This window comes from Humulus lupulus, chromosome 5 (assembly GCF_963169125.1).
Source record: "Humulus lupulus chromosome 5, drHumLupu1.1, whole genome shotgun sequence".
Lineage (NCBI taxonomy): Eukaryota > Viridiplantae > Streptophyta > Magnoliopsida > Rosales > Cannabaceae > Humulus > Humulus lupulus.
In genome coordinates this window covers 115,482,195-115,554,283 of record NC_084797.1, presented here as the reverse complement: position 1 = coordinate 115,554,283, position 72,089 = coordinate 115,482,195, and the positions used below count along the sequence as shown (strand labels likewise).

The following is a 72,089-nucleotide window of genomic DNA, read 5'->3' as shown; positions in this document are numbered from 1 at the left end:
GGATGTCGGTTTGATCGATCATACAAATGATCATGTCTTCTTTGTGCACTAGGGCCTGTCCTAAGACTAAATATTGTGGAATCCATCCTATAGTGGAAAGATCACATGGCTCAACTACGTGATCTCCAAATAGAGCGGAGAGACCCTTTGCAAAGAATTCCCTTGTTAAATAGAGACTTCATGACCAGTTGGATCGATCAGACCAACGATGAAGTCTTTTTTGAGCCCCAGGGCTGTCCAAAGAAGAAATATTGTAGAATCCACACCAAATTGAAAAGATAACATGGCTCAACAACCTGATCTCCCAACGGAGAGCATTTGCGAAGACTACCCTAGTTCAATAGCGATTGGGTGACCAATTGGATTGATCGGACTAAGGATCATGTCTAGCTTGATCCAACACGAAGGGGGAAGATTACAGAGACCTAATGAAAAGTCTTCCTTAGTTAAATAAGGAACGGATGACCGGTTGGATCGATCAGACCAACGATCATGTCCAAAGACAAAATATGGTAAGATTCACATTGGAATGGAAAGATCACATGGCTCAACAACTCGATCATCCAAAGAAGAACCTTTGCGAAGAATTCCCTAGTTAAATAGAGACCGCATGACCGGTTGGATCAATCGGACCAAAGATCATGTCTTTTTCGAGCACCGGGGCCTGTCCTAAGAAGAAATACAGTGGGATCCACCCAGAATTGGAAAGATCACATGTCTCAACTATCCGATCGCCCAACAAAGATGTGTTCTGAAGTCTTCCATATCTAAAAAAGGATTGGATGACCGATTGGATCGATTGAAGCAACGATCAAGTCTTGTTGGATCACTGAGGCCTGTCCTTAGACAAAATATGGTGAGATCCACCACGGATGGAAAAGATCATATGCTTAATGACCCAATCATCCAACAAAGATCCTTTGCGAAGACTTCCCTAGTTAAATAGGGACCGGGTGATAGGTTGGATCGATAGGACCAAGGATCATGTATTTCTCGAATACCAGGGCCTATCCTAAGACAAAGTATGATGGGATCCCCCCAAAATGGGAAATATCACATGGCTGAACTACCTGATCGCCCTATGGAGACCCTTTGCAAAGACTTCCTTAGTTAAATACGGACCAGATGACTGGTTCGATCGATTGAAACAAAGATCATGTCTAGTTTGAGCAACGAGGCCTTTCCTAAGATGAAATATGGTTTGATCCACCCCAGATGGGAAAGATTGCATGGGTTAACAACCAAATCATCCAATCCAGACCATTACGAAGACTACCCTAGTTAAATAAGGAGTGGATGACCACAAGGGCCTGTCCTAAGATGAAATATTGTTGAGTCCATCCATTAGGGGAAAGATCACATGGCTCAACTACCCAATCACCAAACAGAGACCATTTGCGAAGAATTCCATTGTTTATTAGAGACTGCATGAGTGGTTGGATCGATCAAACAAACTAAAATGTCTTTTTCGAGTATCGGGGTCTGTCCTAAGACGAAATACAATGGGAGCCATCCTGAATTGGAAAGATAACATGGTTCAACTATTCTATCGCCCAACAAAGACCTGTTGTGTGGTCTTCTATAGTTAAATAAGGATCAGATGACCAATTGCATCCTTCAGACCAACGATCATGTCTTTTTTAAGCACCGTGGCCTATCCTAAGACGAAATATGGTAAGATCCACCCTGGATGGGAAAGATCACATGGCTCAACTTCCCGGCCATCCAAAGAAGACCCTTTGCAAAGACTTCCCTAGTTAAATAGGGACCAGATGACTGGTTGGATTATTCGGACCAAGGATAATGTCTTGCTTGATCACCAAGGCCTATCCTAAGACAAAATATGGTGTGATCCACCCAGTATGGGAAAGATCATATCACTCAACTACCTGACCTCCCAACGGAGACACTTTACGAAGACTACCTTAGTTAAATAGGGACTTGATGAATGGTTAATTCGATTTACCCCAAGATCATGTCTTGTTTGGGCACCGAGGTCATTCCTAAGACAAAATATGGTGGGATCGTACCCGGATGGGAAAGAACATATGGCTCAACTACCTGATCTTCTAGCAAAGACCTATTAGGAAAATATCCATAGTTAAAACATACAAGATGGGCTATAGGATTGCTTTGACAAACGATCATCTCTTGTTCGAGAACCAGGGACTGTCCTAAGATGAAATATGGCGGGATCCAGCATGAAGGGGGATGATCAAATGGCTCATTTATCCAATTGCCCAAAAGATATCTTTTGTGTAGACCTTACTAGTTAAATAAGGTTTGGATGACCAGTTGGATCGATCGAACCAATGATCATATCAAGTTGGAGCACTGGGGTCTGTCCTTAGATGAAACATGGTGAGATAACCCACGGATGGGAAATATCACATGGCTAAACAACCTAATCATCCAATGAAGACCCTTTGGGAACACTTCCCTAGTTAAATGGGGACTAGATGACCAGTTGGATCAATCAGACCAAAGATCATGTCTTACATGATCAACAATGCCTGTCCTAAGACAAAATATGGTGGGATCCACCCCGAATGGGAAAGATAATATGGCTCTACCACCTGATTACCCAATGGAGACTCTTTGTGAAGAATTCCCTAGTTAAATAGAGACTAGATGGATGGCTTGATCGATCAGACCAACGATCATGTCTTGTTTTAGAACATAATTCTTTCCTAAGAAAAAATATAGTTGGATCCAGACCAAAGGGGAAATATCACATGGCTCAACTAAACAATCGCCCAACAAAGACCTTTTACGAAGACTTCCCTAGTTCCATAGGGAGCGGATGACTGGTAGGATCAATCGACCAATGATCATGTCTTGTTTGAGTATCGAGGCCTATCCTAAGATTGAATATTGGCATTCCACCATGGATCTGAAAGATCACATGGTTCAAAACAAAGGTGTCGCAGCCCACCCCAAGTTAGATAGCTAAGCTCATATTTGCTTCGACATGCATTGTAGCGTGCCCTAGTAGGCGCCCCAGCTCAAATGGCCCAAAGACACCTATTTCTCATCACTTAAAAACCATGTTTTTACTCCATTTTCCTAAAGCTAAATCCTTCCAAAAACCTATCGCAACATAGCTATTACTTAAAAGTAATGTCCCAAATCAATTCAGTAGCCCAAAACAATCAAAAGCCAATTAAAAGCTTGGCTAAAACCGCATCGAACTCTCAAATCAGAACTGAGTTTCTAAAACTCCATTCACTAAACTAAAAACCAGAGAAACATAGTGATTTAAGGCTAGAAATCATTACCTCTGTTGCCCCAATCAATGGTGAGTCTTTCCCCAAGCAATCTCGAGCCTAAGCTAGCCTCGATTCTCCTTAAACCGCAAGAGTTCCCAAGGAAAATTAAGAATGAGAGAGAGAGAGTGTGTGCTGAACATTTCCTCTATTTTTTGGTGTTTTTAAAGTTCACTTAGATGCTAAGTAACCTTCAGCAAATCCCAAGGCTCGGGGTATCAGAAACTTCCGCGAGGGCAAAATGGTCAAAATCCTCGATATTCCCTCCAAATCTCACTAACTCGAAATATATCCTCGGATGTTTATTCCCGTTACCCAAAAAATTGTTAATGCACTAGACACCCAAAACACCCCTTGACTCCCCCCGAGTCAGGTATTAGGTCCCGTTGTGACTTTCCCGCTAACTTGCTGCCTAGGATTGTCTCGTGTTGAGTAAGCAACATAAATCCACATCATATATGCACTTATATTCCAAATATACCCATAACAGGCTAAATTACAAAAATTTCCCTTCTAATAAGAAACGGGCCCACTATATTTCATATACCTAAAAATGCATATCTAGTCATAATATCATGTAACTCACATAATCACATACTTACATGCACACACACACACACATATATATATCACATAAACATATAATTTCCATAAATGGCCATCATGGCTCCCTAATCTAGGTCCTAAGTCTTATTAGTTAATTTGGGACGTTCCAACTATCCCTTCCTTACCAAAATTTCATCCTCAAAATTTTACCTGAACAGCTCAGGATACTGATTCTACATATCTGCCTCCAGCTCCCATGTCGACCTTGTTGTTCCTCCATAATACCTTAACTAAAGGTATAGTCTTGTTCCTTAGGAACTTGTCATTCCTGTCTAAAATCGTAACTGGCTGCTCCTCATTGGACAAATTTGTCTCCAGTTCTAGATCCTTGTAACTCAATACATGAGTCCCATCGGATACATACTTCCTCAGCATGAAAATATGAAAAACGAAGTGAATACTAGGCATTGTAGGGGATAAGGACAACCTATAGGCCACCTGACCGATCCTCTCCACAATCTCAAATGGTCCTACAAACCTAGGGCTCAACTTGCCTTTCTTCATAAATCTCTTTACCCCTCTCAGTGGTAAAACCCTATGAAAGACATAGTCTCCCACTTGGAACTCCACGTTCCTCCGCTTTGGGTCTGAATAACTATTTTGTCTACTCTAAGAAGCGAGCATCTGAGCTCTAATCCTTTCAATAGCCTTAGTGGTACTCTGAATTGCCTCAAGACCCAAATATTTCCTCTCACCCATCTCATCCCAGTGAATGGGCGATCTACACTTTCTACCATACAACATCTCATAAGGTGCCACTACAATAGTCGAATGGTAGCTATTGTTAAAAAAAAATGCTATCAAATGCAAAATATTTACTCTCACACCCTTCAAAGTCAAATAAACATGATCTCAACATGTCCTCCAATCTCTGGATAGTCTTCTCAGACTGACCATCGGTCCAAGGATGATAAGTTGTACTGAACTTTAGCTGTGTACCCATCGCCCTCTATAAACTTCCCTAAAACATGGAATTATAGAAAGGGTCCTTATCAGACACGATATACCTCGGAGTCCCATGAAGGCGAACTATTTCTCTCATATAGAGATATGGATACTTGTCAACCATGTAGTTTGTCCTCACTGGTATAAAGTGAGTTGATTTCGTATACCAATCCACGACGACCCATATTGAATCGTGTTGGCCCAAGGTCCTGGGAAATACTACCACGAAATCAATTGTGATGTCCTCCCACTTCCACCATGGAATATCTAAAGGCTGCAACAACCCTGCTGGTCTATGATGTTCTGCCTTGACGTGCTGACAGGTCAGGCACCTTGCCATGTTCTCAGTCAAAGACATAACGTTTCACTAAAACATTTATTGTATACATTGGGATCCCAAAATATATTTTAAAGGTTAATTACAATAAAAGAGTTACAACCAGCCGACCTAAGCGACAAAATACGGTTTAACCCTCGTTCCTCTTTAAACCCTCGGCCATGGTGGTCGAGGAGTTGCATATGTACACATCGCCACCTAAGCTCTGAAACTCAAGGATGGTCCAACTTTCTTTTATCCTTACCTTCACCATATAGCACCCGTGAGCCAAGGCTCAAAAAGAAAAATTAAACATGCTTATAAGCAGTTAACAACTATTCACCAAATCACATCAAGCATGCCTTGCAATAATAACACTACTCATGCATCCAGACAAATACCAATGAATAATTATGGAGTCCTGTGCTCTGAGTAGATGACTAATAAGTCTCTCTCTCAGAGGTAGATGACTAATAAGCCTCTCTCTGAAATAGATGACTAATAAGTCTCTTCCTGAAGTAGACGAATAATAAGTCTCTCTCTGAATAGCTTACTAATAAGTCTCTCTCTGTATAGATGACTAATAAGTCTCTCTCTGAATATATAACTAATAAGTCTCTCTTGGTAGATGACTAATAAGTCTCTCTCTAAATAGATGACCAATAAGTCTCTCTTTGAGGTAGACAACTAATAAGTCTCTCTCTGTATAGATGACTAATAAGTCTGTCTTGGTGGATGACTAGTAAGTCTTTCTCTGAATAGATGACTAATAAGTCTCTCTCTCTGTATATATGACTAATAAGTCACTCTCTAAATAGATGACTAATAAGTCTCTCTGTGGTAGATGACTAATAAGTCTCTCTCTGGGGTAGATGACTAGTAAGTCTCTCTGAGTCCCACGCCCCAAGCCATGTGACGTTTCAGTCACCTGAGAATTTTAGCCCTGGCTCTAGGTAACTAGCCTTTAGACTAGACAAGCGCTTTAGTTTTCTTCGACCAATAGGTTGGTCAAGCATTTAATGCTCATGTTGATTAGATCTAATCAATTCGGCCTGCGTTAAACATGCTAATACTGCTCTTGACTCATAAGCCAATACAATATGACCAGTGCTTAGTACTACTACCGATTTTGACTGATAAGTCACAGCTTCACGACCAATACTAAACACCAATAACGTTTCCTGACTAATAAGTCGGTGCCAATCACAAGTAAGCCATGTAGCCAAGCATTTACAATGCAATCAATGTCTATATATAGAGGACTCAACATGCCTCATCAACAATCACCTTCATAATTATAATCATGCACGTTCAAACATCCAGATATAAGGTATTCAACATGCTTAACCAATAATCACAAGCACAATTATAATCATGCACAATTACAGAGACTCAGGCTATGATCAATTCTGTATTCAATATTCACGCCATGCCATAATTACATGTATCATATGCAGCACATGCATCACATAATGGGTGCAGTTTTCTTACCTTTGGTCCAAGCATAGGTTACCAATAAACGACCCTCAAGCACGATCATGTTTCCAAGCCCCCTAACGATAACCTAGTCACAACCATAATATAAAATCTCATCAAAAAAGATAAATAAATACTTCTAGACCAAGTCCTAGCCTTCGAGACATCGAATCCTACCAAACCAGGTAGTAAGATTGACCCCGAGCCCTTAGGTCTATGTCCCCATGATTAAAAACCCACTTTGGCCACTTTTCCCCTTTTGAGTCATGGCCCCAAACAATAGAGCCGCAACCCTACTCAAGTCAGGGCCCAAAGCCCTTCTCTGCCTGCAGTAGCACCTCGACGCTCCTAACAGGCGCTGCAGCTCAAATAGCCCAGCAAGCCCCTTCACTTTCTTCATCAAGCTTGAGCCGCGACGCCCAAGAACAGGGCCGCGATTCGACCTCGAATCCAGCCAGAAATCCTCCATTTTCTCATTTTAAATCCTCCACAAACCTATCCAAACATATTCAAATCCCAAAATCAAAGTTCCCAAACATCCCAATGATCCAAAACCGTCAAAATCCAAGTCTCAATCAATCCAAAAACTCATCAAAACATAAAAACCATTCAAAGCTTAAAAACTCAAAAACTTAAAACTTGGTTTACTTCCGTTTGAGTCGTTTCCCAACTAAATCCTTTTTAGTATCTTGAAACTGCCCTCACACCTGTCTGACCATAAAAACCTCTAATTCTTGCATGTCAACTCTGTTGGTGGTGATGCAATCTTGGAAAACCCCTCCACAAAGGGTCTATAAGAACATGCCAATCCCAAGAAACTTCTGATCTTTGAAGCATACTTTATCCTTGACCAATCTCTGACCGCCTCAATCTTCGTTGGATCCACAATTATTCCATCCTTATTGATTATGTGACCCAAGAAAGTCACCTGTGGCAACCAAAACTCACACGTTTTGAATTTTGCATACAACTTGTGCTCCCTCAACCTCCGTAGTATCAATCTAAGATGTTGCTCGTGCTCTGTCTCTGACTGAGAATAAACTAATATATCGTTGATAAAGACGATCATAAACTGATCAGGGTAATCTTTGAACACCCTATTCGTTAGATCCAAAAATATTGCTGGGGAATTAGTTTGTCCAAATGACATCACCAAAAACTCATAATGCATGTACCTGGTGCGAAAAGCTTACTTCGGTATATCCGCCTCTTGATCCTCAACTTGTGATAACCTGACTGAAGAACTATCTTGGAGAATACCGTCCTACCCTATAACTGATCAAATAGATCATCGATTCTTAGCAGAGGATACCTGTTCTTGACAACCAACATGTTCAGTTCTCCATAACCGATACACATCCTCAAAGAACCATCTTTCTTCTTCACGAAGTGAACTGGTGTGCCCCATGGCGAGAAACTGGACCGGAGAAAACCCAACCCTAGTAACACCTATATTTGAACCTTTAGTTCCTTTAGCTCTGATGGAGCTATTCTATAAGATGCCCTAGACACTGGCTCTGTCGCTGGTGTCAATTCAATCATATACTCTATCTCCCTATGTGGAGGTAACCCTCCTCTGGAAACACATCCAAAAACTGACAAACTAATCTGGTCTCTCCTGGTCCCATTGGCACAACCTAAGTGGTGTCCACGACGCTAGCTAAGAACCCTATGCATCCCTCTGCAATAGGTGTCTAGCTCTATGTATAAATATCATAGGTACACGGGGTCCATGCATGGTGCAAACAAATACAAAGGGGTCCTCACCCTCCGGCTCAAAGGTTACCATCTTCTTTTTGCAATTTATCGTTGCCCCATACTCCCTTCCATCCACTGTCACTGGTAGTAATCTAACCCATCTCCTAGAAACCACTAACCTCCTAGTAGATTGTATAGTACAAAACCCCACAAGATAAACATCACATGGTCTACATAATCCATCTATAATCCTACAAGCAAGAAAAGAGTGCGTAGCACCCGAGTCAATCAAAACAGTATAAAGGGTCCCAGCAATAGAAGGTTGGCCTTTAACCACTGAGGGACTTGCCTCGGCCTCTACCTGGGTCAAGGTGAACACCCAAGTTGGCGTTAGCCTATCAACCTTCTTGGGCTATTCCTATCTGCCTTTTAGGCAGTCCTTCTTTTGGTGTCCTACACTCCTATAGATGAAGCAAGCGTTCCCCCGACATTCCCCAATTTGGAACCTCCTGCACCGAGTAAACTCTAGGAATGCTTTCTAGGTCTCATTGCCACCCTGGTGGCGAATCTGTATGCCCTGTGGCCTCCTATCCGGCCTTGGAGCTAAAACTATATTTAGAGTCTTTCTGTTTTGGTCACTAAGGGCTCTGCCTCTACTGAATGGAGGTCCCAACCTCCTAAAATCCCTTTTGGCCGCATTGTTATGCCAAATCTTGTTCTTTGCGCTCAGCTAAAAGCGCCTTCTCCACAGCCTGTGCTTAGGTAGTCACTCATGGCACAGTGGTTATACGAAAATCCTGGGCTATCATAGGCTGTAGCCCCTTCAAAAACCTCTATCTTTTGGTTCCATCAGTGGGCACCAGATCCCCGACAAACTTTGCAAATCTGTCAAACTTTAGGGCATAATAATTCACTATTGTTGTGAAATAACTTACTGAACTCCTCAGCCTACGCAACTTTGACTGCATAATTGTAGTATTTCTCATTTAACATAGTTCTGAATTCCTCACATTCTATAGTATTCCCTGCACTGGTCTGGGATACCACCTCCCAACATATTCAGGCCTCCTCCCAAAACATGTAAATGGCGCAGGCTACTCCTTCATTACCACCTACCCTCATGAAATCCAAGATGGTGGTTATCATAGTCATCCATTGTTCAACCATCAGTGGGTTTGAGCTGCCCTAAAAAACTAAAGCGTGTTGTTTTCTGAAACTCACATACAAGGGTTCCCATTTATCTCCCCCTGCCAGGGGTTGTACTACCGCTGGTACCTCTGGTTGCAACACTGTCGGTGCTACGGGCAGTAGGTTCCGTGCTAGAACCTGTTGCTATCTCAAGAGGAGAATCTCATTTTCTTGCCTTTGTAACCTGGCTTGTATATCAGCAAGCACTTGTTGCCAGTATTTTGGAGCTAGCAGTGGGGTTTGGCCCTTGTCATTCTCTTCCCTGGCCTGTATCTCTTTGTGAGACAGCCCCTCTGACCTTCGAGGAGGCATAATGATAACAATTCCACTCTGTAATTATCAAATTGGTCGTTAGGTAAGTAATAACAATACCTCTTGCCGCCTGGCAGTCCAAGACCGAACAAACAAACAGGTGCAATGCAAATAAGCATGCCAACACGTAACACACTCAATCATGGTGCTAATAAGCACTTCTTGATTTTCATCAGCAAATAGCAATGCTAATAAGCATTTCTGACATTCGTAAGAAATTAATGATGCAAACAAGCATGTTCAAGCATTTATACATGTATAGCAATGCTAGCAACCACGTTCTTTAATCCCAGGAAGTATTAACAGTGCTAATGAGCATTTCTTGGCCCATATGAAAATAACTACACTAATGAGCATGTCTTGTCCTACATGTCCATATAACAATGCTAGTAACCAGTTCCTTTGCATTCAAAGGCAATAACGATGCTAATAAGCATGTTCTTTATCATTCATGTAACCGTCAAGAGCCAAGCCCTATCAGAATATATCATGATCCCTAATCAGGCATGCAGATTACACATATACATTTATTTAAACATTTAAGCACAGAATGACACAAGTAGTTACCAAACCCCGAGTTGAACTTGTCTTTGGTGGCGAGAGTACATGCATGACTAGTCTTCAGGAACCTTAAACCTTGACAGCTCTGATACCAAGTTGTAATGTCCTCCTAATCTAGGATTGTTACACTATGTACTTTAAATAATGCCAGACTTGTTAATCAAGTAGTTTGGTTATAAACGTGTAACTAAGGTAAATGTCAAGGGTTAGGGTAAAATAATTTGGTCAAGGAACGTTCATTTTCATTTAAAAGTTTCATACACACATAGGATTCAAAAATGTTACAAACAAATGTTTAAAAGGGTATATACAAATCTAAAGTTACAACGAGTCGGCCTAAGCGGCAAAATAAGGGATACAACCGTGGCTCCTTTGAGATATCCTCAGCCATGGTGGACGAGAAGCCACATATGTACACGCCGCCACCGAAGCTCTCCAACTAATGGCTGGTCTAGCTTTCCTTTTCCCTTACCTGCACCACACAGCACCCGTGTGCCAAGGCTCAGCAAGAATACTTAAACATGTGCATGAATAGTAAATAAAAATTTCAAATACATAGCTGGCATGCATAGCAGTAATAACCTACTCATGGATGCATACAATTATAAATAAATAATAATTGGATCATTTTGGAGTCGTTGCCTTGAATAGATGACCATAGAGTCCACTCAGGGCCCTATGCCCTATCTATGTGACCACAGATTCACCTGGGGCCCTTTGCCTTAACTTTGAGAAACTACTCATAGAGCTAGCCAAGCGCTTTGTTTTGAATAGACCATAAAGTTGGCCAACTTAATAGTACGTCCCTGATTGGGCATCAGCCTCACGACCATCTCACAACACGCTATTGCCGCCCTTGACTAATAAGTCAAGGCATTGCTTAGAAATTATGATATCCAAACAATCAGATACGAATAAAAATAAGCATACTTCAGACAATACAAATATGCATACATAAATATCATGGTATCTTAACCAATCGAACAAAACATAGTAATAATTGTGTTCCTTCACGGGGTCGAGCCCTACCTATGCAAACAAGGAAATCATTCATTCAACAATTATCCACGTAAAGAGCATTCAAGCATAACCTAATTCGTGTTCATTCTTAGGGGTCGAGCACTATTCACAGTTATAATCAACAATTGGGCCAAGCCCTAACCATATATATCAGGTATTGGGTGCAGTTTTCTAACCTTAGGTCTGAGTGCAACGTGTATTAAGGACTACCCTTGAGCACGATCCTAATTCTTAGCCTCTAGCGATAACCTAATCATACCCAATAGAGAATCTCATTAAAACGAGCGAATAAAGGCTTTTGGATTGAGTCCTAGACTCCGGGACGTCGAATTCTACTAAACCGGGTAGTAGGATCGATCCCGAGCACTTAGGTTTGAGTTCCCACACTCAAAACCCTCTCGGGGCTCAAAAACCATTCATGCGCTCGACTCAAAACAAGGAGCTGCTGCCCGCCCCAAGTCAGAGAGCCCAAGGTCTCATCTGCTTTGACAGGCGACGTGGTTCACCCAAGAAGGCGCCGCAGCTCAAATGGCCCAAAGATACCTGCTTCTCCTAGAGTGCAGGACCGGTTGGATTGATCAGCCCGAAGATCACGTCTTGTTTAAGCACCGAGGCCTGTCCTATGATGAAATATGGTGGGATCGTACCCGGATGGGAAAGTACACATGGCTCAACTACCTGATCTCCCAATAGAGACCCGTTACGAAATCATCCCTAGTTAAATACGGACCAGATGACTAGTTGGATCGATCTGACAACCTATCATCTCTTGTTTGGGAGCTAAGGCTTGTCCTAAGATTAAATATTGTGGGATCCAAGATGAGGGGGAAGATCACATGGATCAACTATCTAATTTCCCAACTGAGACCTTTTTCGAAGACTTCCCTATTTAAATAAGGTTTGAATGATCGATTGGATTGATCGAACCAATGATTATGTCTTGTTGCAGCACCAGGGCCTGTCCTTAGAGGAAGTATGGTGACATCCATCGAAGACCCTTTCTGAAGACTTGCCTAGTAAAATAAGAGTCGGATGACTAGTTGGATCAATTAGACCAATGATCATGTCTTGCTTGATAACCAATGCCTGTCGTAAGATGAAATATGTCGGGATCCACCTCGAATGGGAACGATCACATGGCTCAACTACCAGATCAAATGACAAAGACCCTTTACGAAAACTACTATAGTTAAATAGGGACCAAATGACTGGTTGGATTGATCAGACAACCGATTATCTCTTGAAGGAGCACCAAAGCATGTCCAAAGAAGAAATATGGCGAGATCCACCCAGGATTGGAAAATTTATATGGCTCTACTACCCGATTGCCCAATGGAGACTCGTTGTTAAGACTTCCCAAGTTAAATAGAGACTAGATGGTTGGCTTGATCGATCAGACCAATGATCATGTCTTGTTTGAGCGCTTTGGCCTGTCCTAAGAAAAAAATTCAATTGGATCCACACCAGAGGGCATACATACAATGACTCAATTACTTGATCACCCAATGGAGACTCTTTGTGAAGACTTCCCTAGTTTAGTAGGGAGTGGATGACCAGTAGGATCAATCAGACCAATGATCATGTCTTGTTTGACCACCGACGCCTTTCCTAAGATGAAATATTGGGCGATCCACCCTAGATGGGAAAGATCACATGCCTCAACTACCCGATCGCCCAACATAGACCCTTCAACGACTTCACTAGTTAAATAAGAACCAGATGTCCACTTCGATTGATCCAACCAGCGATCATATCTTGTATGAGCATCGTAGCCTACCTTAAGACGAAATATAGTTGGATCCACCTCGGATCAAAAAATCACATGTTTCAACTACTCGGTATTCCAAAGGAGACCCTTTGCGAAGACCACCCTAGTTAAATAGGGAGTGGATAACAAATTATATTGATCAGACTAAGGATCATGTGTTTCTTAATCACCAGGGCCTGTCTTAAGATGAAATATTGTGTGATCCATCCAGGATGGCAAAGAACGCATGGCTCAACTACTTGATCTCCCAATAGAGACACGTTACGAAAACTTCCATGGTTAAATAGGGACTAGATGGCCAGTCTCATCGATCGGACAAACAATCATGTCTTGTTTGAGAACCGGGGTCTGTCCTAAGATGAAATATAGTGGGATCCAGGCAAAGGGGGAAGATCACATGCCTCAACTATCTGATCACCCAATAAAGACCTTTTTCAAAAGACATACGTAGCTAAATAAGGATCGGATGGCCAATTGGATCGATCGGACCAACAATCATATCTTGTTTGAGCCCCGTGGCCTGTCCTAAGACGAAATATGGTGAGATCCACCCCGCATGGGAAAGTTCACATGGCTCACATACCTGATCATCCAAAGAAGACCCTTTGCAAAGACTTCCCTAATAAAATAGTGACCGGATGATCAGTTGGATCAATCGGAACCACAATATTGTCGGATCCAGCCTGGAGGGAAAATATCACATGGCTCAACTAACCGATCATCCAACGTAGACACTTTACGAAGACTTCCCAAATTTGATATCGACAACGATTACAAATTGGAAATATCGAACCAATGATCATGTTTAGTTTGATAGATGGGGTCTGTCTTATGTGAATAAATTTGTTTGGATCCAACCTTGACGGGAAGGATCTCATTGCTCAACAACCTAATCACCCAATGTAGACCCTTTGTGAAGATTGCCCCAGTTAAATTGGGATCGGATGATCGGATCGATCGATAGCACCACACATCAGGTCTTGTTCGATCACCATGGCCTGTCCTAAGATGAAATATGGTGGGATCCACACCGGATCGGAAAATTCACATGGCTCAACTACCAGATCGTCCAATGGTAACCCTTTGTGAAGCCTTTTCTAGTTAAATAGGGACTGGATGACTCGTTGGATCGACCGTACAAAGATAATATCGTGTATGACAACTGAGGCTTGTCCTAAGATGAAATATGGTAGTATCCACCCCAGATGGGCAAGAAGACATGGCTCAACTACCTTATCGCCCAACTGAGATCTTTTACGAATACTTCCTTAGTTAAATAGGCACCACATGACAAGTTGGATTGGTCAGACTAACGATCATATTTTCTTGGAGAACCAGGGCATGTCGTAAGATGAAATATGGTGGGATCCAGTACAAAGGCTCAACTACCCAATCATCCAATGAAAACTCTTTGCAAAGAATTCCCTAGTGAAACAGGGACTGGATGACTGGTTCGATCGATCAGACTAAGTATCATGTCTTGCTTGATCACAAAGGTCTGTCCTAAGATGAAATATGGTGGGATCCACCTCGAATGGGAAAGATCACATGGCTCAACTATTGGATTTCCCAAGGGAGAACCTTTGCGAGGAATTCCCTATTTTAATAGGGACATGATAACTTGTTGGATCGAACAGAGCAAATATCATGTCCTGTTTGAGCATCGAGGCTTATCCTAAGACGAAATATGGTGGGATCCACCCTGGATGGGAAAATCACATTTTTCAACTACCTGATCACCCAATGGAGACCCTTTGAGAAGACTACCCGAACACCCAACGAAGACTCTTTGTGAACATTTCCTTAGTTAATTAGAGAATGGATTTCCGGTTTGATCAATTGAACCAAGGATCACATTTTGTTTGAGCACCGAGGTCTTTCCTAAGATAAAATACATTTGGATCCACAACTAAGGGAAAATATCTCATGGCTCAACTACCTGATTTCCCAATGAAGATAATTTGCGAAGACTTCTCTAGTTAAATAGGGATCACAATGATCATGTCTTGTTTGAGCACCAAGGTCTGTCTTGTTTAAGCACCACAATTTGCGAAGACTTCGATCAATGAGAACAATGATCATGTCTTGTTTGAGCACCAAGGTCTGTCCTATGAAGAAATATGATGAGATTCATCCCGATCACCCAACGAAGACCTTTTGGAATACTTCCATAATAAAATAGGGATCGGATGGCTGGTTTTATCGATCGAACAATCGATCATTTCTACTTTGATCACTAGGGCCTGTCTTAAAATGAAATATTGTGGAATGTAGCCCAGAGGGGAAAGATCACATGGCTCAACTCTCCAATCACTCATAAGAGAACCTTTATGAAGAATTCTCTAATTAAATAGAGAATGCATGACCGGTTCGATTAATCGGACCAACGATCATGTCTTTTTTGAGCATCGGGGCCTGTCCTAAAATGAAATACAGTGGGATCCACCCCGATCACACAACAGAGACCCTTTGCAATTGGTCTATGGATTATGTCTAGCTTGATAACCGAGGTCTGTCCTAAGACAAAATTTGGTGGAATCAACTCAGGATGGGAAAGAACACATGACTCTTCTACCTGATCTCCCAACGTAGACCCGTTGTGGAAACTTCCATGATTAAATAGGATCTAGATGGCATGTTTGATTGATCGGACGAGCGATTATGTCTTGTTTTCGCACCAAGGCCTGTCCTAAGATGGAACAAGGTGAGATGCACCACCGATGGGAAAAATCACATGGGTCAACTACCCGATCATACAGAGAAGACCCTTTGCGAAGATTTCTCTAGTTAAATAGGAATTGCATGGCTGGTTGGATCGAACAGACCAAAGATAATATCTTGCTTGATCACCAAGGCCTGTCCTAAAATATATATTGTGGGATCTCCCCCCCCCCCCCCCCCCCCCCCCACATGGGAAAGATCATATGGCTCAACTACTTGATCTCTCAACGGAGTCCCGTTACGAAGACATCCTTAGTAAAATAGGGACTAGATGATCGGTTGGATATTTCAGACAACAGGTCATGTCCTGTTTGAGCACCGAGGACTATCCTAAGATAAAATATGGTGGGATTGTACCAGAATTGTAAGAACACATGGCTCAACTACCTGATCGCCGAACAGAGACTTGTTACAAAAACTTCCCTAGTTAAATACTGACTAGATGGCCAGTTGTATCGATTGGACCAACGATCATCTCTTGTTTGAGAATCAAGTCTGTCCTAAGATGAAATATGGTGGGATCTAGAACGAAGGGGGAAGATCAAATGGCTCAACTATTTGATTGCTTAACGGAGACCCTTTGCGAAGACTTCCCTAGTTAAATAGGGGCCGAATGACACGTTTGATCAATCGTACCAAGGATCATGTCTTGATTGATCACAAAGCCCTGCCTTAAGATGAAATATGGCGAGATCCACCCCGAATACGATAGATGGTATGGATCAACTACCAGATCGCCCAATAGATACCCTTTACGAAGACTACCCTCGTTAAACAGGGACTGAATGACTAGTTGGATTGATCAGACCAACGATTATGTCTTGCTGGAACACCAAAGAATGTCTTACGATGAAATATTGTAGGATCCACCCGGGATGGGAAAGACTATATGGCTCAACTACGCGATTTTCCAACGGAGACTCTTTGTGAAGACATCCCTAATGAAATGGAGAATAGATGGCTGGCTTGATAGATCAGACCAATGATCATGCATTGTTTGCGAACCGAGGCCTATCTTAAGACAAACTACAGTTTCATCCAAGCTAGAGGGGAAATATAACAAGGCTCAACTACCTGATCGCCCAATAGAGAACTTTTGCAAATACTTCCCTAATTCTATAGGGAGCGGATGATATGTGGGATCAATCAACACTACAATAATTTTGACTATATGTTACAGTAATATATTACATAAATGAAGAAGCGTTATTAATGGGCAAATGAAAAAAAATGGAGAATTAATTATTTTTTAACAAGTCCTATGTGTGTTAGGCGCCAAATGAAAAAGAAATAAGGCGCCATATGAAACTTTGGTCGAATCTGAGAAGAAATGAAAAAAAGTGAACAACCACAGAAATTTCTCTAATCCCTCATCTGCTCTCATTGAATCCCTAAACCCTAAACTACCCAAACCAGCTCCCTAAATTAGTGTCGCCTTGTAACGACCCAAAATTACTAATAAGGCTTAAGGACCTTGATTAGTGTGCCGGGAGGGCATAATTGGAGGTTATGTGAATCAATAGTGTGAGAATGCATGTTTATGAGTATTGGGTGAGCATGCGGGCCCTGTTCGACTGGTAAGGGCTTAATCGTAATTTTGGCCGTTAGGGCATAAACGTAATTGTGTGTGATAAATTGTTGAGACCACATTATTATGTGGATAGGTAGATATATATATGTGAAATATGTGAGAACCACATTATTATGTGGATAAATATGCAGCCGGTGACTTGGGGCGATCCTAGGGAGCTAGATAGCAGGAAAGTCACAACGGGGCTTAATGCTTGACTTTGGGCAAGTCAGGGGTACTTTAGGTATCGTGTAGTGATTTAGAATATCGGGTGATGAAAAAAAATATATGGAGATATTTTTTAGGTTAGAATGTTTAGGCGGGAGTACTGGGGAATTTAACTATTTTGCTCTCGGGGACGTTTCCGGTACCCCAAGCTTTGGGATTAGTCTAACAACCTAAGGATATACTTGGAAAGACTTAGAAAATACTAGATAGAAAATGTAAACCGACCTTTCAGCCTTCTCTCCTTTCTCTCTCTCTTTCCTCTCCCTCTTAAGGAAGAAAACTCTGATTTTGTAAAGGGAAACCAGCTGATTTCTGGGAATTAAAGGGGATAAGCTAGAGGATTAGCTCAAGAACTAATCAAGGACTGAGATAGAGCCAAGGTAAGCTTTGAATTTTCGTTTCTGAGGTTAGGAATTTAGAGAAATGGCTGAGTTTTAAATATCTGTGATTTTGGTGTTTAAGGTGGAAATTGAGGCTTGAAACTTTGAAGATAGGTCTGGGGACTCTTGGAGAAACGATTCTACAGCTGAGGTAAGGATTAATTTGAAGTTTGATGGTTGAATTTGAGAGTTTTCATGGCTGGTTTTGAGTTCTGTGGGTTTGAAATTTCAGAGGTTTGAATTGGGATTTTGGTGAGTCTTAGACTGGATTTTTGGTTGGGTTGTGTTGTCTAAATCATTCTAATGTTGTTATTATTAATTGGTTTTGAGTTGGGGGATTTCGGATGGCTTAAGGTGAGGTTTAGAGATTGAAAATGGTGGTTTTTTCTGGGTTCGAAGGGTCGGGCCGCGACATGGTTCTTGGTGAGCCGCGGCCCTTTGAGGTTGTGGCATGCTGAGGAAGGAGGGCGGGCCGCGGCATGGTCCAATGAATGCCGCGGCCCTTACCTATTTTTGTGCCCATGAAGGGTTCTGTCAGGGGCCATGCCGCGGCATGGATGGCCCATGCCGCGGCATGGATGGCCCATGCCGCGACGCTTAAGGGATTTTGGGATTTTGAGAATTTAGGCTTGGGAATTTAACCTAGGGTTCTCGGGGTTGAGTCTTTTACAATATTTGGTAAAGTTCAATGTTCCGAGGACTAGAACTTGGTTTAGAAGCTCATTTAAGATTGTTAATGGTATCCTTTATCTTGGTTGTGACTAGGTGCTAAGCTAGGGCTCGGGGATCGGATCGCGCTCAAGGAGCATCGCTTATAACTAGCTCATTTGAAAGCCAAAGGTAAGGAAACTGCACCTGATTATGTGGCTAGGTTGGGACTAAGTGTTCCCTATGTTTGCATGCATTTTTATGTGAATGTGATTAACCATGTGGACACGATGGGACCAAGAGCTCCCTACCCTTGTATATCATGTCATGAGATGGTATTATTATGCCATGGGACATGCGATAACCGGCCTAAGAGTGTCGGAATCAATATTTGCGCACAGGGCGCGGCTCGGCCACTGGTAGCTGAGGAAGCTTATCTATCAATGAACTCGGTTAAGCTGGCCGGAGGCAGTGAGTATTACACTGGGGGCGGCCCAAGAGAGCCGAAGACAGTGTATTAAATAAAGGGTGCAACTAAGGGCGCGGACCCTGAATATCATTTGATGATGTGATGAACTGTTGATTTTGACCGTGAATATGATGTTATGGACGTGATTTGTTGGCTGTTTGGATGACAAACTATTAATCTGTTGTGTGATATCACTGATTGGATAAATGTTATGAAATGCTGAATTCCTGGTTGTGCATTGTGAAATATTTGATAGATGATGTTGATCTTGCTATGTTATCATGCTTTCTTGCTGGGCCTCGGCTCACGGGTGCTACGTGGTGCAGGTAAAGGCAAGGGTAGGCTGAATCAACCATGAGTTGGAGAGCTCTGGGGGCGAGGTGTACATTGTCAGCTGCTCGGCCGCCACGGTCGAGGAAATGTACAGTGACGGAAACCTAAAATGTATATTTTGCCATTAGAGTGGCTTGAATTATTTGTAACTCTTGGAACTTGTTGTAACTAGGACGTCTAAATCCTGTTTTGAGTTTCCATGTATTAAACTGTCATTTTTAATGAAAATAGCCTGTTTGTGACCAAAATCTTTTATTCCTAATCTGATGATGACATTGAATTCACACTTTGTTTAAATGACTTGATTAGCAAGTCTTGCACTATTTTAAACACACAGTGTAACGGTCTTGGTTATCTAGGGCGTTACAACTTGGTATCAGAGCCGTCTGGGTTTATGGGTTCCTGAAGATTAGCTGGACATGTACACTCGCCGCTAAAGACAAGCTCGACTCAAGGGTTTGTAGTGGAATACATGAAATTGTATGCCTAAGTGCTTGAATAACATATGGGTGTATTAACTAGTACGATTAATAGGGAGCATAAGATACTGATAGGGCCTGGCCCTTGACTGCTGTGTGATGCTATTAAGGCATGCTGATTAGCATTGCTTTTGCATGTGGATGAATACATGGACAATGATGATATATGGATTGCAGGTTATTATATGTTTAAATTGAACTTATATGATATACCTGTTTATTGGCATGGAGGGCATAAAAGGTATGAACGCTTCTAGTGATAAAGGAATTTGATAATTTATGCATAATATGGGTGTTTGATATGCTTTATGTGTGTTTGATTGTTATGATTATTTGGATCTACCCTTGAGATGGTTTTGGGTATAAATGTCAGGGCTGAGGAGTTTAGTCGGTGAAGACAGTTTAATTCAGGGTGTATGTATTGAGAATGGTCAATCAGATTCAGTTTTGGTTTTGGTAAGGATAGAAGATGACAGTTGGGGGTTGGAGTCCTCCACCTGCCCTTGAGATTCACAATAGATGTTTGCTGATATATGAGTCAGGCTGTGAGGTCTGATAGAACGGATTGGATGGATGAAAAAGGCAAGTTACTGAGGAGGAACAGACAAGAATTATTGTATGGAAGTATTATCCTCTAGTTTCAAGGAAGGTTTGGGTTGTTCAGGAATCAATTAATGAATGGGTGTGGCTAATCCCGTTCTTAGTGATATGAGAAGGATAAATTGGGACAAAGTAGCCGTACTAGGCATTTGTGGTAAAAGGATGTCGAAAGTGGCAAGATAGCAATAGTACATATTTCCGAGGTTGGTGGGTTGGTCGATCCACTTTGGGTTATGGTACAAATGGATGAAGCCGGAGATGATAAGTCATTTGTGAGTTAAACTTTAAAATGGTTGTTTGTGCTTGGGCAGTAGAGAGAGGGCCTCATTATCTAAGATGAAAGGAATACAGGTGATGATATTTTTGCTCGTGGAAATGTAGTAAGAGTGGCTACTCAGCGATCAGAAGAATGAGAACCTTTGGTGGTTTTATGGCTCCTGGTTTGGACAGGAAGGGTTCAGATGAGTATTTGTTGAGGAAAATTAATATGTTATATAAGGGACAACCTTGGACAGTCATGAGTATCTCTTGCAGTATATTGATTGGACTGAATCGGAATTAAATTAGTCAGTAGGGATGTGGATGAGAATGCAGCTTTCGGGCACAGCTTGGAACTTGGGTACGGAAGGAGTTGGTATCAGGGACGTAATGGGGGATGATATTAGGTTGGCTTAAGGAATTATTGAGTCACCTGGAAAATTATGCGACTTATAAGTGAATTGGGTAGAGTATTGTGTTGTGGGACTCATGGATATTGCCTGCTAGGGATGAAGAGTTTAAATGCCTCGTTACAAGACAGGACAATGTCTTCAGGAGTTGATTATCGATCTAGTTATTACTAGATAAGGATCAAGGAAAGAGACATCGCAGGAATTATTACTTGTACCGAGAGGGATGTGATATATTAACAGTAAGGATCCCTAATCGCTTGGTACTTCAACAACATGGGCAAGTCTGACAGGCAGAGAATAGAGAAATGACATGGATGGGTTGTATTCAGATTCACTGGTGATAGGGTAAACCACTCCCCAGCTAGAGGTAGAACGTGAACGACTACTATACTGATGATATCGCGACTGAAGCAGCAGGATCAGAGGTGAGTTTTCAGGAGATATTAACTTCATTCTTCAAAGGTATTCAAGGTTAAGCTACAGGAAGAGAAGAGATTTGATTGAAAGCACACTAAGACCAATGAACATATCAGCTACTACTTGGAGTATCCTCGAAGACAGTCATAACGTAAGGATTTTGAGTATGAAGAGTTCGTCAAGTATGGGGAACAGTGATGGGTTGTAAGAAAGGAGCAGTAACTCTTGAGTTTAAAAGGGGAGATCCTCGCAGTGGTTAGCATTTGTACCTGGAGTGGGAAATCTATTACAGGGGAAAGGTTAGAACCTTAGCTAGTATGATGAACACTACTTGAGTTGCATCAGTGGGACAAGGCAGGCTGGATTAGTTTGTGGGATTCCAGATGAGTATCCAAGAAATTTGTCAAGAAGTACGTCTGCGTAAAGAGATGGAATGGTGATAAGATTGGTGTCAGTGATAGAATTAGATCTAAGACGTTGTATTGAACGATTTTAACAAAGTGGTGAGAGTTAAGGTCTCAATTGTTGAGTAGGATGACATTCCTCAGGAAGGATCTTTGATCTGGTTATTACCAGCTAGAGATCAGGAATAGTTAAGGATCTTTGATATGGTTATTACCAGCTAGAGATCGGGTGCAGTTAGGGATCTTCGACCTGGTTATTACCAGTTGGAGATCAGGGAAGAGGATAGGCAGGAGGTTGCTATTACATTAGATAAGGGCACTGAGGATGCTGAGTTATGTGCTGAGGTTTGGTCAATGCCAAACTGTTTTTGTGAAATAGGTGAAAAGAGTATTCAAAGATTATCTGAATTGGACTTGTAATTGTCTTGATCGACGGCACAGTGATGTATTCTGGTTAGAACTTTGTTAAGGTTGAAGAATGCCTTGGAAGTAAGAGTTTCCCTAGGCAAGCATGATGGTACATGTATTTGGGTTGAGTTCCATGTCTTTTGACAGGATAGAATCAATTGCATTGTTGCTTTGACACCTCAAGACAGGAGGAAGTGGTGGTCTATGCATGATGTTGGTTAAAGGATCCGACTAGAACTAGAGTGGAGTTTCTAGTAGGCTTAATAGCCAGTGGATACTTGGAATTATTATTGTATACAGGAACAAGAACGACAGTTAAGGAAATCTCAGATGAAAGGAATTAAATGCAAGTCTTAATTGAGTTAGTTAAGGATTCTGCCGTGTTATGTATAAGTTTATCATGATATAAGGACCAAATCTGGACTTTGATGGACACCGAAATTACATGGAAATTCTGGATGAATCTCATACTACTCTCTTGGTCTTCTCGTCCAGACATTATGAAAAGGTATAATAATTTGAATGTTTTGTATTGGAGGCCTAGGTGGAGAGGAATATAATGAATGAGGAACAAAATTCTTAACCTGATAGCAGTTCGTGATAGGCATCGCAGCCTTTGAGTATGTTATAATGGGAATAAGGAAATATCGTGATAGGTATCGCAGAGAGGCTGCCAAGACGGTTGGGTCATCATGGATAAGCATCTGGGGAGAACTTGCTTTTATCGGTAGGGATAATTCATACAGCTGACCAGTATTCAGAACTCTAAGCGAGATGGATGGTAAGCCTCCATGGAATTCGGGGATTAATTTCATTGAGTAAGGACTTTATTTGAAATTACTGATTGGTTGCAGATAGGATAACAATCTGAAGGTTAACAACTATAGTAAAGAATTGAGAGTGGGTGGATACTATGAATCAGTATTGCCTCAGAGGATGTTGGAATTCTTAAGGCGGGAATGTCTGCCTATCTGAAAATATATGGGAACCTGTAAATTGTTAACTCTGAAGTATGGAGTTCCAGGATGAGAGAATTATATCTCTCCAAGTGATGCGGTAAGGAAGAGTATGATAGTTTTGGAAGGAAAGGGGGAGTTCTGACCTCCGATTCGACAGGAATTCTAAGGTCGTACTAAGGATTGGGCCGAGGGCCTGTAAGTTGATCTCGCCCTGGTAAGGGTGATGATTCATAAGTATTTCTGGTATTGAGAATAAATCAATGAAGTAATTGTTGTGAACTAACAGACTCTGGAGTTTTGGCAGATCTGATATGCAAATAAAAGTTAAAGAAAGTATAGTTATCAGACAAGGTCTTGTGGAACAAGATTGTATTCACGTATGGGTATTATCGAGGATTAAGAGTGAAGGCGTTGGACCTTGGGAAAAATAAATTATAGTCAGAGGTATGAGGTTTACAGTCTGATGTGTTCAATAAATTTCGAGGACGAAATTATTATAAGGAGGGGATAGTTGTAACGACCCAAAATTACTAATAAGGCTTAAGGACCTTGATTAGTGTGCCGGGAGGGCATAATTGGAGGTTATGTGAATCAATAGTGTGAGAATGCATGTTTATGAGTATTGGGTGAGCATGCGGGCCCTGTTCGACTGGTAAGGGCTTAATCGTAATTTTGGCCGTTAGGGCATAAACGTAATTGTGTGTGATAAATTGTTGAGACCACATTATTATGTGGATAGGTAGATATATATATGTGAAATATGCGAGAACCACATTATTATGTGGATAAATATGCAGCCGGTGACTTAGGGCGATCCTAGGGAGCTAGATAGCAGGAAAGTCACAACGGGGCTTAATGCTTGACTTTGGGCAAGTCAGGGGTACTTTAGGTATCGTGTAGTGATTTAGAATATCAGGTGATGAAAATAAATATATGGAGATATTTTTTAGGTTAGAATGTTTAGGCGGGAGTACTGGGGAATTTTACTATTTTGCTCTCGGGGACGTTTCCGGTACCCCAAGCTTTGGGATTAGTCTAACAACCTAAGGATATACTTGGAAAGACTTAGAAAATACTAGATAGAAAATGTAAACCGACCTTTCAGCCTTCTCTCCTTTCTCTCTCTCTTTCCTCTCCCTCTTAAGGAAGAAAACTCTGATTTTGTAAAGGGAAACCAGCTGTTTTCTGGGAATTGAAGGGGATAAGCTAGAGGATTAGCTCAAGAACTAATCAAGGACTGAGATAGAGCCAAGGTAAGCTTTGAATTTTTTGTTTCTGAGGTTAGGAATTTAGAGAAATGGCTGAGTTTTAAATATCTGTGATTTTGGTGTTTAAGGTGGAAATTGAGGCTTGAAACTTTGAAGATAGGTCTGGGGACTCTTGGAGAAACGATTCTACAGCTGAGGTAAGGATTAATTTGAAGTTTGATGGTTGAATTTGAGAGTTTTCATGGCTGGTTTTGAGTTCTGTGGGTTTGAAATTTCAGAGGTTTGAATTGGGATTTTGGTGAGTCTTAGACTGGATTTTTGGTTGGGTTGTGTTGTCTAAATCATTCTAATGTTGTTATTATTAATTGGTTTTGAGTTGGGGGCTTTCGGATGGCTTAAGGTGAGGTTTAGAGATTGAAAATGGTGGTTTTTTCTGGGTTCAAAGGGTCGAGCCGCAGCATGGTTCTTGGTGAGCCGCGGCCCTTCGAGGTTGTGGCATGCTGAGGAAGGAGGGCGGGCCGCGGCATGGTCCAAGCAATGCCGCGGCCCTTACCTGTTTTTTTGCCCATGAAGGGTTCTGTCAGGGGCCATGCCACGGCATGGATGGCCCATGCCGCGACGCTTAAGGGATTTTGGGATTTTGAGAATTTAGGCTTGGGAATTTAACCTAGGGTGCTCGGGGTTGAGTCTTTTACCATATTTGGTGAAGTTCAATGTTCCGAGGACTAGAACTTGGTTTAGAAGCTCATTTAAGATTGTTAATGGTATCCTTTATCTTGGTTGTGACTAGGTGCTAAGCTAGGGCTCGGGGATCGGATCGCGCTCAAGGAGCATCGCTTATAACTAGCTCATTTGAAAGCCAAAGGTAAGGAAACTGCACCTGATTATGTGGCTAGGTTGGGACTAAGTGTTCCCTATGTTTGTATGCATTTTTATGTGAATGTGATTAACCATGTGGACACGATGGGACCAAGAGCTCCCTACCCTTGTATATCATGTCATGAGATGGTATTATTATGCCATGGGACATGCGATAACCGGCCTAAGAGTGTCGGAATCAATATTTGCGCACAGGGCGCGGCTTGGCCACTGGTAGCTGAGGAAGCTTATCTATCAATGAACTCGGTTAAGCTGGCCGGAGGCAGTGAGTATTACACTGGGGGCGGCCTAAGAGAGCCGAAGACAGTGTATTAAATAAAGGGTGCAACTAAGGGCGCGGACCCTGAATATCATTTGATGATGTGATGAACTGTTGATTATGACCGTGAATATGATGTTATGGACGTGATTTGTTGGCTGTTTGGATGACAAACTATTAATCTGTTGTGTGATATAACTGATTGGATAAATGTTTTGAAATGCTGAATTCCTGGTTGTGCATTATGAAATATTTGATAGATGATGTTGATCTTGCTATGTTATCATGCTTTCTTGCTGGGCCTCGGCTCACGGGTGCTACGTGGTGCAGGTAAAGGCAAGGGTAGGCTGAATCAACCATGAGTTGGAGAGCTCTGGGGGCGAGGTGTACATTGTCAGCTGCTCGGCCGCCACGGTCGAGGAAATGTACAGTGACGGAAACCTAAAATGTATATTTTGCCATTAGAGTGGCTTGAATTATTTGTAACTCTTGGAACTTGTTGTAACTAGGACGTCTAAATCCTGTTTTGAGTTTCCTTGTATTAAACTGTCATTTTTAATGAAAATAGCCTGTTTGTGACCAAAATCTTTTATTCCTAATCTGATGATGACATTGAATTCACACTTTGTTTAAATGACTTGATTAGCAAGTCTTGCACTATTTTAAACACACAGTGTAACGGTCTTGGTTATCCAGGGCGTTACACGCCTCCTCTTCCTCTCTCTCTCACTTAGTTTCCTCAGCCCTCTCTCTCTCATGCGAGTCGCTGAAACAGACCATGACAGTGCCAGCTTCCCCATCATTCTTTCTCTCTAATATCTCTCCTGCTGGACCTCTGTTTTTCTGTGAGTTATTTTGTTTTTGTTTTTTTATCATTTAGATTTCTATTAATATCATATAATCAATGTATATATATATGTATTCAATTTATTTGATTCGAATGCCGTTTCATTAGACACCAATTTCTCAGCCTAGAGAGAGAGAGAGAGTGAGAGAGGGAGTCGCACACAGAGATGGCGGGTCAGATTGTTAAAGCGAGGAAGGAAAAGTTGGAGGCATGCATGACGTGCCCTCTTTGTAATAATCTCTTGAGCGAAGCTACTACCATCTCTCTCTGCCTCCACACGAGTATGGTCCTTCTCTCGACTCTTTCTCTCGTCAATTCTTCTTTTCTCTCAAGTTTTTCGATGATTTTTGTGATCTGGGTTTGCTTCTTTTTTTTTTACGTTTTGTGTGTCTAGGTTCTTCATGTTTTTGTGATTTTTTTTATCTGGGTTTTGAGCTATTATGGAATTTGTTTCCAATTTCTCGTCGAATCGTTGTGTTATTGATTTGCATTGCACGACTTGTTTGTTAATTTCAATTTCGTACGTGTAATTTTTCTTCTTTGCGTTTTGAGTTGCTCGTTTTCTGTTTTGGTGTGTGATTGCTCTAATATGGAAAATTTAACGAGGTGAATGAGTCTTAATTGTTGTTCATGTACTTATTAGTGATAGTATTTTTTTATCCGAATTATTCATTAGTGTTTTTATTGTTTTCTATTCTGTATATCTTATCTATTTAGTCTCTATTGATCTTGCTCCTCTTAGTATAGTATATTATTTATATGATAGATGTATTTTATCTGAATGTGTTATACTCTAATCTTACTCGACGTTATGATGAAAATCTGGCCATGTAACTTGCAAGACTGAAGCTTTTTTAGTTGTTGTATTATGAGCTTTGGCCCTCCCACCAAGCAATGTAGAGCAGTTTTGCATTGAAGTTTTTATTAAAATAAATCCAACTATAGACATATCTTCATTTTTCTTTCTCGCATTTTTTAATATCTAATGTCCATAGTAAACGAAGCTAAATCTGTAGTATCGATTAGGCTTACAACAAGTATGATTTCCCTCCTACAGTATTGGTAATTAAGTCATCTATATTTAGGCAAGCGAATATTGAAGGCACAAATTGACCTATGCGGGTCCTCTAAGAAAAAAATTAAATTTTGATATATAGACTCGTTAGATTTTACTTCTGGTGTGTCTTAATAACAACTTAGTAGTGTATATATATGTTTTTTATCTCTCTCTGTGTTGTTGTTATCACTTCCTTCTCTCGCGCCTTTACTCTCTTGTCTCTCCAGCTCTTCCTTCCCTCACCACCGTTGACGTCATCAAGCCATTGATGGCTGAAGGATGATCCCTTGAAGCACACCACAACACCCTCCCTTTTTCTTTCTCTCTGCCTCAGCCCTCAGGCGACAAGCAAAAACAAGGGCCCAGATGTGGTTCTCTTTTTTTCTCTATCTTCCTCTCCATGCGTGTCTCATTCTCAGGTGGATTTTTATTTTTAGTTATATATATATAACTAATTAACCTATGTATACATATGTTTGTTTGACTAATTAACCTTAGTTTTTGAACATAAATTTCAATGTTAAGGTCTACCGATTGAATGATGATGGAAAATGGGATGATCAAGGTTGGGCATGTCACTCTTGACAATTTGGAGGTTTGTTCTTTTCCTTGATCCATTCTTATACACATTTAGTGTTACAGAATGTTACAAACCCTTTCAAATAGAGTTTTTTGGTGGTTGCTATATATTGTTTGTATTATGACTGAATGTGAATATCATTTAGTCTTTATTACACAACGAAGAGAAGAGCTTGGTTTATTTGTTTGTGATGGCATTACTTTGGCATTGTATTAGTGCATATGGAATTTTTTGAAAGAAAGAAGGTATTTTTTGAAAACATCTTTGGTGCATTTTGCTACTGGTTTAACGACATAGAATATTTATTTTGCTACTGGCTTAGGTGTATTTTGTTACTGGTTTGTGTTGTTTTTTTACTGCCTACATATTGTAGAATTGAACATTCACAGAATAAGTGAAAATAAATGCTAACATATACGTAATAATAAGTTTCTTCTTTCATTTGTAAGGAGACTCGTACAACTAGAAAGAACAGTAGATGAAAAGCAGTGGAAAGGCATAACTGAGTTGTAACATTGTGTCAAATGTAGGATTTGTAGGAAATTTCTGAGGTAATCAAACTATACCTACATAAGCCTTCTTTCTTCCAGCCACTGCTTAACTGGCATAACTTTATCATTTTCGTCCTTCCACTCATTGGCCACCACAATTGCTATGCATTTTGCTGAAACTTTTGCTCTTGCAAGTTCTCACTCTAGAGTCCTCTTTTCCTCCTGAATTTTTTACTCAAATGAGGTTAGCATACCATAATTGTCAAAAAGACAACAAGTAAATTTATCTACACTCACATTCAATTCTTCTATCTGTCATTTGTAATCGTGAATAACATTGACTGCAACTCTTCCAACTAGAACAACCTCCTCAAGTTCTTGAATGGTTTGGCTAAGCTTTTCCACCTCCTGAACCTTTTGGCGGTTTGTTTTCTCAAGGATTCTATTTTCTTCCTGCACATGTTACACATGTCAGTTACCTTGACAATTCGCCTCACCATATGTATATACCAAACCAACAAAATAGAATCTGGTGTAATGTTATAAATACTTGGCAGATCTCAATCTGTCTCCTCAACTCAAAGTTCTGGTTTTGAAACCCTTCAACTATCAAAGCTCTTTCTAAAGAACTTTGCAAAATCCTTTCTGCTTCAAGCATAGCTGATTCTTTTGACTTGGTGTGGCGTTCCAAATCCTTATTATCTTCTTGGAGGGCTACAATCTGATGATATTAACAAGAAAACAATTGAAACAAGTAAGGGCTTGAATTTTGGCCATGACCTATCAAAATGCAACTTCTCATGTAACAAAATTTTCTCTTTAAAGTAGTAGCTCACTCTTGTACATTTTGATTTCAGCATCAAGAGGAGCAACAATAGAAGCCAAAAGAAGAAAGTCATCACCCTTTTGATTTGTATGCACCCTTCTAAGAGCTGCTTCAGCAGCAAACTATGCGGCCAGCGCATCTTTTTTGTCATTTGTTAGTCTCTTGATTTCAAGATTCTGGGTAATATTTGTACATTACAAACGCCTCCATTAAATCTTATTTGAAGTACACTCATAATGTTTGAAAATATCTCATGAAAGACCATAACCCACCTTGTTCTCAAGAAGATTTTTAGTGACAAACTTTTTCATCCATTTTTTCACCTCGTTCTTGAGCTGGAAAGGAAATAACAACATAGAAAAGCTAACTTCAGACACAATTTAAGTGTTAGAATACTGAATTTATTGTATGTGAAACTCAAGTGAATATAGTAGGCTGGCAGAAATTTCTTTGGTTGTGACAGAACCCTTCCTTATCTTTAAGAGTTTCAGTTGCTCTCAGTGACTTCATTTCACTGTGAGCAACCCCCAACTCCCTTTCCTTTTCTGTAAAATGATGGAAAAAAATAGTATCACTATAAATTCCTCTCGGTTTACTTACAGGATTGTATGAACTCATTATTAACTTGTTAAAACAGTAAAATACAAATATACTGATAATACATATTGATATACATTCACTGTATTCTCTTAATGGCAGCAAGTTGTTTGACAAGTTTGATATTATTTGCACTATATTCTCTTTTCTTACTTATAGCTTTGCTAAGTTATAGTTTATATGATAGTTATGGGATTGGCTTTGCATTCACTTGTTATATTATTTATTTATTTTAGTTTTCATCTTGCAGTTGTTCCCAAGCTTTGTTTGAATCTTCATTTTCTTTTCTATTATGCATATTTACATTTGGATTTCTGAATTCTGTATTGTTCATGTTGATTATAGTCAGTAATGATTTGGATTCACACAACCGTAGTTGCTAATATATTAATTAAGATGTGGATTCCCTTGTAATTCTTTTTGGAATTTATATATGGATGAATATGAATCATATGGCCTTTTTTGTTATTATGTTAATCCAGTGGTGGCTAATGTTTAGTTTGTTGTACAGGTTAGTTAGCTTGGTGCTGAAGCCCAAAAATATCAAACAGCTACTCAAAATGCTTCTTCCAATCTCTCACTTCCAGAGATGCAAAATAACTGTAATATGTAGGTTTCTGTACGATTACCCATATGATAAATGTAATTTATTGTCAATGTTAAATTTTGGCAGTTAATGAATAGATTCTGACATTTCTAAATAGGGCAAGTATTCTTATCTTAGCTCTTTATAGAATAATACATTTGATAATGTTTTTCCGATTTTTCTCAAGCTCCCTTGGGTATATTACTTAATTCTGTAGTAGGATTATTTATTTTGACATATTTAGGTCTTAATGTGATGTAATTCTTGCTGCTTTCTATATCTTCAGTCTCTGTGTTGGATAATTTTCACACCAATAAGGGTCACGTATATGTTTAGATCATTGGTGTTCAATTTGTTACGACTCCTATGCAGTATGACTTTAATGATTTGACTTGACTTTAAATGTCCTGACTGGAATTAAATGGGGCTAATTGTATGTTAGGTTTGTGGCATCAACTCGCCAATTGGAGAAAACTTTGGAGGTGCCGTTGGTGAATGATTTAGGCTATACGAAGAGATACGTACGCTGCTTGTAGGTAATTTTTTCTTTAAAGGAAAATGTATATCATTAGTGTTTCAGTTTTTGTTTATGATTGTGACATTTAATTATTTGTGGGTGTGTTTTGGGAATCTGCTAGTTTTTGGTGAGATATCATTAAATGTTATCAAGACACAGTGGCAAAAAGTTTCACTTTCACCTTTATGTCATCTTTTTAGCACAGTAATATTTCAAGTAGTTTCTTTTCACAAGTTTGGAGTGTCCAAACAATATAATATAATATCTCATATCACTTGTATTTTAGTTACAACCATCTTTCCAAATAGGTTTATGTTTGTAATACTTTATGAATGCACATTGAGAAAGACTTAGAAATGTTATAATATATGATCACACTCAACTCTAAGACAACTTTTACATTAGTAGCTTTTTGGTTACTGTTTTATTGATTTTTTGTTTTTTGTTTTTTTCCCCCTCTTTTAAATTCTAATTACATTTATGCTTGCCTTTCAGATTTCTGAAGTGGTTAATAGTATGAAAGACTTGATTAATTACAGTCGAGAAATAGGGACAGGACCTATGGGTAAGTTTAATGCAACTTAATCCTATTTAGATTTAATTATCTATTTTTTTTTTGTATGCATAATATTTTAAAGTTGAGATCTACTTTGGATTACCTTACTCGACTTATCTTTTTACTTTTAAATTAAGCTTATAACATTGTGCAAAGAATTTGGTTGCAGAGTAGAAAGTTTATTATTCATGTTATGTCTACATTTGCATGTCACATTTCCATTTTTTTTTTCAAAAAAAAATACTGTCCAAGGATTTGTGTGAAAGTTAAATAGCTGGGAATTTGAGTCAGAAAATGTCCTCGTGAAATTAATCTGTGGTGCATTGATAAGTTTTAGATACCTGCTATGGCCAACTCTGTTACACAAATGTTAATGTTAGTTTACAAGTGAAGTTGCACTAGTGGCCAACTCATCAATTTTTTTCTTGGGAAAAAGGTCAATCGTTTTACTCCAACAAAGGATCAACCGAATAATTTATTAGTTGTCTAACATGAGTGACTCTCCTCCACATAATTTAATAATAAATAAACAATAAAAATTCGTCCAGACTTCCCTCACAAAACATTGACATGATATTTTACTCTCTCAATGTCTTCTAACAACTTGAGCCAACCAAGTTGGTTCAGTTATTGGATTAGAATTCGTATGAGAATAGTTTCATTCTTGTTAGCATGCAGTTTTATATTTGCTTCTTATCTTTCTCTATTTATTTTTCAGAGAGTTTCAACAAGTTCCCTTGAAGGACTAGTACGCCATCTGGGGTTCACAGTCAAGCACAACAATCTGAACAACAGCTACAACAGCAGCAAAAATAGCATCAGCAGCAGTAACAACATCATCATCCAAACTATGGTTTGAAGTAAAAAATGTTCAAGATTATAAAACTTTATTATGTTATGCTTTCGAACTTAAGTTAGAACTAAGATCTCATGAAGAAGACACATTCATGGTTTGAATTAGTTATTGTTTAATGTAATACTTATCGTTTATCAATCTATTGAGAATTACATTTTATGATTAATTTTGTTTTTTTTTTATCAAAATACAATAATGAAAATCTTTTAATTAAAAAAAACCATATAAGTATACTTATCAAAATAAAATTTAAAATATATTATCCACAATAAAGTAACAAAATTTTATTACTATATGTTATGATTTAAAAACATATTATAAGCGTAACAAATCGTTATGATTTAAAAACATATTATAAGCGTAACAAATCGTTATGATTTATATAATATAACAAACTAAAAATGCTATCAAAATAATCAAATGTAACAGTTGAAAAGTGTTATGCAAAAAGTATAAGATTAAACTTCAAATTTATAACTAAATACTCTAACTAAATGTTATTATTTGAATATTATAGCAACTAAAAATATGTTATTGAATAGTTTAAGATAACATCGAACATAACATTCGAATACTGTTATAGAAAAGATAGGACTTTTAATAACAGGGGCTATGTTAGCATTTTTAGAAGCGTTATCAATACTCCTGGTTAGCAGTTTTTAAGTGTTATGAATACTGTTTTTTCTTGTAGTGCAAACCAATGATTATGTCTTGTCCGAGCACCGAGGCCTATCCTAAGAAAAAATATTGTGCGATCCACCCTGGATGGGAAAGATCACATGGCTCAACTACCCGATCACCCAACAGATACACTATCAAAGAGTTCCCACGTAAAATAAGTACCGGATTACTGCTTGGATCAATCAGATCAATGATCCTATCTCGTTTGAGAATCAAAGCCTTTCTTAATACGTAATATGGTTGGATCAACCCCTGATGCGGAAAATGAAATGGCTCAACTACCAGATCACCAAATGGAGGCACTTTGCGAAGACTACCCTAATTAAATAAAGACTGAATGAATAATTGGATTGATTGGACTAACGATCATGTCTAGCTTGATCATTGAGGCTTGTCCTAGGATGAAATATTCTGCCATCCACACTGAATGGGAAAGAATACGTGGATCAACCACCAGAACGCCCAGTAGAGATTAGTTATAGAAACTTCCATGGTAAATAGGGACCAGATTTCTCGTTGGTTCGATTTGACCAACGATCATGTCTTGTTTATAACTAATTCTTTCCTAAGACAAAATGTTGTGGGATCAGCACGAAGGGGGAATATCACATGGCTCAACTATCCGATCACCCGACTAAGATATTTTGTGAAGAATTCATAGTTAAATAAGGATCGGATGACCTGTTGGAATGATCGGACAAACGATCATGTCTTGTTTGAGCACCGTGACTTCTCCTAAGATGAAATATGGTGAGATCCACCCCGTATGGGAAAGATCACATGGCTCAATCACCTGATCGTCCATTTGAGACCCTTTAAGAAGAAAACCCTAGTAATAGGGACTAGCTGACAGATTGGATCGATTAGAGTAAAGATTATGTATTGTTTGAACAATGAGGCTTGTCCTAAGACAAAATATGGTGGGATCCTACATGGATGGGAATGAACACATGGCTTAACTACCTAATCGCCCAATAGAGACTCCTTACAAAAACTTCCCTAGTTAAATACAGAACAGATAGTCGGTTGGATCGATCAAACCAACGATAATTTCTTGTTTGAGAATCAGGGCCTTATCTAAGACGAAATATTGTGGGATCAAGCATGAAGGGGGAACATCAAATGCCTCAACAAGCCGATCACCCAATAGAGAACCTTTACGAAGACCACCCTGGTTAAATGTGGACCAAATGACCGGTTGGATTGATCAGACAAACAATTAATTCTTGTTTGAGCACCGGGGCCTTTCGTAAGTCAAATTATGATGGGATCCACTCAGTATTGGAGAGATCATATGGCTCAACTACCCGATCGCCCAACGTAGACAATTTGTGAAAGGCTTCCCTAGTAAAATAGGGACTACATGGTTGGTTTGATCGATCAGACAAACGATCATGCCTTGTTTGAGCACCGAGGCTTGTCCTAAGATGAAATACAGTTGGTTCTAAACCAGAGGAGAAAGATCACAATGATCAACTACCAGATCACCCAACTGAGACCCTTTGCAAAAACTTCCCCAGTTCAATAGGGTGTGGATAGCTGGTAGGATGAATCAGAGCAATGATCAAGTCTTGTTTGAGCATTGAGGCCTATCCTAAGATGATATATTGTGTGATCCACTCTAGATGGGAAAGATAACATGGCTCAACTACTAGATCGCATAACAAAGACCCTTTTGAGGACTTCCTCAGTTAAATAATGACCGGAGGATCGCTTGGATCGATTGGACCAATGATCATATCTGGTTTTAGCAACAGGGCCTATCTTATGATGAAATACGGTTTGATCGTCCCTTGATGCAAAAAATCAAATAGCTCAACTATCAGATCACCCAATGGAGACCCTTTGTGTAGGCTAGCCTAGTTAAATAGGTCTGGATGAAAAATTGGATTGATCAGACTAAGGATCATGTCTAGCTTGATCACCGGGCCTGTCCTAAGAATAAATATGGTGGGACCCACCCCAGATGGGAAAGAACACATGACCTAATGACATGATCACCCAACATAGAACTGTTACGGAAATATCCATAGTTAAATAGGGACCAAATGGCCAGTTGGATCGATTTGACCAACTATCATGTCTTGTTTGAGATCTGGGGCCTTTTCTAAGAAGAAATATGGGGGGATCCAGCATGAAGGGGGAAGATCACATGGCTCAATTATAAGATTACCCAACAAACTCCTTTTGCTAAGTCTTCCGTAGTTAAATAAGGAATGGATGACTGGTTTGATCGATCAGACCAAGGATCGTGTCTTGCTTGATAACCAAGGACTATCCTAAGAAAAAATATGGTAGGATCCACCCCATATGGGAAAGATAACATGGATCAACTACATGATTGTGCAACGAAGAACCTTTACGAATACTACCCTAGTTAAATACGAAGATTACATCTTGTTTGAGCATTGATGCCTGTCCTAAGATGAAATATGGTGGGACCCTACCAAGATGGGAAATAACATATGGCTCAACTACCTGATTACCCAACAGAGACCCGTTGTGAAAACTGCCCTAGTTAAATATGGAATAGATTAATGGTTGGATCGATCAGACCAACGATCATCTCTTGTTTAAGAATCAGGACCTATCTTAAAATGAAATATGGTGGGATCCAGTATGAAGGGCGAAGATTCATGGCTCAACTACCCGATCTCCCAACTAACACCCTTTATGATTTCTACCCTAGATAAATAGGAACTGGATGACCGGTTGGATTGATCAGACAAATGATTATGTATTGTTGGAGCACCAAGGCTTGTCTTGAGGCGAAATATGGTGTGATCCACCCGAGATGGGAAATATCATATGGCCCAACTACCCGATTGCCCAATGGAGACTCTTTGTGAAATACTTCCCAAGTTAAATAGAGACTAGATGGCTGGTTTGATCGATCAGACCTACGATCATTTCTTATTTGAGCACAAAGACCTATCCCAAGATCAAATACAGTTTGACCAAGACCAGAGGGGAAATATCACATGGCTCACGTAATCGATCGCCCAACAAAGATTCTTTGCATAGACTTCCCTAGTTCATCAGGCCTATCCTAAGATGAAATATTTTTGAGATTCACCCTGGATGGGAAAGATCACATGGCTCAACCACCCGTTCACCCAACGGAGACCTTTTCGAGGACTTACCCAATTAAATAAGGACCGGATGGCCACATGGATCGATTGGAGCAACAATCATATCTTGTTTAAGAATCGAGGCATATCTTAAGAGGAAATATGGTTGGATCATCTCGGTCGCCAAATGGAGACCCTTTGCGAGTACTACCCTAGTTAAAAAGGAAATGGATGAACAATTGGATCGATCAGAATAAGGATCATGTCTCGCTTGATCACCGGGTCCTGTCCTAAGACAAAATATGGTGGGATCCAACACGAAGATGGAAGATCACATGGCTCAACTCTCCGGTCACTCAAATAAGACATTATGCAAAGACTTCTGTAGTGAAATATGAATCGGATGACTGATTGGATCGATTATACAAATGAGCATGTCCTCTTAAGCATCGTGGCTTGTCGTATGATGAAATATGGTGAGATCCACCACAAATGGGAAAGATCACTTGGCCCAACTACTTGATCATCCATAGAAGACCCTTTGTGAAGACTACCCTAGTTAAATAGGGAATGAATGACTGGTTGTAATGATAAGAACAAAGATCAGGTCTTGTTTTAGCTTCGAGGCCTATCCCAAGACAAAATATGGTGGGATCCTACCCGGAAAATAAGAAACATTTGGCTCATCCACTTGATCACTCAACAGAGACCCGTTAGAAAAACTTCCCTAGTAAAATACAGACCAGATGACCAGTTGGATCGATCGAACCAACAATCATCTCTTGTTTGAGAACTAGGGCCAAATCTAAGATGAAATATGGTGGGATCCAGCACGAAGGGGGAAGATCACATGGCTCAACTACCCTTTCGCCTAACTATGACCCTTTACAAAGACTACCCAAGTTAAATAGGGATGGGATTACTGGTTGGATTGATCAGACTAACGTTTATATCTTGTTGGAGCACCAAAGCCTATCTAAAGATAAAATAAGTGGGGTTCACATGTGATGGGAAAGATCATATGGCTCAACTACCCGATCACCCAACAGATACACTTTGTGAAAACTTCCAAGTTAAATAGAAACTAGATGGATGATTTGATCGATCAGACAAACGATCATGTCTTGTTTGAGCACCGAGGCCTATCCTAATACAAAATATTGTTGGATCTAGAAGAGAGGGAAAAGATCACGTGGTTCAACTACTTGATCGCACAACGGAGACCCTTTGCCAAGACTTCCCTAGCTCAGTAAGTTGTGAATGGCTAGTTGGATCGATCGAACCTACGATCATGTCTTGTTTGGGCATTGAGGCATGTCCTTAGATGAAATATTGTGTGATCCAGCCTTGATGGGAAAGATCACATGTCTCTACTTCCCGATCACCAAGCGAAGAACCTTTCGAATACTTCCTTAGTTAAATAAGGACTAGATGACTGCTTGGATAGATCAAATCAACAATCATATCTTGTTTTAGCATCAAGGCCTATCTTAAGATGAAATACAGTTTGATCCAAGACAAAGGGGAAATACCATGTGGCTCAAGTACCCGATCGACCAACGGAGACCCTTTGCGAAGACTTCCCTAGTTCAATAGCAATCGGATGACCTATAGAATCTATCAAACCAATGATCATGTCTTGTTTGACTACCGAGGCCAATCCTAAGAAAAAATATTGTGTGATACACCCTGGATGGGAAAGATTCCATCTTTCAACTACCTAATCATCCAACGGAGACCTTTTCGAAGACTTCCCTAGTTAAATATGGACCAGATGATCTCTTGGATCTATCAGACCAATGATCATATCTTGTTTGGGCATCAGGGATAATCTTAAGAAAAAATATGGTCGGATCAACCCCGAATGTGAAAATTCACATGGCTCAACTACTCAGTCGCTCAATGGTGTCCTTTTGCGAAGACTACCCTAGTTAAATAGGGACTTGATGACCAATTGTATTGATCGGACAAAGGATCATGTCTAACTTGATCACTAGGGCTTGTCCTACAAGTAAATATGGTGGGATACACCCCGGATTGGAAAGAACATATGGATTAACTACGTAGTCACCCAACAAAGACCCGTTACAGAAACTTCCACGGCTAAATAGGGACCAGAGAGACATCTGGATCAATCGAACCAAAAATCATGTCTAGTTTAAGAACTAGGTTCCATCATAAAAAAAATATGGTTGGATCCAGCACGAAGGGGGAAGATCACATGGCTCAACTGTACAATCGCCCAACATAGACCTTTTGGATTGCATGACCGGTTTAATCGATTAGACCAACGATCATGTCTTATTTGAGCACTGTAGCCTTCCCTAAGACTAAAAATGATGAGATCCACTTTGGATGGGAATAATCACATGGCTCAACTACTCGATCATACCAAGGATCATGTATTTCTTGATCACCAAGGCTTGTTTGAAGACGAAATATGGTGGGATCCACCCCTAATGGGAATGAGCACATGGATCAACTATCTGATAGCCATTGAGATATTGTAGCATCCGAAATTTACTAATAAGGCTTAGGGATTTGACTAGCGTGCCGGGAGGGCAATAATTAATTTAATTATGTTGATATGTGAATTAAATGATTATGTGATTAGAAATGAATGTTTAGGTTAATTAAATATGCATGTGGGCCCCTTTTTGTTATGAGAGGCACATTTGTAATTTTAGCTCGTTGGGGGCATAAATGCAATATATATGTGTGTTGTGATTGATACCATGAGATTGTGGTGGTATATCTATTATGTGTGATCCGAGACGGTCCTAGGGAGCGGAATAGAAAAATATTCACAACGGGATCGAATACCCTGCTCAGGAGGAGACTAGGGGTATTTTGGGAACACAGTTGGTGTTCGGCATTTACGAGGTAAAGGGTAGTGATTTAGAGATTATTTAAATATGTCGGGGAATTATAGGGACACTGAAGGACTTAGTGGGATATGGCGAATGACGGGATTGCCCTTGGTGGCACTAGAGGATTAGGATAGACTTGAGGGAATTTTAGGTATTTTTGGACTTAGGCAGTTGGGGAAGACTTAGCCATATCACACTTTGGAACTTAGAAGAAAACAAACAATAATTTTCTGAACACTCTCTCCCTCTCACTCGCTCTCTCTCCCTCTCTTTGGTGCATAAAAGAAGTGGATGAAGTTGGAGGACTCTAAGCTAAGAAATTGGAGGATTAGACTTGATAAGCTTGGGGATTAGCTCAAGGGTCAAGATAACACAGAGGTAAGGGTTTTCAATTTGATGTATGTTTTGTTCAATTCTATTGTGAATTGGAAGTTTGCATGAGAATTGAACTTTTGTTTCTTTTTTTTTGAGTTTTGATGAGCTTGTAGTATGATTTCTGGGATTAAATGATGTTTGGGGGTATGAATTATTGATTTAGGCTTGGGGAAAACGCAAAGAAATGGTGGGATTTCTGGGTTTTGAGGCTGAATTTGTGGCTCTATTCATCAGGTGTCACGACTTGCTTGAATATTAAGGCCCACGGCATAGGGTATAGCACGTCGCAGCTCCTGTCGTTCGTCAGAGAAAGCTTTGCTCTCTGACTTAAGTGCACCATGACCCTTAAGGGCTAGGCGCAACTCAAATGGGTTGTTATTATGGATGCATTGTGACTAGGTTTACGTAAAAGCTTGGATTAGAGGAATATGCTTGGGATCGCGGTAATCAATCAGCTCGGGACACAGGTAAAAAAATTGTTGCACCTACAGAGCATGGCATCGCCCTATTGTTTGTGTTTCAGGGCATCACCCTATTGCTTGTATTTAATATACATGTGAATATCTATGAATTCTATATTGTGTTATGCATGTTTATGACTTAACGGTGAAGGCTGGGAATTGCGGAGGCCAGGAACAGCGAAGGCCGAGAGCGACAACAAGTCGGGAATGACAAGGGGATGGGATCGGTGTTAAGCAAACTGAGTGTAGGCCGCTAGGGCAAGATCCTCCAAGGGTGTTGTATCCACCCGCACAGTGAAGACCATAAACCCAGGGCCTTGTAAAGCACCTGGGTCGGCGTAGGCCGCTATGTGTTTAGTTAGTTGACTGTTTTGCTATATACTTTCAGATTGATATGTGATATGTTATATGTTGAGTTTTCTTGATGGGCTTCGGCTCACGGGTTCTCTATGGTGTAGGTAAGGGCAAAGGAAAGGTCGACCAACCATGAATTGGAGAGTGTGGAGCGACGAGAACATGTTCGGCCTACCTGGCTACCCCGACCAGGGTTATGTTGGGAAATGTATTGTAATAAATTGCTTTGTCACTTAGGTTGATTGTAATTATATTTTTGAGTTGTATTACATTTTCTAAATAGTATTTTAGGATCCTAAATGTATAAATTTTATGATTTCAATGAATGTCAAAATCTTTATATCAAATGTTGTCAAATGAGTCTTTATTTCAATTTTTAATAACACTTTTTAACCTAAAACCTCGATTAGCGACCTAATGGCACATTTATAAATCACATGGTAAAGACTCTAAGGAAGTAGGGCATTACAACATGGTATCAGAGCATGCCAAGGTTTAAGGTTCCTAGAGATCAACTGAACATGTACGCTTGCTGCTAATGACAAGCTCGACTAAGAGTTGGTTGGTATTTATTGAACTATATGATTAATTGCTTGTTTAACTTGCCTTGTTTGCCTGAATGTATAGATAGAGCATGATGAGTGTGTTTATATATGCATGATGCTAGAGCATGGCCCCCTTGACTGTTATATGTTATGTGCGATGTGTTGATCTGTGATTGTGATAGATTGATGGGACTGGAAGGTGGACTTTTGGATGTTGTTATCATGCCTAATGTGCGACGTCATTGATTGCAGGCACATTGCAATTATACCTTGGCGATCGATCCGACTCCGTGGCAATAAGGTCGAGGATGACAACCAGGGTCAGGATCCTCCACCTGTCCCACAGAATTGGCAAAAATTATTTGTCTAAATGGAAGCAAGACATGATCGAACAGAAATGGAGCTTCGAGAGTAGAGGCAACGGTACCTTCCACAGGGTATTGGGTTTCAAGTTCCACAGGCTGTGCACCAGTGCCAGCCCTGCCTACTATGGAAAAAAGGTGGGAACCCTTGTATGAAGGATCATATCTTTCGTGATCACCAAGGACTGTCCTAAGACAAAATATGGTAGGATCCACCTCGTATGATAAAGATAACATGGCTCATCAACCTAATAGCCAAAGATCATGTCTTGTTTGAGCACCAAGGCTTGTCCTACAATAAAATATGGTGTGATCCTACCCAGATTGGAAAGAACAATTGGCTCAACTACCTGATCACCCAACAGAGTGGCCGTATGGAAACTTCCCTTGTTTAATACGGACAAGACGAACGGTTGGATTAATCGGTCGAACGATCATCTCTAGATTGAGAATCAGGGTCTGTCCTAAGATGAAATATGGTGGGACCAAACATGAAGTGGGAAGATCACATGGTTCAACTACCCGATCGTCAAACAGAGATCCATTCCAAAGACTACCCTAATTAAATAAGGACTGAATGGCCAGTTGGATTGATTAGACAACCGATTATATCTTGTTGGAGCACTGGGGCTGTCCTAAGATGAAATATTTTGGGGGCCACCCAGGATAGGAAAGATCATAAGGCTCAATTACATGATCGCCCAACAAAGACTCTTTGTAAAGACTTACATAGTTAAATAGAGAATAGATGGCTGGTTTGAGCACTGAGGCCTATCCTAAGGCGAAATACAGTTTGATCCAAACCAGAGGGAAAATATCACGTCGCTCAATCTTTAGAAAAAATATGGTTGGATCCACCTCGGATGGGGAAAAACACATGGCTCAACTACCCGGTCGCCCAATGGGGTCCTTTTGCGAAGACTACCCTAGTTAAATAGGGATTGGATGTCGAATGGGATGGACCAGACTAAGGATCATGTCTAGATTGATCACTGAGGCCTATCCTAATGCGAAATAAAGTGGGATCCACCTCTGATAGGATAGAACACATGGCTCAAGTTCCAGATCACCCAACAAAGTCCTGTTACAAAAACTTCCATGGCTAAATAGAGACTAGATAGCCAGTTGGATCATCTAGACCAACGATCATATCTTATTTGAGAAAAAGGGATTGTCCTAAGATGAAATGTGGTGGGATCCAGCACGAAGGGGGAAGATCACATGGCTCAACTATACGACCTCCAAACAGAGACCTTTTGCAAAGAATTCTATAATTAAATAAGGATCAGATGACCAGATGGATCGATCGAACCAACGATCATCTCTTGTTTGAGAACTGTTGCATCTCCTAAGATGAAATACTATATGATCCAGACGAAGGGGGAATATCACAGGGCTCAACTATCCGATCCCCACCAGAGACCTTTGGCAAAGAATTGTTTATTGTTAAATAAGGATCGGATGGATAGTTGGATCAATCGGACGAACAATCACATCTTGTTTGAGCATCGTGGTCTGTTCTAATAAGAAATATGGTGAGATGTACATCCTATTGAAAAGATTACATGATTCAACTAACCGGTCATCCAAAGAAGAACCTTTGCAAAGACTTCCCTAGTTAAATAGGGACCAGATGACCAGTTGGATCAATCAAACCAAGGATCATATCTTTCTTGATCACCAAGGACTATCCTAAGACAAAATATGGTAGGATCCACCCTGTATGATAAAGATAACATGGCTCATCCACCTAATAGCCAAACAGATAATCGTTACATAGACTACCCTAGTTAAATAAGGACTTGATGATCGGTTGGATCAATCAAAGTGAAGATCATGTCTTGTTTGAGCATCGAGGCTTGTCCTAAGATAAAATATTGTGTGATACCACACGGATCGGAAAGAACAATTGGCTCAACTACCTAATCGCCCAACAGAGACCCCTTACGAAAAGTTCCCTAGTAAAATACGGACAAGATCGTCGGTTGGATTAATCGATCCAACGATCATCTCTTGATTGAGAATCAGGGTCTGTCCTAAGATGAAATATGGTGGGATCCAACGTGAAAGGGGAAGATAATATGGTTGAACTATCCAATCGTCCCACATATACCCTTTACAAAGACTACCCTAGCTAAATAGGGACCGGATGGCCGGTTTGATTGATTAGACCAACAATTATATCTTGTTGGAGCACAGGCGGCTGTCCTAAGACAAAATATTGTGAGAGCCACCCAGGATTGGAAAGATCATAAGGGTCAACTACCCGATCAACTAACAGAGACTCTTTGTGAAGACATACCTAGTTAAATAAAGACTAGATGGCTAGTTTGGGCACCGAGGCCTATCCTAAGACGAAATACAGTTTGATCCAGACCAGAGAGGAAATATCACATGGCTCAATCTTTAGAAGAAATATTGTTGGATCCACCCCAAATGCGGAAAAACACATGGGTCAACTACCCGGTTGTCCAATGGGGTCCTTTTGCAAAGACTACCCTAGTTTAGTAGGGACTGCATGTCCAATGGGATGGATTAGACCAAGGATCATGTCTAGCTTGATTACCAAGGCCTGTCCTAAGGTGAAATAAAGTGGGATCCACCTCTAATTGGATAGAACACATGGCGGAACTTCCTGATCGCCCAACAGAGTCCCGTTATAGAAACTTCCATGGCTAAATAGAGGCCAAATAGCTACCTGGATCAATTAGACCAACGATCATATCTTGTTTGAGAAAAGGGGCCTGTCCTAAGACAAAATATGGTGGGATATAGCACGAAGGGGGAATATCACATGGCTCAGCTATCCAATCTCCAAACAGAGACCTTTTGCAAAGAATTCCATAATTAAATAAGGGTCGGATGACCAGTTGGATCGATCGAACCAACGATCATGTCTTGGTTGAGAACTGTGGCCTCTCCTAAGATGAAATATGGTGGGATCCAGACGAAGGGGGAAGATCACATGGCTCAACTATCCGATCGCCCACCAGAGACCATTGGAAAAGAATTATGTAGTTAAATAAAGATTGGATAGATGGTTGGATCGATCGGACCAACAATCACATCTTGTGTTGAGCATCGTGGCTTGTTCTTATACGAAATATGGTGAGATGTACCTCCGTTTTAAAACATTACATGGCTCAACTAACCAATCATCCAAAGAAGAACCTTTGCAAAGACTTCCCTAGTTAAATAGGGACCAGATGAACGGTTGGATCGATCAGACCAAGGATCCTATTTTCTTGATCACCAAGGACTGTCCTAAGATAAAATAAGGTAGGATCCACCCTGTATGATATAGATCACATGTCTCATCTACCTGATAGCCAAATGGATACCCTTTACATAGACTACCCTAGTTAAATAAGGACGGGATGATCAGTTAGATTAATCAAAGAAAAGATCATGTCTTGTTTAAGCACAAAGGGTTGTCCTAAGATAAAATATTGTGTGATCCTACAGACACTACAACAAATTTGACTAAATATTACAATAAAATATTACACAATTGTAAAAGCGTTATTATTGATTAGCCAAATAGAAAATACGGAGAAAGAGAAAAAAGTGACGCCAAATGAATGTTTTGCTAAAACATCACGCCTTTACTTTTTCCCCACTCTTAACTCACATTTTCGTTCTCTAAAATCATAAAACAAAATAAAATGCTCTCCTAGCTGAAATGGGTTCTCCCTACACTAACCTTGTCGCCTCATGCCTCACGCCTCTCCCCTCCACTCGATCTCTCTCTCTCTCTCCCTTCTCTCTCTCTCTCTCTCTATCCCTTCTCTCTGGACTGTACGACAACATCATTCTTCAATGGTAACTCTTTCCCTCTCGCTCTCTCTTTTTCTCTTTGAGATATTCTGTCGTTCAACCTTTCTCTCTATTTGTTGCAGGTGTGCTCTAGGGTGGTGGGCTCTTGCTGCTTGAGGTGTGTGACAAGGAGACTCATCTCATGTTATCTACAGGGTGGCTTCCTCGTGGGTGCGACAGGTTCGACTTCGATGAGGTTGCACTGCAAGAAATGGATTTTCTGGGTTTAGTAATTGTTTTGAATTAGTTTGAGATTGAGTTTTAAGAAAAATAATACAGTTCTGGTTTTTTTTCTTCCGTTTATCTGGATTTATTGCTTGATAGAGATGATAATGGGTTTTATGTCTCAAATACAGTAATTTTAAGGAAAAACTGGACTTTCGGTTTATATTTTTGCATTGAATAGTATTTTTATTTTTTTCTATGTAGTTTCAGGATATATAAATACAACATTTAAATTTTTTATTAACTTATTTAGTTCTAGTTGGCCAAATTCTTAGACAATTCACAGTTTGTGGTTTGATTCTTAATTTGAAGATATGTATATATATGCTCATGCTTGCTGATTTTTGTTGATTTTGATGTTTGTGGTTATTTTTTATTTAAGATATATATTGGTTTCTTTAACTTTTATTGTGCTTGAATGCATTTTTAATTGAAATCAGAAGTAATTAACGAGCCATTGATTCTCATGGTCTTCTAAAGTAGCATATTTGTGAATAGTCTCTCGAGGCTTTGATGGTTTTTGAATTTAGAAGAGTGATTCAAGTGGGTTCCTTTGTAAAGTCTGATATTTCAATTATTTCTTGATACATTACTTATTAGTAAGATTTATTGATAGTTAATTACTGGTTCCTTTGTAAAGTGTACTATTGCATTTGGCAGCTAAGATAAGTGTTATTTATTGTTCTACTGATATCAATTACATGCACATATATATGTATTTAAAGGCAGGCTTAAATTTCTCTATAGTTTTTTTTTTCATTTTGATATATTTATTTCATATATATATATATTATATATGTACAGTTGTTTGTGTCTTTTCATTGATTTTGTTCTTTATTATTATGCTCATCTAACAATCAACATCTACACATTTATATTTCCATTTATTTTTTCTATTTTTAATTTTGCACAAGTTACTGGTTTGTCCTATATAAAATGAATGGTTGAACTAAATTTCTGATTATAATGTAATGTTATGATTTAATAGTCTTTTTTGGTTTCATGGAGAATACTATCATTTATTATTCATTTATAGAAAGCTTTTGACAATAAATTTATTGATGTGGAAGAAATTGCTTACTTTTGGGTGCATAATATAAATTACAATCACTTAGACACTTAGCTATGCTTATTTCTTCAAGAATGAATGTAGCCAATATATACAAATGCTCTTTTCATATTTTAAAACATAGTAGGCATAACAAAAAAAAATTGACTAACAGAATTAGCAATTTGTCAGCAATTAGGCACGAGTTCTTGGAGTATCTTAAGCCACTCGCTGATTCGCTCTTGGCTATTCTAAAAGGTGTCCATAACATTAATTAATTTGTTCACCAAGATCAGTTCTATTTCTCTTTTAAACATATAATTTTTTTTTTAATTTTTACATTTCTGCATATTTTCTAATTTTTAGTAACAGTAGAGGTGAGAGGTGATGATGAAGCAATATTAGACAAACAGTATACATTTTTTTAATTTTTGCTTGCATTCTTTTGTTCTCCATTATAACTTTTATTTCCATAATTCACAGGGCATATTGTTGGCTTGGAAACCAAATATGGAACTATTCATCAGGTTAGTGAATCTAAAAAAAAAATAACTAGCAAGTATAAAAAGTATGATTGAGTAGTTTTTTCTTTAAATGGTCAAAGTTGCTTCAACACATTGATATATATTTTATTTATATCTTTGATATAATTGTCATACATGTTCGATGTCAACAGAGAAGGAAAGTAATATATTCGATTTATTTATTTGACTAAAAGTACTTACAGCTAAAGCTATGATATATGTATAAACAAAAAGTGACCCTTAATTACTCCTTAGTCTTCTTTTCTCTTATAGTCAATTATAGTAAACTGTGATTGAACTTAGTGATGCATGTTTTGCATTTATTTTTGTATTTTCCCTATCTTAATGGGATTGGAAGAACAAAAGAAAAAAAGTAATTCCCATAAGGACTGGTTTTTCCTACCTTGATGGTGGTGATGAAAATAAAGCAAATATAACATTAAAAAAAACCTTGATTGAAGAGATTGATGAAATCCTCGACGTTATGAGTAGTATCACACATTTATGGAGACATGATAATCACATAAAAATAAAAATGAAACCCAATTTTATAATGTATGATATACTCTAAAGTTGCTTTATAAAAATTATAAAAGACAATATAATGTTTACCTTTCACTTAACTAAAGATTTGGACTATAACAGGAAGTTAGAACATCTTAATTTTACATTATTTGTTTAGTTACACTAGGGTAGTGCACTCTGGACAAAGTTGGACGCTTTACCTTGTTTGGAAGTCTAGTTGTCTAGTGATTACAAACTTTTATTAGTTGTGTAGTGGAGGATTAGGCTTTGACTTTTTTTCTTCTTCCTATTCTATTTCCTTCAATAGCATAGCTTCTTGTTATGCGTAATCGCACTACAAGAATAAAAGCTACTTATTACGTTTTGTGATTGCACTTAGCCACCTAAGCTATAAAGAATTTCCAACAAAAAAAAACAATTAGTACAGGCACGAAAATGAAAATCTAAAAGTCGCTGATCTTAGTATTTTCTGTTTCCTGCTCACTAACAAATAATACCACACTCCCATTTTCTCTTTTATCCTAGATTGAGCTATGTTTTCTCCATCTGACATTGCTCTCTCTCTTTCAAGCTAGGCAACAAGTTGATTCCAACATTGCTCTACCCCCTTATTTTATTTTGTTTAATATTATGTTTTCCCCTGTTTGGAATATTTCTTGCTTAATGTTCACCAAGTTCATGACTAGAATTTTTATGTATTAATAATCTTGTCGGTAGTAAGAGGTTTGATGAGTCCTTAGGACTTTTTCTTTTGCATGTTCATTTATTTTGAAACTTAAATATAATGGACATGTTCACAATGATTAATTGATATTTGGTTTGACTTTTCTAATATTACACGAAGGCCCCCATAATTTTATTTGCTTAAAGATTTTGTTCTTAATTGTTAAATCTTGCTCTTGCATATTAATGTATTTTCATATAAATTGTTTGGTTAGGAAGTAGTATTAAAAAATAATTAATTTTGTACTTATTCAAATTTATAGTAAATTCTAAGCTTTGAGAATTTGCTACATACACTATATTTAGTAGAGTTTTCACTCTTATTAGTCTGTTTTGCGTCAAAGAGATTCTACAATTGAAATACTCATATAGTTTAGACCATTGCGATTTTCACCTTCTTTACTAATTTTGACCTCAATATTGACTAGTTCAGAAGAGAATTTGGTTTGGTTTCACATTAATGAACGTGACTACTTCTATAAAGCACGCCCTAAACTAGTACTTAATGAAACATTCACATTTCGTTGGTTTTTAGAGGAAAGCCACTTATTATAAAGGTTTCAATGGGTTCTTGCTTAAAACTTGCAAGTTGGGCCCAATAGTTTTAAAAGAAAATATGAATTTTTATGCAAAGTTCCAAAAAAAACAACCAATAATTTAAGTCCCACTGATAAGTTTAAAAAGTCTCATAAATCATAACATTATTAAAATGGCGTCTTTAAGTGATTGTTTTTCATCCATAGGATGCCCCACGCCATACACACCAGGACGATAGAATTTCCCACATCACCACGCGTGCCATGGAGGGGGTGAGCTAAAAGCCCAGTAAGGAAGTACAAACAACAAGCAAGTAAGATACAACAATTTACAAACACTATCGTTCATCTTTATACATCATAGCATCATCGTAAAATTGGCATCAATATCATAAACGTAAACATATTACCACCATCATATCATAAATATCATAACATCATAACAGAATCATAAACATCACCAAACATCATAACATAATCATAACCGTAACCAGACATCCTAACACATTCATACACAATTCCTTGTGAACATGGCCCGCTAACTTGTCCATGCCACCCTTTGAGGTAAACAAGAGTCTCTAGTCCTTGAATAATCTTAGCGCGTCCGCCCATGGAGTTACGTCTTGATATCCTTAGTAACTCGGGTTACGTCTTCTTTATCCTTAGCAACCCATTTTGATGTGTCGCGCTCATCACGCTAACATCCGTTCATATCATACAACACACTACAAGAAAATGGGGTCTTTACCTACCAATTGTAAGTGTAGGTAAAACTAGCCTAATGGTGGGTAATATGATTTACCTACCAATATTGAATTGGTAGGTAAAAGTTAGTGGAGAAAGAGTCTTTACCTACACTTATTAACACTGGTAGGTAAAAGAATCAGTGGACCCCACTAAGTTATAAATCAATTGATGAGTCATCAGATGACGTGTTTGATGACATGGCATCCTACGTGTATGCTGACATGGATTTTGTAGTTTTACGTGTCTGATGACGTGGCATCCTACGTGACATCCTACGTGGCATCCTATGTGACATCCTACATGGCATCATTTTATTAGCCCACATAACATCATTTTATTGGTTTGTTACACAATTTATATTTTGTTCAAATTTAATGGTTATGTGTAGGTAAAAGATAATAACAGTTATTTGTAAATGTTCTATATTAGAAATAAACTAGAAAAAAATCATTCAATAATAAAATGTTTAATGCTAAAATTCTTTATAATGTTCAATACTAAAATAAGTCATAAAGTTATCATTTTAAGGTTACCCCTACCAAAATAAAAAAAACTTCATAAAGTTCATTCCTTAATAAATTAATGTAAATAAACTAAGAATCATCTTGTGACTCCCGAACTGAAATAGATGGCGACTCTCTTAAATTTGCATCTGAAGCTTGGTCTGTTGGAGGTGGTGGAGGCGGTGCCATCAAATTGTTATGACGAAGTATATCCACAACTACACTAAGTTGTTCGTTAGTAGCATTAAGGCGGGAAGTTGTATCATTAAGTCGTTCAAGTAACTCTTCATAAGTTGGTTGATTACCCACAATATTTTCACGATATGAAGTAGAAGTTGTGACACTAGGAGACCGCCCCTACCCTCGCAAGTATACCGAATCACGTCCAAGTACACGCTCCATAATCTCTTTATCAGACAATTCTTCTGGAGGATGTTGATCCCTTAACTCCATCATTTTATCCTAATATTATATTTAATTAATAATTAGTAAGAAATATAATAAATAAAAATTTAAATTTAAATTTAAATTACTTACATATAATGGCCCGAGCTCTATTCCAGTCCATCCTTTCTCAGCATCATAATGCTTTAGACGCCATGTCTCAATTTGACCGGTAGGAGAAGTTAACACCATTCCACGTCGAATGTGATGTCGTGGTGTGGAGACTGAACCATTTTTCGACTCCCATTTCCTCTTTGATCGATTGGTAGTATTCTTTAATGCTCTTTCCTAAAGAAATAAATCCAAATAAAATTTATTAGAAAAAATTTTACACAACATTTTCTTTTGAACAACACAATGTCTATTTATTACAAACTTTATTGAACAGTTTAACACTAAAATCTGTAAATCAAAGACAAAACAAAATACTAAAAAATGTTACCTTAAATTCAGGAGAACACCAACGATCACACAAAATCATCCAATCTTCTTGATGTTCTTCTTTTAAGTCTGGATGACGTTTGCTCTTGGCCATCTCAAGATCATTTTCTCCTCCAATTTCTTTGAAATATAAGTGCAGCTTGTACTTATGACTCTTCCAAGCTTTTCTCATTTGCTCATCAATGCATTTTTTAGTAGTCTCATCATTCAAGTTGATGTCAAAATGTTCCTATAACATAAAACAATATTAATTATAAATATTACAAATATAAATGTAATATTGTGAAATGACTTACCAAAAGATAGTGTCGCAATGGAGCTCTCACATCTTCTGGGACCATTCTCCACTCTTTATAATGAAATGTACCATGATTCTGAATAATGAATCCAATCTCATTATTAAATTTCTCAGCATTAGTACAAATTGGTTGACGACACTCCGCATTAAAAGTCACTGACAACTTTCCAGTTGATGATGCCTTAGCTATAGTTGTAGTTGTCAAGCCGCGAGTAACTCCACGTGGCTTAAAGGAAGATGTTTGTCCTACAATACAATATAATCTTAATTAAAATAAATAGAAATTTAAAGAAATGAACATGAAAGACATTAAATTTACCTGATGGAACTTGGGAAGATTGATTATCATCTTCGGTATCAAAATGGGTCGTCACATTGACTTGCTCACCCTGTACAGTAGGGTGTGTGGAGCCTTGAGGGTGTTCTCTCTCTACATTAGATTGTGCGGTGGTTCTAGGTCGTTGACTGAGTACCATAGATCGAGTGGTGCGACAAACTTGTTGATTCTCTAAACTCGACCAAGTAGTGCGAATAACTTGTGTAGGTGGAGCAAGAGGATCAATGACTGGTTGAACTTGTTGATTCTCTATACTCGACCGAGTAGTGCGAACAACTTGTGAAGGTGGAGCAGGAGGATCAATGATTGGTTCAACTTGTTGACTTTGAGCAGTAGATCGAGTGGTGCGACGACCAGGTGCCATGACTAAAATTCTGTGAAATAAAACAAAGAAAATGATTAGTAAATAAATATTTACAAATATTAAGAAACTAACTATGAATTAAGAATCTGGATATCTTGTTTCATCTCAGTTTTTGCAAACCTTAGTTTCTGTACTTGTATTTCTGTTTGTGTACAGGGTGCTTGGCTAGTTGGCTAGTTGGGGAAGAACATTTGTAAACAAATTTCACGAGGCACTAACTGATCAATGACAAGATGACTAACTATGAATTAAGAATCTGCATCATCATCACATTCTGATTCTGTATAACTTTTGGTGTCATCACTTGAGAGAAATGTTTCATTATTAGAGAATATATTTCCTTCATCAAAATCTTCATCCAAGTCACTATCCTTGTCAACATTTTGATTTTGGTTTAAAAATAAATCAACAACAAGTTGGTCTGAAAGAGTTACAGAAGGAACATCTAATCGAACTAAAGACGAACTTTCAATGAAATCCTCAGTTGGTTGAAAATGTGGCAATTGAAATGATTCTTCTTCTTGAAACACATCATTATTTACTGTCTCTTCCATAATTTCAGGAATGTCATAAATAGATCGATGATTTACTTTTTGAACAATCCGCCAATTTGAACCACGCTTCATATCAAGCAAATAGAAAACTTGTTGTGCTTGAGTTGCCAAGATAAATGGTTCATTAGAATACCAATCAGTAGATGTATTGATGGAAGTCAAATTATGATCCACAACAATTGATCTACCTTTTGGATTAGAGTTATACCACTTGCAACGAAATAAGAACACCTTCCGATCTAAAACGAATGACAACTGCAAAATCTCAATCAAGACACCATAGTATAGGATATTAATATTGTCATGATCACCTTCAGTGCAAATTCCAGAACATTGTGTCTTAAGAGTATTGTCACGCTCTTTACATCGAAATCGAACACCATTTACAATACAACTTTGGTAGGTGTTGTACCGTTCAAGTGGACCTTGAGATAAAGAGTACAAATCATCATTGGCAAGAGGTGATTTTTGAACTCGCATTTGAGACACCTGTAGTATGAAAGAATTTGAATTATGATGAATGATGTCACAACTTAAGAATTTAGTAAGAAACCATTAATGATAATCTCTTACTTTATTCTTAAACCAAGAAGGAAATTGTTCTTTGTGCTCTAAGGCAACTTCTGAATCTGAAAGACCTTTTCTTCCAACAACTTTATATGATCACTACATTCAAATTAATTTCTATGAATAAGTAAATGATATTTTGTTGAGATAATTTAGAAGAATAAAAGAAATTGTTACTTACTCGATAAAATGTTGGATATCATCTACAGAATTGTTCAATATATACCATTGAACGACTTGTCTCCAATTTTGAAGCAATTTGATAGTAGATGCCCCTAATGGACGAACATTGGAGTTGAAAACATCTAACGTATGATTTGGAGAAGGTATATCCCAATTACACTCGGGTCTTGTGAATCCTGTCTCTATGTTAGAAACATATCTTGACAAGAAAGTTACAGCTTCATCTACAACAAAAGCTTCTGCTATTGAACCATCAGGCCGAGACATGTTTCTCACATATTTCTTGTACAAACCCATATGGCGTTCTGTCCCAAACATCCATCTCGAAGCAACTGGACCACCTAATAACACTTGATCGGGTAGGTGAACACAAAGATGAACCATTATGGTAAAAAATGATGGGGGAAATATCTTTTCCAACTTGCACAAAATTATTACAATTCCATCTCTCAATTCTTCTATGTCATAAATTTGTAATGGTTTTGCACAAATTTTTTGAAAGAATTGGCAGAGTTCAATCAAAGTACCACGAATGTTGTCTGTCAGAAAAGGAAGTAATGCAGCTGGTAATATCTTATGAAGTAAAACATGACAATCATGAGTTTTCATTCCTCCTAGTTTGTCATTATCTGTTACACATCGACTAATATTCGAAGCATATCCATCCGGTAATCTAAGACTTTGAATGAATTTACAAAAATCTTTGCATTCTTATCTCATCAAAGTGTAACTAGCATAAGGTTTTTCAAACTTGTTATTAGATGGGTCCTTCTTCAGCCAAAGGTCTTCACGAATATTAAGATTTTGTAAATCCTTACGAGCTTTTAAAGTGTCTTTCGATTTACCTTCAATGTCTAAAAGTGTTCCAATAATGTTATCACATACATTTTTCTCTATATGCATCACATCAAGATTGTGACGCAGCAAGAGCTTTGACCAGTATGGCAATTCAAACAAAACACTTCTTTTACACCAATTCAGCTCTTTCTCTCCACGCTTACGTTTTCTAGAAGAATTACTTGGTGCTTTACCAGGGGTATGAATAGGAATTTCATCCAATTGCTTTAAAATGTCATCACCAGTAAAAGTTCTAGGAGGGCCACGTAATTCAGTAGATCCATCATATTCTTTACTTTTTCTCCAAGAATGGTTTCTTTTCAAATAACATCGATGTCCCATGAAACATTGTTTGTCAGTTATTCTTCGAGATCTTGTATCTTCAAGACAAACAGGACATGCTAATTTACCAGCAGTGCTCCACCTAGACAAGTATGCATAAGCAGGAAAATCACTAATTGTCCACAAGACTGCAGCTCGAAGTTTAAACATGCATTGACCATACAAATCATATGCATTGACTCCATCCCATAACTCTTTAAGCTCTTCAATTAATGACATCAAGAACACATCATAATCTTTTCCAGGAGATTTAGGGCCTGGAATTAACAAAGACATGAGATAGTTTGTTCCATTAGGAGAAGCCCAAGGTGGCATATTGTACGGAATCAATATCACTGGCAACAAACTATAGGTTGATGTCATATTAGAGAAAGGGTTAAACCCATCTGACGCCAACCCCATTCGTACACTCCTAGAATCAGCTGCAAAGTCAGGATACACATTGTCGAAATGCTTCCAAGCATCCCCATCAACAGGATGACGTAAAATCCCAGCTTCATTTTTTCGTACCTCTTTATGCCATCGCATATCTTTAGAAGTGTGCTTCGAACTAAACATTCTCTTAAGTCGTGCCTTGATTGGGAACCATCTAAGTCGTTTATGTGGGATTTGATTTCGTACATAACGACTAGACTTGCATACAGGACATGACACTGCATTTGCATTCTCACCATAAAACAATGCACAATCGTATTGACAAATGTAACGCCCCAACTCCAGGGACCGCTACAGTGCACAATGCAAACAGTGCTAAACTCGTTAATCGAGTCATTTGGCCATAAACGTGTAACTAAGTGTGATTAGCGGTTTAGGGGTTAAAATCTTTGGTTAAGATATAACGTTTCACTAGAACGTTTACTGTATACATTGGGATCCCAAAAATATAATTTCAGAGTTTATTACAAGAAAGTGTTTACAACAGGCCGTTCTAAGCGGCAAAAACAAGGTTCAGCCCTAGTTCCACTTTCAAACCTCGCCCAAGTATTGGTCGAGCAGCTGCATATGTACACATCATCACCTAAGCTCTCCAACTCAAGGATGGTCCAGCTTCCTTTTGCCTTTACCTGCACCACATAGCACCCGTGAGCCGAAGCCCAGCAAGAAAACTCATATGCTCATAAGCAGTCATATCATGATTTCAAGTCATATCTGGCATGCCTAGCATTCATAGCTCTATTCAGCATGCAAATGTATTTAAACAGATGCTGGGGTATCTAGGATAAGAAATCCTGGCCTTCTGATTGGAGGACTATCACGTCAATCCTAATCAGATGAGTGACTGCCAAACAAGTCACTAACCAAATGGAAGAGTGGCTGCTAGGTAAGCCACTAGCCTGCAAGCGCTTATAATATTCATCAAATGAGTGTCGCAACACTTGAGGTTCTGATAAACCACGCTGAGTGACCGACAAGCGAGTCACTAATTCAAATGGAAGGGTGGCTGTTGGGTAAGCCTCTAGCCTTCAATAGGTTCTGGTAACCATACTGAGTGACTGCCATGCAAGTCACTAATTCAAATGGAAGGGTGGCTGTTGGGTAAGCCTCTAGCCTTCAACAGGTTCTGGTAAACCATACTGAGTGACTGAAAAGCATGTCACTAATTCAAATGGGAGAGTGGCTGCTGAGTAAGCCACTAGCCTCCAAGCGCTTATTTTATTCATCGACCCTCGGGGTCGGTCTGGCATTAATGCTCTTTGAGTCATTCAATGCTGATAGTCAAATAGACCTCATCTTTGATGGCTTGCGTGATACACGCTAAGACCATTTTGACTAATTAGTCAGTATCATGCACAGGTAAGCAATGCTATCAATGTGTATCATATGCCAATTATCCAAGAATAGGGCATTCAGCATGCTTACTAAACAGTTGCTAGCATAATTATGATCATGCACAAACTCAGAGACTCAAGCTCTGACCTAATCACATGTTTCTCGTGCATCACATGCATCACATTTAACCATCCAGGATGCCTCAACAATAATCATATGCAAATGGGCAAGATTGCCAAGCATTCATTATGCTATCAATGTTTACATTTAAACATTCAACATGCATCAATCATAACCATGCATGTCAGACATGGGGTGCAGTTTTCTTACCTTCGGTCCAAGCACAGGTTACCAACAAATGAGCCACAAGCACGATCCTGATCCAAGCCTCTAGTGTTAACCTAGTCACATCCACAAATGGTGATCCAATGAGTTCAAGCTCTAAAACCAACCCTTGAACTAAAACTTAGCCTCCAAGACATCAACCCTCACTAATCCGGGTAGTAGGAATGATCCCGAGGCCTAAAACCATGTTCCCGGGGTCAAAGCACCCAAACGGGCTCAAAAGCCTGCCTGAGCCGCGGCCCTGGCATCCTGAGCCGCGGCCCCCAGCACCACCAGAAGCAAGCGCCGTGGCGCCCAACACGAAGGGCCGCGGCGCCCAGCAAGGCAAAACTGGGGCACCTGCTTCATCGAGCAAGGGCCGCAGCGCCCAAGAACAGGGCCGCGGCCCAACTTCGGGGCAGCCATTTTTCCTTCGTTTTAACCTTTTAAAACCTCCCAAAAACATGTCTAAACATTCCCAAATCATTAAATCAAAGTTCCCAAACTCCCCAATGGTCCAAAACCACCAAAACCCGAGGTTCAAACAACCTAAAAACTCAACGATTCACAAAGCTCAATTCAAGCTTAAAAACTTTTAGAAACTTAAAACATAAACTTGAATTACCTCCGATTGAGTTGTTTCCAACTAAATCCTCCGGCTAATAAGCTTCTAATTCTCCTTAGGATTGCTATGCCTCGATCCTCGCTCGATTCCGAGTTCTAGAACTCAAGTTATCTTCGAAAATGCGCTCGGAAACGAAAAGGGAACCTTAGGGAGAGAGAACGTACAGAACGTTCTTTTTATTTTCTTAAAAGGTTACTTCAAGCTTAAGTAGCTTCCAATAAAACCTAATGCTCGGGGTCCCGAAAACACCCCTGGGGACATTATAGTCAAAACTTCCAGAATTTCCCCCTGGTCTTACTAACTCCCAATTTATCACCAAATGTTAATTCCCATTACCCAATAACCCGGTAATGCTATAAATACCCCTTGACTTACTCCAAGTCAAGCTTAAATCCCGTTGTGACTTTCCCACTAGCTTACCTCCTAGGATCGTCTTATGCTGGGTAACCCTGGCATAACCAGATAATAACAAAGCACCACGCCCATTTCACATATATGCCAAAAATGCCCGAAATGGCCAAAATATGAAAATCACCCAATTAATCACAAATGGGTTCACATGCATATTAAATACACCTAAACATGCATATTATCATTAAATAGCATAATAAAGAAATTATGGCCCTCCCGGCCTCCTAATCAAGGTCCTAAACCTTATTAGGGAATTTGGGGCATTACAACAAACATCAATTTGCTCATAGCCTAAGCCCACCTCACAAAGAAGCTTCCTCGTCTGGTAATAATTCCCTGGGCACTGATTACCCTCGGGCAATATCTCTCTCAAACACTCCAAAAGACGGTCGAATGATTTATCTGTCCATTTGTTAAGCACTTTGAGATTCATCAACTTCACCGTCGCGCTTAAGACAGAGAAACCTTTACAATTATTGTACAAAGGCTTATGAAGTGACTCAAACAATGCATCATACTTGTCATCCACATTAAGTGGAGATTCATCATTGAAGTCACTAGTTGGACCAATGTCAAAATACTTACTACCAATAGCATCATGAAGACCTGCCGCCAAATCATCACTCTGATCCGAATCTTCGACATTATCCTCGGTATCAAATAACCCATCATCTTCTACTTCCTCTACTTGCTTACCATGGTGATACCACCTTGTGTAAGTACTAAGAAATCCATGAGTGATCAGGTGCAACTTTATCACATGCATGTATTGTGATTTCTTATTCACGCATCGACAACAAGGGCATAGAACCATCCCATTGGAGTCCATGGAGTGTCTTGCAACACTAATGAATTCATTCATTCCAGCAGCATATTCTGCTGAAAGTTTATTTGGTATATTTATCCAATGACGATCCATGAACCAACAAAATGGGGTCCCTTGTTGTAGTTGGTAGAGCAATATGATGAACCCAAATTCTAAAAAGAACACAAAGGAGAACAAGAGCAAGAAAAAGAATAAGAAAGGATGGTAAATATTAAAGATTTTTCTCTTTTGTAGATTATTATAAACGAATTAGGAAAATAAGAAAGAAGAGAGAGTGGGAGATTGATTTGGGGGAAGTGAAATGAAAATGGAGAGGCTACAAAAGGATGAGGAAAACAATGAAAATTGTTATGGTTCAGCTACTTGGGGCAGCTAAACTGAGAATCATGGAAGTTGCTGCTAGACAAGCACCTCTCATGGACATTGCATTTTTTGGGGAGGTTCAATTTAGTAACATGAGATTTGATCTATCTGACAAAGATTCATGAATGCATCTTTATTATTAATTCTTTCTTTTTTTTTTAAAAAAAACAATATTGAATTGAAAGAACTATATGTATGTATATATATGTGGTGCACATATTTTTGTACATATTCAAAGCAAATAAACCATAACAGTTTGTCTCTGAACTCTAAACTAAGTACCAATAGAAAATGACAGTAAGCTTATTAAATAGTGTTAATTTATTGATTTTTTATTTTATTATTTTGTAGTCTCTTCCAAAGAAACTAGACTTTTAATCAATCTTAGTACATGTATACATATCTATTATAGATAATGCATTATCAACATCCTGCTTATGTATGTATGAGATATGTGTGCATAGATACCCACAAGTTTGTGCTATAATCATAATACACGTCTAGTACAAAAGGAAATATAGGTGTATATATTTTATGTCATTAGAGTATACTGATAGCAATACCAGAGGTCAAATTACATCTTTTTCTTTGGTCTTCTAGAACTAATGTATTCCTGCTAGATCATCTGGCATACATCCATGAAGTGGCACAAGCAGAAAAATCCTCAACTGCTAATCCTATTTTGTCTACCCCTCTACAGTTCACAGTGACTGATTGACTGATTAACAGAACATATACATATGAACAGTGAAATATGCATATACAGTCCGAATAAAGCAACCCTATATTTATAGATATTAGGTCGACTGGTCATTGCATTTAAACAATTTCTTTGGTACAAAACAATATTTGAGATGCATGAGGCTGCAGAGTATATCATCCATAAAACATTCAGAAACTTTCCATAGGTCAACAACATAAGACCTTAATAAATCCGAATTTTGCATGAATCATTTGTTCATAACATAACACATTAAAGATATGAATCGTTCTATAGCAAAATAATTAGCAGACAGTGTAAAATTTTGTATGTTACCCTGTATTTTGAAAAAATGATATTTGGTATGTTACCAAATAAAAAAAAATGATTTACCTCACAGAGAGTGTAAAAAGCAGGAGAGTCCAGCAAGAATCCAATTTTTACCAATGCCTGCGACCAATATTTAGCAGCAATTGAGAATAGGAAATTAACAACACGAAAATCGAGAGAGAAAGAGAGAGTGAGAGAGAGAACACGAGCTAATAATAACTCTCATACCAGTAGCTACAAGTACTGGACAAATAAGTGCCACCACTAATCACTAGTCAACATACAATTACAACTTGGCTTTCATCGAAAGCAACTAAGTTAAAAATTACCTCAAACACTTCATCAGTAACAAGATAACCACGCTCCCTGTAAACAACAACAGCAGCAAAGAATCAAGAGTTTGAGAAAACAGCTTTTTAGCAAAAGGATGCTACTGCTACAATTTAAGAGCAAACAAATACATGCATAATCAAATATTTTGGCTGCCAATGACTTCTTAAAGCAGCCATTTTTATTATAAACTAATACAATATGTTCATGGAGGTTCCTGGTTCAATTAAATAGTTATGTATCAGATTAAAAAAAGTTGGTGGCAAGATGACCTTCCATTATTTTCTTATGGAAAGTGCCCCAAAATCAGAGAGCACCAAACTACAAAAGCACACCTTAAACAGCTAATTACTAGTGGTACAGAGTCACAAAAAATACTACGGCCAAACATATCTTAAACAGCCATACCCAACCACAATGAAAAAACAAACTCACTATAAATAAACAAAACGAGAGCTCAAGAAAGTGCAAGGGCAAATCACCAAGAGCACCACAGTCAGAATACAAAATATACCAACATATTCAAATAAGCGATTAAACAAAACCCCAGATTTTGAATAAACTATAGTTACTTGAATATTCCAAAACAATAAGCCAAATTGGAAATATATGTGTATATTTTCCATAACCATTTCTGGGTTTTTCTTGAATTCAATTAGAACTGCAGAGAAAATGGATATATCTTAAAGCAATCTCAAGAAAAAGAATGGGATTATGAGTAACAAGCTTCTGTTTACATAACCATTTCTGAGTGAGTGAGTGAGTGCATTAAGCTTCAAGAAATCAAATACAGAAAAGTTATTTCTAAATATACTAAAAAAAACAAATCAGGACATTAAGCTTCAGTTACCGTGTATGGTCGAGATGAGAGTGAGGGAGTGTATTAAGCTTCAGTTACCGTGTGTGGCCGAGATGAGAGTCGTCCCGCGCCGGAGAGAGAGACGGTGCTTGGTCACTTCGATCTGAATCGGTCTTGAGGAAGAACTGGAAGAGGCTGTGACTCCAACGGAATGGCTGTTAGAACGGCAGTGCTGTGTAAGAACAGAAAGGGAAACAGTGATCTAATCTGGAAGGGTGCGTGAAATGGAAACAGTGATCTGATCTGTGAAAGGGAAAATGGAAACAGTGATATAATATATTTGTTAATTTGATAAAAAAAAATAAAAAAAATAGGCTAGATGGCAGACACATATTACACCAAATTTAACACATCATCAATATTATAACACATCATCTTACACATAAGCATTTATAAAAATAAAAAATGAAAAGTAAGCAAAAATGGAGGGAAAAATTGAGGGGCAATTGTAAAAATTTTCCCTCAAAAATAAATGTAGGCAAAGTCTCCATATTAGTAGGTAATATTGGTAGGAAATAACATTTCTGAATTAATATACTAATGGCAAATAATTACTTACCAATATTCGCTACCAATAAATATTAGTGGGCAAAAGATACTTTTACCTTCCAATATATATATAGGTAATAAATTGGTAGGTAAATGTCAGCTTATTTAGTCCACATAAGCTTCCGAATAAGCACTTATAATAATAAAATAATATAATGAAAATAAAAGATGGAGGGAAAATTGAGTGGGAATGGTTAAAAAATTTCCCTCCATAATATACGTAGGTAAAGATCATTACCTACTGATATTATTGGTAGGTAAAGCTCTATTCAGAAATATAATATAATGGACTAACATTTACCTACTAATATTATCTACCAATAAATATTGGTAGGCAAAACATTGCTTTCCCTACCAATATATATTGGTAGGTAAAATATTGGTAGGTAAAGATCAGATTTCTTGTAGTGACATTCATACAAGCCAACATATCATCACATTATAGCATTTCATAACTCATAAAAAGAATAATGCTCATTCTACCTACTTTGCATGCATGATCTTTTTATAAAAACTACATGGTTGCATAATAGACATAATTTTGGATGTAAAAGAGAATTTGCATGTAACATGCATACGTGGGAACGTTGCGTAATTGTGGCGTTTAAAACGATAATTCTATGCATCTTACTTCTATCATTTTAAAAGTAAAGGACTTGTAGCATGTGTTGTTTACCATTGTTTATCTTCTTAAAATTACTAGGTTGATTAAATCTCCCAAGACATTCTTTTTATTTCATAAAAACAATTTTATTTAGCCATTAAGAAAATATAAAAGACCATTTATTATTTTCAAATTACAAAGAAATAACAAAGGCATTGGAAATTATTTTAAAAAGAAAAATACCTATGATTACCATGTTTCCTTAGAAAAATCAATTTAATATTGATTAATTGTGTTACATAGATGATGTGAGAAAAATATATATTTTAAGTGTGGAAAAATATATTTTATTTGAATTATTTTAAGGCTTAGTTTTTATGTAACATAAATTCATAAGTGACAATTTAAATAATCATTTTAAACTAAACTTTCAGCCACTATTTAATTTCTTTAAAAATCACAAATAAATTAAATTCAATATTTTCCTTAATCAAAATAAAGAAAATCATAACTATTAAAATATATACTCGTACCATATTAAAAATACCATTTTTAATATTACCATAATTTAGGGTATTAATTTATTTCAAATACTAATCAAATTCATTTTATTGAAACACACTTTACATTTTTATTTTTACAAAAATTCCAGCAATTATATTTATCATTAAAAATCACTATTTTTCTAAAAATATAATAAAAATTCTGTAGGTATTTATTTGGGTAAAAATATCATTTTATTGTGATTTAAAACACCCTTTTAATTCCATAAAATCAACATAGCATTAAGGACATTACTTATGTATGCAAATCACTATATCACCAAACTTATTACCCAATTATTCACAAAAATCAGCAAGCATAATTAATCATGAAATTCATCTTTTATATCATGCCTTTCAAAAATTCCATACAAAATCATATATGTTCAATAAACACAATAAATCACAAATCCTAACATGCTCTTATTATACAAATAATTCAAAGAACATCACTAACACATAGTCATATACAACCTTATAAAACCTTATTCTATTTCCAATGAATTCATACATGCAATCCAACAAAATAAAAATAACAACATGCATTAATACATAAACACAATTATTCATATATGCATTTATATTAAACCTAACATGTTTCTATCATTTTTCATGCATACCATAATTCATTGATACATAATATCATATACATCCTATCATGTTTCTAAAATCACCATTATTTCAAAACATACAAGGAAAACAATCATGATTGAACCTTCTACCCCTAGGCCGAAACACTCAAGATCCACCACAAAATATCACAAAATTTCTCATCTACCTTCACATAAAACCTAGCATGCATCTATCATCATTCTTGCATATTTTTACATAAATCAATGGTCTAAAATAATCATAGCAACATAAACATAAAATAGAACCCTCATATAAATCTCATCAACACATATTCTCTCAAACATTCCCATGAGCCTTTTCAACTAAACATATTATTTTCATGAGAAATAAAACCAAACATAACCACCTCATCATCAACCTACAATAACCAAACCATTAAACACCACCAAAATCAACATTAAGGATAGACTCATCAATCTAACATAGGTTAAGAAAAAGCATTACCTCTCTTGATTGTTGAATCAAGAATACTCTTAGCAAGAAGACTCTAATTCAATATTCAAAACACCAATAGGTTAGAACTTACTTAGGGTTTCGAAACCCTCTTCTTCTTCTCCTTCTCTTTCTTTTTCTTTTTCTCTTCTTCCTTCTCTCTAGAAAATGGCAGCCCTTTCCTCCTCTCTCTCTAGCTCGCCACTCTCACTCTCTCTATCCTCTCTCTAGGTCACGGCAAAATGGCCTCACTTCCTTCTTTTCCTTCCTTTTAATCTTAATTCCCTCATAAAGCCTCACCAAAATAAATGGTAAGTTCCCCAATCCACTCATCTAATTAAGCCTACAAATCCTTTATAATAAAGAGTATTTTAAATAATAAAAATGTGAAAATTCCCTTACCCATAATAGCTATCTTCCTCCAATTTAAATTTATTTACCTTAGAAAAATAATGGCAAAAATCAATCCCTTTCCCACTACACTACACGTCCACCCTTCACTTACCATTTCTTTTATTTTTATTTTTTTTAAATTAATCAATTATATCTAATATATGGAAATTATAAAATGTGTAGAAAATCTACACATGTGCATCATGTTACCATGCACTTCCACACACTAAATCACTAGGGTGCATCACTATCTACCATGCACCTTAGTGCATTCAACCAAATCTCACATAATCACATTTTAAAATAAAAATAAATATATATCATTTAACAAGTAATTTCACAAAAATATTCTACAAACAATTCTAACAATTAAATAAAATAACAAACAATCAAATAAAACAAACAACAACTAATAAAATAAACAACATTTAAATAAAACAATTTATCACACTTAACACTTAAATAAAATAAATCACAAAATTTTAATAAACTAAACAAAAAAATTTTGGGGCACTACAATTTCATATATGTTTCATGCAAAATTGCTTTGTTATGGTTTATACTGTCCATATTTTTGTTTAATCTAATATTACTTACTTTAGTAGACCATTGTGATTTTCACCTTCTTTACTAATTCTGACCTCATTACTGACTAGTTCAGAAGAGAATTTGGTTTGGTTTCACATTAATGAACATGACTATTTCATATATGTCTCATATCTTGCAAAACTGCTTTGTTATGGTTTATACTGTTGGGTTTCATTGCAATCTGTGAGACATCATGAAATATAATTCATCACTAATTAATGGGCTCTCTGAAGCTAGCTTTAATATAATAAAAGCAAAATTCTCTAGATTTGTTAATCATCAGGTTAACTTTGTTTATGTGTTTTATAATTTTTGTTTTCATAGTTAGATTTGTATACAAACAATTTGATGAGTTTTTTTTTATAAATGTAAAACAGATTATAGATTTTTTTATTATTATTTTATACAGGTTTAATGTTTCTCTTAAGCAAACAATATTACGTAAAATTGAGAAAGTTATCTTATTCTCCTCATGACATATTGAAAATAAGATATTTAATAGTATGATGCATTAGTGGTCCAGTTTTGATTTGCTGTAGAACATATATGTACTTATTAGTCTTTACACTTCTGAAACTATCTTGAGAAAACGAGGTGAAAGAAGAGATTGAGTTTGCTTTGACGAAGTTGGGTCATGCTAAACTAGTTGGGAGGTATGTTACTCTTTAATATCCAAAAGTTTCTTTGGTTCATTTCCATCAATAAGAAGAATTTCATTTTTCCACTTTGGCAATATGCTTTATTGAACTGTTACTCTTTCGTGGAAATTCTTTTGTTAGAGTGCAATATGCTTGATTGAACTGTTGGGACTCTTAACTATGGAAAAATAATACAACTACATACCCTCTATTTTGATATTTTTATTTGAGCTATAAATCATATTGTTGATTTAGTATTGCATTCAGGAAGGCATTTATATGAACTAGTAATGGTTCCTTTTTATTTTTCTATGAATATATGAGTTATTAAGAGTTTGGTATGTGGAAATTGTGGAAGTTTCTTTATTTTGATGTAATCCCTAGTTTATGTGTTTTGGATTGTAGAGATCTTTCAAACAACTGCTTCAATACCTCAAGAACTTAGTTAGTTTTAGAACTTGCTTTCATTGTAAGTTATTTTTTTTTGTTGTTTCTCAACATTGAATTGCACAAAGCATTATTTATGTTTGTATCAAGCATTCACCCTCAAGTATATGTGTTTTTGCTAATGTTTTTTCACAGGTCTTTGTTCTCTAATTATTGACTGTTATTTTCACAAGAGATTAGAGCACAACAATATATCAAGTGATATTGCTCAACTACCTCAGCCTTATTGTACAGTGAGTACACTATTCACAAAATTTTATTTCTTTCTTTTCTTGTAATGTAGTCTACATGATAGAAAAACTCACATGAACTCTTCTTCAAAACTTTGAAATGACCAAATATGTGCAGAAATGTATCTTACAACAACTTAGCATGTCTCATGTATATTTGTAAGATTTTCTTTGTTTAGTTCATGATTTTTTCTTACCATTAATGGATATTAGATATTACTTGTATTCTCTTTTTTGGTTGAACTCATCTTTACCAACTGGCATTGCAGATTATGCAGGTTAGCAAACAGATTCCCAATGGAAATAAGAGAATAATGAATCATGGATTCGATGAGAGCTGTCTTCAAACTTTTTTTTGTCTTTTGATTATGTTTTGTTGTTCACTTTTAAGTAAAACAAGTAGAGGACTAGTAGTTTGTTATGTCTTGTGTATATTTCAAAACGTCACCTAAGAACTATATTAAGTGGTGATAGTTATGGTTTGAATTGAATATTGTACCAGATTTGAATTAGTAAATGATCAATGTTATAATTTTCATAGTTTGTGAGATATGATTAATTTTACATTTGTTGATCAATTAATACAATATCATATTAATGTTATTACTTGAGATTCTAAAATACTTATTAATATATATATATATTACATGTGCAACAAAAAGTTATAATTTATGTAATTTACCAATTCTAAAATGTTATAAAATGGTCTATTATAATATCAAACATAATAGCTTAAAGTGTTATGAAAAAAATGTTTAATATGTACTATAAATTAATAAGTAGTTATACAAGTGGATTATTATTAATTTAATAATATAACTACTAAAGAAGTGTTATTGAATAGTTTACTATAACATTGAAAATAACATCGTAAAACTGATATGGAAAAGTCTCGACTTTTAATAACAGGGGCTACGTTAGCGTTTTTAGAAGCGTTATAAATACTTCTGGTTAGCTATTTTTAAGTGTTTAAAAAAAAAAAAATTCTTGTTGTGACAGATGGGAAAGAACAATTGGCACAACTACCTCATCGCCCAACAGAGACCCCTTATGAAAATTTCCCTAGTTAAATACGGACCAGATGGTCGGTTGCATTAATCGGTCCAACGATCATCTCTTGATAGAAAATCAGGGTCTGTCCTAAGATAAAATATTGTGGGATCCAACATGAAGGGGGAAGATCACATGGTTCAACTACCCGATCGTCCAACAGAGACCCTATACAAGGACTACCCTATTTAAATAGGGACCGGATGGGCGGTTGGATTGATTAAACCAACGATTATATCTTGTTGGAGCACCGGGGGCTGTCCTCAGATGAAATATTGTGGGAGCCACCCAGGATGGGAAAGATCATAAGGCTCAACTACCCGATGGCCCAAATGAGACTCATTGTGAAGACTTACCAAGTTATATAGAGACTAGATGGCTGGTTTGAGCACCGAGGCCTATGCTAAGACGAAATACAGTTTGATCCAGACCAGAGGGGATATAACACAATCCTCAATCTTTAGAAGAAATATGGTTGGATCAACCACAGATTTGAAAAAACACATGGCTTAACTACCCGGTCGCCCAATGGGGTCCTTCTGTGAAGAATACCTTACTTAAATCGGGACTGGATGTCCAATGGGATGGATCATAATATGGATCATGTCTAGCTTTATCACCGGGGCCTGTCCTAAGGCGAAATAAAGTAGGATCCACCTCTGATAGGATGGAACACATAGCTCAACTTCCTGATCGCCCAACAAAGTCCCGTTATGGAAACTTGTTAGGAACGAGTTTCCTAATACGCAGCGGAAACGTGGTAGGGTTGGCCCAGTGTACAACAAAAATTTGTAAGATATTTAAACTACCTTTAAATATGCGGATCCATTAATATACATATATTAATCATAAGTAAGATAATAATAGAAATCATACCTCTTGAAGCCTATCTAGTGTTCTTGCTATCTTTTCGTATTTAGAACGATCTTCCTATCCAAGCTACTCCTTAGCACTCACACCAAGATCTTCCAAAGCGTTCTCTACACCTCAAGAAGTGTGTGGGAACATAGAGAATGAAGGATAGTTTATTTGTGATTCTACTTGATGTACTCAACACATGAGATCAAGAGAATAGGCCTGAGAATTGGTTCTTTATTTTTCAAGGAGAGAAAACTATCATTCTATTTTTCACATAGCCAATGGACTGAGTTGTCTCAGCTCTTTGAATATTTTCTGATTAGTCATACTTAAAAGAAAATATTCAAATTTAAAAAATAAATCTGTAACCAACTTACAATTCACTTTTTAATTAATTAATTATTCTATTAATGAAAAAATCCAAAAACCAATTTTTTAAATTATTCATTAATTAATTAATTAAATAAATAAAACTGAAAATCCTATCCCTGAAAATAGCCATACATGCCTAGCATCCCTATTTTTAGGGATGTTGGTTTTTCAATTTTTATTTAATTATTTATTCAAACTACTTTGTCAGATAAGATCTAACAACCTGATAACTAATTCAAATTTGAATTAATTATCAAATATAATTAATTATTTGAATAAATATTAATCTTTTAAATTCAAATCCAATTTGAACTTATCAGATTATTGTCTCCCACTCAAAAATTGATATTTAATTAATTCTACCAATTAATTAAATCAAATATTTTCGAAAATAAATATTTAATTTATTATAATTTCAAAAATTATAATTATTTAATTATTTAATTAAATTTCAAAATTAATTTAATTATTTAATATAATTTCAAAAATTATACAATATTAAATATTAATTAATTTTATTAACTACAACTAATTTGTAATTAATTAATCAATCACTATTATCATATAATTGCATATTTGGCTTGAAGAACAAATTTCTTCTTAAATATGTCTTTAAACTAATTTTCCCTTCATATCAATTCTTACCTTGAATAGTGTTGATAGGGCCGCTATGGGGACCAATGGACCTATAATTCCAAGCTCCAATAAATTTGAGATCATTAATTAAACTCTTTAATTAAATAATCTTAATTTATTAATCTCATGATTATTCCACTATAAATATGAGACTGCACTCTTGTAATTATAGACATTTCATTTACTGAGTACTTTATAATCATAAAGCGTCCAGTGATATAATCATTGCATAAACTTGACCCTCTAATAATGGTTCACAATTAATCAGGAATAAAATTACCATTTTACCCTTTTAATTATCTCTTGTTTCCTTAAGTACCATTGACTTAACTAGTGAAGGTTAATTCATAACTAAATTATGAATTTGAGCTCAATAACCTTTCAGTCCCAAAAGTCAACCCTTAAGAGAACGATCATTCAATCTCTTTCAAGAAGGCATAGATTCCATATTTATATACTATGTCCCCAGCCATCTTTATTAATGAGTTCCCAAAACAAAAGTTTCTAGCCTGATCATTCTGACAGGCCCTAACAAGTGAATCAAAGAACTCATATAACATAAACAAGAGTTCATAGTAACATTAGGATTAAGATCTATTTGTATATGATCATCAGTTGATATATTTAATTAATACTTCGAAACGGTATTTAACTAAGTATTAATAAACATATCTGGTCCAGTTCTATATATTCTCTAATATATAAAGCACCTCCACTAAAGTGTCCTACCACACTAGTGATCCGGATCTAGATCACATGTATTAATAATACTAGTGGACTGTACTTGCAGTAATTAATGTAAAGATTCCATAACTTTATTTTACTGCGAACTATTCAAGTTCATTTATCTCAAACACAATCCTCCTGTACCAATACGTGTTTGAGATCACATATATGAACTTAGGAATTTTCCTGATATTTACATAATATTATCACAGAATAATATAGTCCATAAAATATATGCATAACAAATTCAATTTATTTATTTATTTCATAAAACAATGTCTACTACATATGCTTTTAGGGCACATTTCCAGCAATCTCCCAGTTGCCCTAAAGAAAATGATGCTTCTCTCTCATTCCCATGTTTCTTACATGCTCCTTAAAAGATTTTATGGATAAAGTCTTTGTGAATGGATCTGCAAGATTATGCTCTGAAGTTATCTTCATAACTGCAACATCTCCTCGATGAACTATCTCTCTTAGCAAGTGATATTTCCTCTCGATGTGCTTTCCCCTCTTGTGACTCCGTGGTTCCTTTGAGGTAGCTACTGCCCTACTGTTGTCACAATATAGGACTAGTGGCTTATCCACATCTGGTACAACTTCCAGATCGGAATAGAACTTTTTGAGCCACATAGCCTCCTTAGCTGCTTCGCAAACTGCTATATACTCGGCTTCCATGGTGGAGTCTGCAATGCTGGTTTGTTTAATAATTCGCCAGACTACCGCTTTTCCTCCAAGACTCAACACTAATCCAGGAGTCGATTTCCGACTATCTCTGTCTGATTGAAAATCAGAATCAGTGTAACCAGTGGGGTTCAGGTCTCCACCTGAATATACAAGCATATAATCTCTAGTATTTCTAAGATACATGAGAATATTCTCTACTTCATTCCAATGAATCAATCCAGGATCGGATTGATAACTGTTAACTATCTCTACTACATAACAAATGTCAGGTCTTGTACCCAACATGGCGTACATTAGACTGCCTACTGCTGAGGCATAGGGATATTGTCTCATGTCTTCCTCTTCCTGAGGTGTTTTAGGACACTACTCCTTGGAAAGGAATACTCCAGAACGGGTTGGCATATCACCCTTTTTGGAAATTTTCATATTAAAGCGTTCTAGCACCTTATCAATATAAGTTGCTTGTTCTGTCTATCTCAAAGAATCTTAATGCCTAGAACATACTTGGCTTCTCCCAAATCTTTCATTTGGAATTTTTTAGCTAACCAGTTCTTTACTTTTGATAATAATGTTATGTCATTTCCAATCAGTAATATATCATCAACATAAAGAATGAGGAATACTACAACACCATCTTTGATTTGTTTATAGACACAAGGTTCGTCAACGTTTTGTTCAAAACCAAATGTTTTAATTGTGTCATCAAATCTAAGATTCCAAGATCTAGAAGCTTGTTTGAGTCCATAAATGGACCTAAGAAGCTTGCAAACCTTTTGCTCTTGACCTTTTAATTCGAACCCTTCTGGTTGAGACATGTAAATGGTTTCGTCAAGGTAGCCATTCAGAAAAGCTGTTTTGATATCCGTTTGCCAAATCTCATAATCCATGCACGCAGCTATGGACAAGAGTATACGAATGGATTTTAGCATGGCTCCAGGAGAAAAAGTTTCTTCATAGTCAACCCCTTCATTCTATGTGTAACCTTTGGCTACAGGCCTTGCTTTGAAAGTCTTTACTTTCCCATCCGCTCATCTTTTCTTCTTGAATATCCACTTGCAACCAATAGGTTTTATATTCTCAGGTGGATCTTCAAGAACCCAGACAGAATTGGAATACATCGATTCCATTTCTTGGTTCATGGCTTCTTGCCATTTTTCCTTGTCAGAATCATTCATTGCATCTTTAAATGTCAATGGATCGTCTTTGTTTGTGTCAAACACAAGCATTTGAACATCGTGTTCATAGCGTGTGGGTTGCTTACTAACCCTCCCACTACAACGAGGTTCACTACTATTCTGACTATAACTAGCAGTTTCCTCTTGCAGTTTTTCATTGGTTGTTGCTGGTGACTTTGCAACTTCATTCGAGACCATCTCCTCCAGAACAACCTTGCTGTGAGGTTTGTGGTTATTAACATAGTCATGTTCAAGAAAAGTTGCATTTGTCGATACAAATGTTTTATTTTCTTTTGGACTATAGAATATTCCATCTCTGGCCTCTTTGGAATAACCCACAAACATGCACACTTCAGAGCGTGATTCCAACTTCCCGGTCTTTCCTTTAAGCACGTCTGCAGGACACCCCCAAATTAAAAAAATGGTGTAAACTAGGTTTACAACCATTCCATAATGTTATGGGTGTCTTTTGGATAGACTCAGATGGAACAACATTTAATATGTATAGAGCACATTGAATTGCATAGCCCCAGAATGACAGTGATAATGATGAGAA

The 72,089-nt window shown here is 37.7% G+C and overlaps 2 protein-coding genes and 1 long non-coding RNA gene across 3 annotated transcripts; 1 reads left to right on the top strand and 2 right to left on the bottom strand.

The window, feature by feature from the left end:
* The first annotated feature begins 27,936 nt into the window (after nucleotides 1-27,936).
* LOC133780558 (uncharacterized) lies at nucleotides 27,937-31,124 on the top strand. The gene is made up of 3 exons (XR_009869409.1): nucleotides 27,937-28,112; nucleotides 28,219-28,288; nucleotides 31,060-31,124. It is a non-coding gene; the product is annotated as an uncharacterized LOC133780558 (long non-coding RNA).
* An 18,886-nt stretch (nucleotides 31,125-50,010) lies between these two features.
* On the bottom strand, nucleotides 50,011-51,742 carry LOC133780557 (uncharacterized). Its single transcript, XM_062220224.1, has 5 exons — nucleotides 51,571-51,742; nucleotides 51,250-51,497; nucleotides 50,955-51,182; nucleotides 50,606-50,800; nucleotides 50,011-50,530 (listed from the first exon to the last, which is right to left on the bottom strand). The coding sequence occupies exons 1-5, from the start codon at nucleotides 51,725-51,727 to the stop codon at nucleotides 50,426-50,428; spliced, it is 933 nt and encodes a 310-aa protein (XP_062076208.1). The 5' UTR covers nucleotides 51,728-51,742; the 3' UTR covers nucleotides 50,011-50,425.
* A 576-nt stretch (nucleotides 51,743-52,318) lies between these two features.
* Nucleotides 52,319-58,815, bottom strand: LOC133779396 (uncharacterized). Its single transcript, XM_062219363.1, has 7 exons — nucleotides 58,755-58,815; nucleotides 57,833-58,543; nucleotides 54,008-55,088; nucleotides 53,255-53,929; nucleotides 53,080-53,149; nucleotides 52,419-52,995; nucleotides 52,319-52,323 (listed from the first exon to the last, which is right to left on the bottom strand). Exons 1-7 carry the CDS (start codon nucleotides 58,813-58,815, stop codon nucleotides 52,319-52,321), a joined length of 3,180 nt encoding a protein of 1,059 aa, XP_062075347.1.
* Between the last annotated feature and the right edge of the window lie 13,274 nt (nucleotides 58,816-72,089).

Bases quoted from the DNA above. Each gene is read 5' to 3' on its own strand.
- LOC133779396 (XM_062219363.1), bottom strand. From the start codon at position 58,815: ATGTCCATGAGAGGTGCTTGTCTAGCAGCAACTTCCATGATTCTCAGT. The intron at 53,930-54,007 runs GTTTGAAAAACC...TCAAAGTCTTAG, and splicing joins AAGGACCCATCTAATAACAA to ATTACCGGATGGATATGCTT. The intron at 52,996-53,079 runs GTAAGAGATTAT...TTCATACTACAG, and splicing joins CTTCTTGGTTTAAGAATAAA to GTGTCTCAAATGCGAGTTCA.
- LOC133780557 (XM_062220224.1), bottom strand. From the start codon at position 51,727: ATGGTACTCAGTCAACGACCTAGAACCACCGCACAATCTAATGTAGAG. The intron at 51,498-51,570 runs GTAAATTTAATG...ATTGTATTGTAG, and splicing joins ATCTTCCCAAGTTCCATCAG to GACAAACATCTTCCTTTAAG. The intron at 51,183-51,249 runs GTAAGTCATTTC...TTTATGTTATAG, and splicing joins CATTGCGACACTATCTTTTG to GAACATTTTGACATCAACTT.